The 72,089-nt window shown below is 44.0% G+C and overlaps 1 protein-coding gene across 1 annotated transcript; it reads right to left on the bottom strand.

The window, feature by feature from the left end:
- Window positions 1-35,585: 35,585 nt before the first annotated feature.
- A2ml1 (alpha-2-macroglobulin like 1) lies at window positions 35,586-70,425 on the bottom strand. The gene is made up of 28 exons (XM_075981972.1): window positions 70,309-70,425; window positions 69,301-69,415; window positions 68,701-68,810; window positions 67,176-67,343; window positions 65,331-65,558; window positions 60,520-60,580; window positions 60,175-60,320; window positions 59,110-59,259; window positions 58,395-58,589; window positions 57,451-57,547; window positions 57,058-57,172; window positions 56,476-56,704; window positions 55,822-55,948; window positions 54,164-54,285; window positions 53,636-53,687; window positions 52,951-53,034; window positions 49,874-50,050; window positions 49,634-49,715; window positions 49,195-49,351; window positions 47,030-47,104; window positions 46,516-46,678; window positions 45,217-45,428; window positions 40,126-40,341; window positions 39,707-39,834; window positions 39,452-39,542; window positions 38,501-38,569; window positions 36,287-36,389; window positions 35,586-35,626 (listed from the first exon to the last, which is right to left on the bottom strand). The coding sequence occupies exons 2-28, from the start codon at window positions 69,377-69,379 to the stop codon at window positions 35,586-35,588; spliced, it is 3,477 nt and encodes a 1,158-aa protein (XP_075838087.1). The 5' UTR covers window positions 69,380-69,415; window positions 70,309-70,425.
- Between the last annotated feature and the right edge of the window lie 1,664 nt (window positions 70,426-72,089).

Genomic DNA, 72,089 nt, shown 5'->3' with positions numbered 1-72,089 from the left:
CTGAAGTCATTACCCCCTTATTTCACATCTAGATCTTCGGAACCTCAGAGAAGGTTGAAGCCTTCTCGCAGAGGCTTGGGAATGACTTACTGAGCCTCGCCTGTGTTTCCCACCAATGGAGAACAATCTAGAGATGGTTTTCAGAAAATGCCCTTTCAGGACAAGAAACACGACTCCTGTGGAAAACAGTCACCACTACCAAGTCTGGACATGGCCTATACTGTGTTCCTAGGAGAATCCAGATGCCATAAATTGCATCTGGATGTATATAGATTATCAAAGCCCTTTCTCATTAAGTTTCAGCCCTGCCCCCTTGACAGTGAAGAATTGCTACTGCCGCATAGAGCTACATTCTACCTTGAGATTTTTTTCTTTATTTTTGCAATCCAGGTTCATTATTTTCTTCATTTACTAAATGACACTAGGGGATTAAAAAGTGACATAATTTTGTTGAACTTCTGATTCGACTTTAGCGTAGGAATAATCTATTGCAGCCTATGCTGCATTGATTATGGGCCAAGAGTTCAATTCTCACGTAAAAGTCCCCAGGACAGGTCACTTTTCCAGGTCATAGGGCTAAGTTATTTCCACCAAAATACATTTAACTTAGGGGAAAGAAGGGTCAGCAACAAGTCAAATTTACAGGAAAATCTTCATCCACAAAATAAGCATTTTCATATCCTGAATTACCCTGAGAACAGTTCATCTCCACCTAAACAAGTCAACAAGTTTGTTCCCTTGAGACTCTTCAGCTGACTGCTTTTTCCCCCTGAACGTTCTCATTTTCATTTAATGATTTTGCTGGAATTAGTCTTTTCTCTTTCAAAACAAACAGTTCAAGCCGATGGAGGCTGGATTTCTTTGCTCTGCATGACACTGGAGGTCTTTAGCCTAAGCAGGTGAAAAGGAAATGCATTCTACCTGTTTTGTGGAGATCTGAGGCCTCCTGCAAACTTAGCTGCCTCCAGAAGCGCGGGGATTTGGAAGGTGATTTGGCAGCAATGAAAACAAATAGAAAGTAAGATAAAGGGTCTTTGCTCGGCCTCTGAGCACTGAGTGTGTTTTTAAGCTGACCTGTGAGGAGGTAGTTTAGTTCTTAATTGGCAAACGGCATTATCTACTACCCAAGTGAAAATGAGGGGCCACATTCTCATGCAAATACGGGGAGAGTGTAAAGAAACAAGTCAGTGACTGCCTATATTCTAAATGTATCACGTCACCCACTCCGCATCCCATCCCATCCAGTGGCCATTCTTCTTAAGGTCTAGCTGGAAGAAAGGAGGATGCACATTGAGAGCATTCTGAGATTCTGAGATTTAAAGCAAAATGCTAGCCAACTCAGTTGGTTTTCAGCAGAGGAAAAGACATTTCGGGGCTGGAGCTAACCCAATAAATGTTTGTTATTCTCCAATGTATCCAGACCATTCTTTATGGTTTATCTTACATCCCTACTTAGTCATAATTTTATAAACAAGTTTATGGATCAATGAGTTTAATTAATGGGCTTATCTTGGGCCCTAGATTTATACGGCTTCAAATATGCTTCTCTGGTCACTATTTCGGAAGTTAGGATACACATTCAGGATGAGATCCAACACCAGATTTATACTCTGTGGGGTTATGTCCCCAGGCAAGAAAGCTGAGCATCAGGAAGAAGTGAAAAGGGAAAACAACTGAAAATGATCCTAAGTCTCTACTGCAGCTTCACCGCCCTCCAGACAATTGTTCTGGGCCGATGGTAATGTCTTCAGAGGAAGAACTAAAGCTTGGGCAAGTTAAATTGTTCAAGGTTCATGGGCCTTAAGTCCTGGAGTAAGAATTTTAATTCAAGTCTGTGTGACACCACAGGTCAGAGCTACCTCCAGGCCGCAGCATGAAAGACAAGTGTGAAAACCCTATTCAAGTGCTTAGCTCTGAATGTTTGCAGAGAAGCTTGGCATTTGCCAGGAAAAAAAAAAAAGTCTGCAATGAAGGGTCCACTCTGACTTAGCTAATATCTCCAGGTAGAGGTTCAAAAGACACTTTGTGGGTAAGAACTGGGGGGGATGTCTTAGCAAATGAAAACGAGAAATAATGTGCACAGAATCTCCCTAAATTTTATGCCCTGCATTGTCTACTTGTAAACTGGGATTAGAATGAAGGAGCCTAAATTTATTCCAGCTGTGAGATGTTACATAGCAAAGGGGAAGTAATGTTAACTGCCCTTTAAATAACAGGAGATCAGCGTGCCTGATTGGGGAAACTCAAGTGTCATTGAGGATTTGTTTGAAAGTAGGAGGGACAGAAGACCAGAGTGATTGTCATGCCCTGAGAGGTACTCAACCTGTCATTGCCAGCTTTGAAGATGCCAGGCAGCAAGGTACCGAGCAATATGGAAAGCCTCCAGAACAGCAGTTCTCAGTCTATGGCTTGCAACCCCACAGGGGTGACGTATCAGAAAGACAATTCATACCAGTAGCAAAATTACCGTTATAAAGTAGCAATGGCATCATTTTATGATTGGGGTCACCACAACCTGAGGAACTGTATAAAAGGGTCTCAGCATTAGGAAGGCTGAGAACCACTCCTCTGGAAACTAGAAAAAAAATTAAATGAATTCTCCCTGTAGGAGCCAGCCGTGATGCTAAATATGAACAGATCACCTAAAAGAAGTTCTTTACCTCCAACCATTATCACCTGCCAGAGTAGGATTCAGCCATCGATAAGTTTAATGGAGGCCTGAGTCTCAGTAGTTTACCCTGAAGCAATACCTGGTTGCAGGAAGAACCACAAACTGAGATTACCCAAGCACCACCCAAGAACAGACCATCCAAAGGAAATGCCTAACGTTCCAATTATTGTAGATAGGATCATCTGCCAGCACACACTCACCAGGACACCCCTAGACAAATGTCAGCCAACCAGGGGTCCTGAACCTTAGAAATCCCTTACCCCCAACTTTACTACTATAAAAACCCTACTCTAACCGAGTTTGGGGCTCTCCGTTTATTCCAATACGTTGGACATACAGAGAGACCAAGTTTGCAAACTTGCATAAAATAAAGGCTCATCGGTTTTACATACAGGACTCAGTCTCCTTGTTGGCTTTTGGGGGACTTCGCGGATTTGGGCATAACACTCCCCAAGCTCTGACAAAAAAAAAAAAAGGCTTCCAAACAGGTTAACGTTCACCCAGTGAAATGCATGTCTAATTTCTAACCTACAGAACTGTGCAGGAATACATTTGTGTCGATTTAAGCCAGGAAACTTGTAATCGAATATTACCTCAGCACTCAAGCTAACACGGGGAAGAAAATCTCCCTTCTGTTCTCTTGGGTTCTCTGACTCCCTTAAAAATGAAAGCAGCATGAAAGAAATCAACAGAATAAACATGTGTAATCATTTTACATATTCTCCAGAATCTTTAGCAGGGAAACGAGGACCCCAAGAGGTGGTTAGGCCCCAAAAAACGGTCTGCCTTACTCAAAGAAGGACAAATCACAGGCATAAGAAAGGCCACGGGGCTTTTGCTCTAAGGCGCAGTGACTAGAAAATGTATTGAGAAAAACTAGTAGAAGTGGGGATTCTCTTAGTAAGTTTATACATGTCCATTACAGTATCGAGTCTCAAGAAATGGGCCAGTGAGGTGATTCTGAGGGTGAAGATGCTTGCCATGAAAGTGCGGCAGCCTGTGTTCGATTCGCAGAACACACCTAGGTAAAGATAGGAAGCGAGAACTGACTCCGTGGGGTTATTCTCTTCCATGCGTGTACTGTGCTATGCGCACAAATACAACAATAAATAAAGGCATTTCAAGAATTTTCTGGTGTGGTAAGCCTCCCTTAGCCAAGATTTTGCTCTCCATGTTTTCAGTTACTAAAACATATTTGCTCAGAAATATGTCATCAAAAATGTATTCCACAAATAAATCATAAGCTTTCCATTGTGTGGCATTCTGAGTAGCGTGATGCAGTCTTGCATTATTGGCGAGCCGCTTCATCCCACCCCGGACATGAATCATCCGTCAGGTGTACCAAGTGTACGACCCACCTGTCAGTCACTTTGGTCACCTTACTCAGCAAATTGTCTCCCGGTCACGGTTTTTACCGAGGACTTCAAGGCTCCCTTTCATGCCTTATTAGTCCTTTTAATGAAAGAATTTTAAACAGTCTCAAAAGGAAGCTCAAGGACCGTTTTATTAGAGTTTGGAAGAAAAACAAGGTAGGCAAGCTGTAAATTGGAGGAGGCAGAGGAGAAGAGTCAGTCCTGCCTGCTGGCTTAGGGTTCTAGAAAGTCAGCCGTGGAGGCTGGGAAGCAGCTGCCCTGTGGGAAGGGAAGGCAGGGAATTGCAGAGACTCAGTGAGAAGCCTAGACTGTCAGGAAAAGTCAGGCAGAACAGGGAAACCATACTTAGGCTTTTGAGGAAAGTCAGAGAAGGAAAAAAAATGTGCTTTTAAATTTACAACTCAAAAGTCTGGCAAGCAAAGACAGAGGCAGACAGATCTCTGAGTCCAAGGTCAGCCATGGCTACAGAGTGAGTTCCAGAATAGCCAGGGCCACACGGACAAAACCTGTCTCAGAACAAACAAACAAACAAAATGACAAAAAACAAAAACAAGAGAGGCAGGTTTAGCAGTGATGAGCAGTGAGGACTCATCCATTCAAAAGCTACTGTACTGGGCAAGGGCTTTCGGCAAATATAATAAACACATTATCTCATTAAGGGGATAATTATTCCATCTTCACAAGTGAATCAACTTTCCTGGCAGGTAGACTTCTGGCCAAGTGATTGACAGATCCTGCTGGATTAACCTTTTTGCTGCTTTTTGTGTTTGAGATAGGGTCTTATTATATAGCCCTGGCCTAGAACCTGCTGTGTAGCCCTAGCTGGCCTGGAACTCACAGATATCCACCTGCTTCTGCCTTTCAAATACTGGGATTAAAGGCAAACACAACCATGTTGGGGGGGGGGGGTGGATGGACATATTCATTAACTCTTAAGGGGCCAGAAGTGTTCCTTTTTTTCTTTTTTCCTCTCTCTCTCTCTCTCTCTCTCTCTCTCTCTCTCTCTCTCTCTCTTTCCTTTTTTTAAGAATGGGGCCTAAAGAAGATAATTTGTGATGTTTTCTTTCTAGGATGACTAGAGAAATGGGAGGTGGCATCTACAACAGATCATGAGGGAGTGTCTCTCTTCAAAGACCTCCAGGGTTATTAATCCTTATCTAGATACCCAGCATTCTGCTTTCAAGAACTGAGACCCTAAAGTTGTTGACTGAGTTTTTTTGTCCTGCCTGGTTCCCACAGTTGTTAAGTACCAAAGAAATCACACCGAGGTCTACATTAATTATAAACCGATTGGCCTAGTATCTTAGGCTTCTTATTAACTCTTATATTAGCCCATAATTCTTAAATGTGTTAGCCACGTGGCTTGGTACCTTTTTTAGCAGGGCAGTCACATTTTGCATCCTCTGCGTCTGGGTCACAACTGCAGACTCGAGCTTCTTCTTCCCAGAATTCTTGTTGCCACGCCTCTACTTCCTGCCTGGCTACTGGCCAATCAGCATTTTATTAAAAAGAATACAAGTGACAGGATGAAAGACCATTGCCCCACAGCATAAAGTCATTTAAAAGCTGGGCTGAAATTGGAGGATAGGTATAACCAATTTTCACTGTGAAAATCCGGAGCTCCCATTTCAAAGCTGTTCACTGAAAGGGATCGTACTGTCTGAACTGGCTAGCCGGCCTCATCATGGCATCTAGACAGCTGTGATGTCCATTTAGGAGAAGAGAGCAACAACAGAAGCCAGAGCTCCTTCTGGTGTTTGGTCTCCAGCCAGGAGAAGCCAAGGACATTCCCAGCTTCTGGACCAGGCTAAGAGTGGACCCTCCCTGACCAGTACCATTGCCCTGTTCCCACCTGTCTTCAAGCAGTCACTGTATACTGACCTAACAGCCGCTCAGAGCCTAAGACTTACTTCTTACTGTACTGTCTCCCATCATCATCCAAAACAGGTGAACACAGTAAAGTAATCACGTCAGAACATATTTGCATAACTTTTCTTACCCTGTGTGGTTATAATTGACCTATTTTATGATGATTAATCTCTTACTGTATCAGTACATGAAACTTTATCATATTAGGTATGTATCAGAAAAAAAACAGTGTAAATAGGGTTCTATATTATCTGCAGTTTGTTTCAGACAAATATGAAATATCAGAGAGCATGGATAAGAGACCCATGCTTTATTTTTAAAAGCAGCAGTTAGGGCTAGATGCCACTCAGTGGTGGAGTGCTTGCTTAACAAGGCCGTGGGTTTGATAACCCCCTGCACTGTGAAAACTAAATAATAGGCAAGCAAATTTTGTGTTTGTTCTACAACCACAAAGGCGTTCCATGAACCCTAAGTTTGTACCGATCAATAAGTACTCAGAAATCATCTCTCTGGCAGCTTTCAGAAAATAATTATTATTTTCAAGAAGGTAGACTTTTAAGTCATGCAAATTTAAAATGAAGGTCAAAGACTTTATACTGTCTGTTAGTTATGCAAGAAGTCATATTAAAGTCTGCCCAAGTACATTTGCGAAGCTTGTGCGTTTTCAAGCAGTTCAGTAAGGATAATAATTGCTGGTCTGGACACAACTGGTTAGCGACCTACATGAGCCATAACCTTCAGGATTATCTTTTCGCACTAGACAGGACTCTGAAGACAAGAACCACTGGTATCTATAAAAATAACCTCTCCCCCTTCCTAGTTATAAAGTAACAGGATCAAGAAGAAATCAGCCGAAGATGAAGCCCAGAGCCTCTGGAGAGCAACTTCTCCCTTCTGGTTTCGACTTTCAGGTAGTATTTTAGCAAGTAGAAATCCCAGTGATTGTAAAAGTTTCCACAATCAGAGAGAATAAATAGACGCAGCCGCAGCAGCAACCGCAGCAGCAACAATCGCACCAGGCACAGCTGCAGCAGCAACCACAGCAGCAGCAACCGCAGAAGGCACAGCTGCAGCAGCAACCACAGCAGCAGCAACCGCAGAAGGCACAGCTGCAGCAGCAACCACATCAGGCACAGCTGCAGCAGCAACCACATCAGGCACAGCTGCAGCAGCAACCGCAGCAGCAGCAACCGCAGCAGGCACAGCAACAGCAACTGCATCAGGCACAGCAGCAGCAACCGCAGCAACCTCTGCAGCAAGAGCAGCAGCAATAACCTCATCAGGCGCAGCAACCGCAGCAGGCACAGCAACAGCACTCCCCTGCCGAAGCCCAGGGTGACAGTTTATCAGTGTTTTCTTGCTTCCAGCTCACACCGTCCCTTAGGAAATGACAATCCCACTTGCCTAGGTAGAAACCCTCAGACTTTCATCCAGACATCACTCCCTAGATCTAATCCACCCTTTTACTCAGTATCCACAAGACTGTGCTGCAGGTCTTCCAGTAGACAGTCACGTCTTGGTTGTGGCTGTCCATCAAGGTCGATGAGACACAGAATCCTGCCCTCCTGGAGTTTGTATTGCAGTGAGGTAGGAATGACAGAAATTATAAATAGAACCTCGGATCTATAGTCTGCGATGACCAACACAACAGGAAAAAAAATCTTTAAGGCATATTGTTGGGAGAACTGAAGGATGGACCTTAGTGTTTAAAAGAAGTGATCAGGGAAGACCTCACAGAGAAAGTGGCATCTTAGGAAAGAAGCGACAAGGAACTAGAAAGACTATTCAGTACTTAGGAGCACTTACTCTTCCCAAGAACCCCATTTTGATACCCAGTACCCACATGGTGGCTCACAACCATCTATACCTCTAGTTCCAGAGGATTTGGGGCCCTTTTCTGACTTCTGAGGGCCCCAGGCACACACATGCTGCACAGACAGATCTTCAGGTAAAACACTCATGTACACACACCAAATAAATACATCTATAAAGAACTTCTTAAAGAAGAACCATGGCAAGACTTAGAGGGAGGCCTACGTATCTGTTCCAGGCAGAGGGGACCAAAAGAACAAACAATGTGACCATACCAAACCAAGTGTGAAGGGAAACATTGGAGACGAGGTCAGAGCCGGAGGGAAATAAACACCAAGAGTCACTAACTAGACTCAGTGTTCCAAGAAGTACCTGAGCCCAGACAGTCCCAAGAGGAAGGAAGAGCACACAGGGTGAGAGAGAAGTACAAAGATGTCCCAGAGAAGTTGCCGACCTGACTTGAGGGGCGAGATGAGCTCTGGAATGATTGTCCTTGCTATGGGTTGTTCCTATTCCCCACTTATTTCTTAGAACTGACATAAACAACAGTTGTTTGGGGTGTTAATATGCCACCTACTTAGACTGCTGGCTCTCTGAATAAAAAGCATCTGAAGATTCAACTCGTGGGGCTGGAGACAAGACTCAGCGGTTAAGAACACTGGATGTTAGTTCAGAGGATCCAGGTTTTGTTCCTATCACACACATAGTGGCTCACAACCATCTATAACTCCAGTTCTAGGGGATTCAGTGTCTTCTTCTGGCATCCACAGGTACCCAGCATACATGTGGCACACAGATGTGCATGTAGACAGTACCACCATACATATTTTTAAAAAGCGAATTTCTCTGCTCATTGACCCCTGGTAAGAGCAGCAGGAGCTTCAGGTGGCCCAGTAAAATCCTAGGCAAAGTACAGTATCTGTACCTTAATGAACTTGGCTGTCTTGCTCAGAACAATTTACTGTTCTAGACACAGATGGTGTGGCTTGTTTATTTGTGATTTGAGACAGCATCTGATCTGAACTTTCTCTATGATCAATGTTAACCTTGAACTTCTGATTGCCCTGCTTCCCTATTACAGGCATGCACCAACGTGCCCAGCTCCCCCACACCACCTATGTGTACATGTGGAGCATGTGCATGTGTACATTTATGTGTATGCGCATGTGTACATGAGTGCATTTATGTATTTCCTTCCTTCTTCATGTGGAGAACAGAGTTGATGCTAAATGTTCTTCCTCTATATCTGTTCATCTTAGATTTTGAAGCAAGGTTTCTCACTAAACCTGGCTCACTAATCGGCTAGACAAGCTAGCCAGCAAGACCCCGGAATCCTCCTGTCTCCCACTCCCTCACCCCATCCATCAACACTGGAGACAGAAATCAGCATCCATGCTCGTATTTCCCATGAGGACCAAACTCTGGTCCTCTTGCTTCCACAAGCACTTACTCACTGAGCCACCTTTTCAGCCCTTCCTTCTTCTCTCCCTCCTTCCTTCTGCACTCCCTCCCCTTTCTCCTTTCTGCCCTCTCTTCCTCCATCCTTCCTTCTACCTTCCTCCCCTCCCTTCTTTCTTCAGTCCCTCCTTCCTTCCTTTTTCCTTTCTCTTCTCCTTCCTTTCCTCCCTTTCTTCCTTCCCTCTTTCCTTCTTCCTTTCTTTCCTTATTATCTTCTTCCTTCTTTTTTCCTTTCTTCTTTCTTCCCTCCTTTTTTCTTCCTTCCTTCCTATCTGCCTGTCTGTCTTTTATGCACTACTTCACTGTATAGGTAATCTTGGCCTATGATCTTGTGATACTCCTGCATCCAACTCCCAAGTGCTAAAACTAGAAGCACACACTACCATCCCCATCCAGCCATAAGACCAAGCTCATATACCTGAATGTAGACCTCTTTGTACAAACATGATACCTTCTTGAGAGTTAACAAATATTTCCCATGAGTTAACTTAAGATGTGTTCTGGGCATGTATAGATGGGCACAATAAGGGAAACTCTTCATCCCTTGAACCTGCAGTTATGGCTTAGAGCATGCACTGTGAGATCCTGGATGGAATCCAGCTCAACTGCTTAGTGGCTCTGCTTCCAGATGTTGGGCATGTCACAACCTCCGAGAGTTCCATTAAAATGACAGCATCATTTCTGCAGCTGGTACCCCAAAACTGGTCTCACAGTAGCACTATCAGCATCATGATGTCATATTGACCAGGAGGAGTCATTGTGGGGCCCCAACTTCTTTCTGGAAACTTCAAAGATTACTGCAGGAAAATCTATTTGTTCATTGTAGAAAACTTAAACATTATTCAAATATACATATATTCAATGAAAGATACAATATAGAGAAAATACGTATGAAGAAAAGTAAATTTTTTCCTAAGATCTTTCTTCTTTCTGTACCATATTAGATGGTTTGTGACATGAGACAGAAACTCTGAATTTTTCTTTTAACAACATGCTTGAATTTAGAGGAGAGCCACTGTACAACTCCAAAGCCAGCTTTGATTTTTAAGTGAATTTATATTTCTACAGGGAGATATATATATATATATATATATATATATATATATATATATATATATAATGAGTGTACACATGAAATTTTGTAACATGAGGGCCTACTTGTTAAGGTTTCTGTCCTGCCCAGTTCCCACAGGCAGCAAGTCCCAAAGAAAATCACACAGAGGTCTCCATAAGTTATAAACTGATTGGTCCATTAGTTCAGGCTTCTTATTAACTTTTATAATTTATATTAGCCCATTATTCTTATCTATGTTAGCCACATGGCTCAGTACCTTTTCCAGTAGGGCAGGTCACATCTTCCTTCTTCAGTGTCTGGACAGGACTGGGGAGAAATGGGCTTCCTCCTTCCCAGAATTCTTCTGTTCTCATTGACCTGCCTCTACTTCCTGTCTGGTTGTCCCTCCTATACTTCCTGCCTTTAAAACATAATTGACCGAATACAGAATTGTCCCACACCAAAATTTTACCCTGCCGATAACCTGCCCTCGTAAGTTATAATCCTTTTTGTTTGGTGATCCTTTCTGGATAGTTATCTTTTCCTCTTCAGGTATTCAAGCGTACAGGGTCTCTTGACTTTTTAAAGATTGTATTTTCCTGCAAAGACAAGAACAGAACCCTGCACCAACCCTTATGAGGCTTCCTTACCACAGTATTGGTGTCACCTCTGTGGACAAGCTGTCGCTTCTCTGTCCCAAGAGGTTCCTCCTTTTCAAATCAAATCTTTATTAATTTTGATGGTATCCATAGCTTTTCTTCTCCTGTGGAAACAAGAGCAAAATCTCTTCCCTTATGTAGCACATCTCCTGGTTTCCATTCTGAGGTCAAAATATCCTTGAAACACATCAGTTGATTTAATTCAGAAGTCGTTTCTATTATCCAATGTCACTCTGCTGCCATTGTTCCTTTGTCATTAGTGTTAAGAAAGTTCAAGGTTAATAAAGCATCATGCAATCTATTTTGGGGGGCATTTTCTATCACTTTCTGCTTGTTTAACAAGTCCTTTATAGTTTGATTTGATCTTTCTATGGCTGCCTGACCTGTAGGATTGTTTGGTATACCTGTAATATGCTTTACATTATAATGAGAAAAAACTGTTTCATTTTTTTAGAGACACATGCTGACCCATTGTCTGTCTTTATTTGGGCAGGTATACCCATGATGGCCATAACTTCCAATAAATGTGTGAGTGCTGAATCAGCATTTTATGAGCTCAAGACAGTTGTCCATGGAAAACATGAATGAATGTCAATGGTGTAGTGTACATATTATAATTTTCCAAATCCTGTAAAGTGAAACATATCCATCTGCCAGATCTCATTCCTTTGAGTACTCTTTGGGTTACTCCCTGTAGGTAATGGTATTTGGTTATAGAAAGAGCAATTAGGGCATCTCTTTATAATCTCCTTAGCTTGTTGCCATGTAATAGTAGACTCTTTAAACGATTGCTATTGACATGATGTTTTTTATTAAAATCTGAGGCCATCAGAATACTCCCAATCAATAATCAATCAATTTCTGCATTACTTTATGCTAGAGGACCTGGCAGACACTTATGGGATCAGATGTGTGTTATGTATATAAGACGAAGACTATTTCTGATTATGTCTTAAACCTGAATGAATAACAAAGTAAATTCTGTATCATCTGATATAAACTTATTCTGAATATTGTGAATCAGTAACTATATTGAGACATTTTTTAAAATCCCTTAGTACCATGAGAATAGCTTATAACTCTGCCTTTTAGACAAAATTATAAGGACTTTGTTCCACCTTACTTAATTCTTCTGATTTGTAACCTGCCTTTCCTGATTTATTTGCATCAGTGTAAAACGTATGGGTTCCAGTTATTGGTGTGTCATGTACAATTCAGGGAAGAATCCAAGTAGTTCTCTTTATAAGGTTAATTCTATCACTTTTGGAATAATTGCTATTAATTTCTTCCACAAAATTAGCACAACCTCTTTGTAATGGTTCATTGTCTTCCCATAACTTTTTAATTTCATCAGTAGTAAAAGGCACTATAATCTCTGCTGGGTCTATAACTGCTAGTTGATGAAGTTTTAATTTTTCCTTTATAATTAATTCAGAGACTTTTTCACATAAGTTTTTAATTTCTTACTTAGTTTATGTGGTAAAAATATCTATTCTAAGATAGTATCTTCCTTCTGCATTAAAATTTCAGTAGGAGAAATTTTGGAACACAATACGACTAGAATTCAATTAAGATTTAGATTTACCCTATCCATATGAGTCTTGTAATTTCTCTTCAACAATTGCCAATTCTTTTCTGCTGCAGATGTTAATTCTCTGGTACTATTTAAGTCTTTGTCACCATCTAAGGCTTTATTTAAATGAATTATTAGATCAGGTGTTATCCCAACAGCCAATCGTAGACTGGAAATATCTCCTAACTAACTTTAAAAGTCATTAGGAGTCCATAATTAATCTCCTAATTTGTGCCTTTTGTGTTCTAATTTTCTGTAAACCTCTTTTGTAACCCACATAATCAGCAGAATCTCCTCTTTGTATTTTTTTCAGGAGCAATTTATACTCCCTATTTTGGCAAAACTTTCTTTACTTCTTCAAACATTCTTTCTAAAGTATCTGCATTTCAATCAGATAGCAAAATGTCATATATATAATGGTAAATTATAGATTTATGAAATTGTTTACATATTATTTCCAATGGCTGACTTACAAAGTAATGGCACAGGGTGGGGTTATTGAGAATTCCCTGTGGGAAGACAGTCCACTGGTATCTCCTAGTAGGCTGAGAATTATTATAAGGCACTGTAAAGGCAAATTTTTCTGTCTTTTTCTTGTAAAGGGATAGTGAAGAAACAATCTTTTAAATCAATAATTATAAGAGGCCATCCTTTTGGTAATAGAGAAGGCAGAGGAATTCCAGATTGTAGAGGGCCCATAGGTTGAATTGCCTTGTTGATGGCTCTTAGATCTGTCACCATTCTCCATTTTTCTAGATTTCTTTTTAACAACAAATACAGGAGAAGTCCAAGGGATGGATGATTCTTCAATATGGTGAGCAGCTAATTGCTCCTGTACCAGCTGTTCTAAGGCTGCAGTTTGTCTTCTGTTAAAGGTCATTGTTTAACCCATATTGGTTTCTCAGTTAAACATTCTAAAGGCAGGGTTGTTAGTATTTTTGAAGGTTTGCTAGTTGCTTTGTGTTCTTGTACAGCCTGAATGGCTGGTGACCTTTGTTTATAATATCTTATAATATCCGTCTTAGAAATATGAGTTTTTGGGACTGCAGGAATGTTAATCTGGGTATTATTGCTGCAATAGGTCACAAGACCAAAAATTCACTGCAATATTAGCTACATATGGCCTCAGCTTTCTTCTCTGTCCTTCTGGCCCTATGCATTCAACCCATCTTGTGCTTTGTTTTACTTGAGATAGGGTTCCAATTCCTAGTTATTGAATATCTGCCTCTTGAAGAGGCCAATTTGTAGGCCAAGATTCTGGAGTAATGATACTTATGTACGCACCCGTGTCTATCAAACCCACAACTACAATGCCATTTATACACACTCTTAGCTCTGGTCTTTGATCATTTATAGAAGTCTGTCATAATATAGGTTTCTTATTTCCTATTAAAGCTGATTTTCTCAGATGTTTGTGCCATGCCAACATAAATCTCTTTCGCGAACTAAGACTTGAGATTGTTCACTCTGATTTTTGTTTTTATTAGTTTTTTGAGACAGGATCTTTCTACTGAATCTAGGTTGACCTTCAGTGCTGTATAGCTCAGGATGGCCTTGAACTAGCAATCCTCTATTCTCAACTTCAGGAATTCTGAGATTACCTGCATGACCACTAAAACCTATTTATTTTAATTATTTAAACCAACTGAACTTGTTAGGACTAGAAATAAGATACTTATGTTGGCTTAGTTTATTTTTGTTTGTTTATCAACCTGATGTGAGCTAGAATCATTTAAGAGAAAAGAATCTTTTTTTTTTTTTTTTGGTTTTTCGAGACAGGGTTTCTCTGTGGTTTTGGAGCCTGTCCTGGAACTAGCTCTTGTAGACCAGGCTGGTCTCGAACTCACAGAGATCTGCCTGCCTCTGCCTCCCAAGTGCTGGGATTAAAGGAGTGCGCCACCACTGCCGGGCAAGAGAAAAGAATCTTAATTGAAAATTTTGACTCTATAAGCTCTAGCTTGGGCATGCCTATGGAGAATTCTTGATTAAAGATTGATGTGGGAGGGCCCAGCCCCAGCCCATTTCAGGTGGTGCTATCCCTAGGCAGTGTTAGGTCTCAGGCTAAGACCTAACACATAGGTAATCCCAGGAGGTATATGAAAACAAACTGAGCAAGCCAGGAGGAGCAAACCAGGAAGCATTACTCCTCCATGGATTCTGCTTCAGGGTGTGCCTTGAATTCCTGCCCTGATGTTTTTTCAGTGATGGACTACGATGTGAAATTGTAAGCTGAAACAAACATTTTCCTCCCTAAGTCCTTTTTTTTTAAAATCACAGCAATAGAAACTCTAAATAAAGACAATGCTGCACTCATCTAGGCCAGTGAATTTTTTTTTTTTAAAAAAATGACTCAGTGTACACTTTTATCAAAGTTTGTAGGCCTCCAGTCCTGGCAATAAAAGCAAGAAGTAAGTGTTAACTAAGGACCAGTTAGTAAATGTGGTGATATTTTGATATGGGATTCCCTTCTGTATGCTATGTATGTTTTGTTGCCATTGGTTAATAAAGAAGCTTCTTTGCCCTATGGCAGAACAGAATAGAGCTAGGTAGAATAATTAAACTGAATGCAGAGAGAAAGAAGGCAAAGTCAGGGAGACAGCATGTTGCTGTGAAAGGAGAAAGATGCTGGAACCTTACTGATAGGCCACAGTCTCGTAGTAATACACAGATTAATAGAAATGGGTCAATTTGAGATGTAAGAGTTAGTTAATAAGAAGCCTGAGCAAATAGGCCAAACAGTGTTGTAATTAATATAGTTTTGTGTGATTATTCAGGTTTGGCAGCCAAGAAATGAAAAAGCAGTCTCTTTTTGAGAAGCCAACCACACATGACTGTCTTGTCCTTTCCTTGAGTACAATAAAAATGTCAGATGGATCCCGTAGAATGCTCCAGGACCTGAGGGCTATATATGAGACTGTCAACCTGGATCCACCCCACAGTCTCCAGAGGGGGCACATACCCTCCAAAAATACCTTTTTCATTTATAATGCTAGATTTTTAAAGACGCTTTCTTTTGTATCCCTGCCCATCCTGATTCTCAGTTTCTATTTGCCTTCAAATGACAGGACCCCTCCTCCCAGATTACTTAGCAGCTTAGCTGAACCATCTCAAATTAGAACCTTTGGGACAGCACCATCATTTGGACAGGCCCATCTAAAGACCTCTTCTCTCTTGAATTTCTCCGCGGGAGTAACCTCCCTCACTTCTTGATGATTTGTTAATTTGCAGTTCAGACAAATCCCCTCCAGAGCAAAAGCCAGCTACAAGCTGTTTTCTCTTTCAGAGGCTCAATTCTTCCTTAGGAAAAAAGGGGAGGGGTCTGGTTCTTCGGACTAAAACCAAATAAATACAGGCATAAGGGGTCTTTCCAGTCACCCGAGGATTTTATTTTAAGTATGAGGGCCTCACTCACAAAACAAAGGAAGACCTTCTTGGGTGTGACAGGATTTTGCAGAGTCTGAATTTCTCAGTTTGGCCTGATGCTAATGCCTCTATGAGACCTGAGAAGTATCAGAGAAAGAAGCGTCGGCTTGGACTTCTGTGATGACACTGGCTCTTGGCATCTTAGGTGGAGCTTACCTCCACCCTAGCTTTGCTCTTTCTGGTCCTTACTAAACCTTTTCACATGAGTAATGAGGAACAGTCCTGGGATTTTGAATGCAAACTCAGGGTACTCCCTGTGCCAAGGGCTTATCTTCCCAAGGCCCTAGACCTGGCAGCACAGGGCTGGTCCCGTTGCCTCAAGGCACTTGGCAGCTATGACTCTCTTGGTTGAGGGGATCTCTAAATTAGCTTTGGGGCAAGTTTGATGGTTTATGTACCTTATCAAGTTCTTAAAGCTCTCAACTCAGAAACAAACCACAAAACTCTTAGCTCAGGGCCTTCTACTGGAGCTCAGCAGAACGAACAGGTACCATACTTACAACTCCAAAGCTGTAAAAGCTTGTCACAGTGCAGTGGCCAGAGATGTCGGTTCACATGGTTTCCATGGATCGGATGTAAAGTCGCCAGGCTTGTGTGGCAAGAACCTTTCCTGGCAAGGCTATCTCCCAAGGTGCCAAACTTTAAATCCTGCATTTTTGCTGCCAGAGCCTAAGCAGGGCCCAGCTATGACATTCCTGCCTAGAACCATTGACCTTACCTGCAGTGCTGGATCGGAGTCCCTCTGCTTCCCCAGCCTGCGGCGACCTGGTCCATAGATGTTGGTGGTTTAAGGTATTCAATCATGAGCCTCACAGAGATCACAGAGTATGCGACTCTTCTGGGAGATTCCAGCATGTCAACTCCAAAAGCAGACTTAATTGCCCTCACCTGGGCTCTCCAGCTAGGGACGTTGTCTACAGGCGAATGGACCGGTGCCTGTACCATTGCCCTCATTGCTCTTGATATCCAAGTTGCCCTTAACAACCAGCCCCTCACTTACCCCTTTCAAGATCTCTTTACCTAAGGGGTTTGTTTGTTCATATCCCACCTAATGTGACTAGCATTGTAGCGGGCATAGGAACTGGAATGAACCAGCACAGATGGGCTCCTGTTGGAGAGTAGTTTCCTCTGAGGTAAAAGCTTCTACCCCAGAAGAAAGCTCCTTGACACACAGGGTGCTCTAAAGGGAAAGGAAGCAATACTATATGGAAGCTGATTACACTCAGGAAGCAAACAACTGGATAGCTTCAGGATGTCCCCGAAACTGACCAAACCCACTAGGCCTCTCCCCCAAGTGAAAATAAGATGTAAATACTGTGGAAAAACAGCCCCTGACAAATCGAGCTGCCTGGAAGAGGCTCTGATTTCATGAGTTTTCTTTCTTTTTCTTTCTTTTTTCTTTTTTTTTTTTTTTTTTTTTTTTTTTTTGGTTTTTAGAGACAGGGTTTCTCTGTAGCTTTGGAGTCTGTCCTGGCACTCGCTCCTTAGACCGGCCTGGCCTCGAACTCACAGAGACCCACCTGCTTCTGCCTCCTGAGTGCTGGGATTAAAGGTGTGCCCCACCACCACCAGCTTACATGAGTTTTCTGAAAGAAACATTCTCCAACTTGTTGAGCTGCGGCAGGCTGTGCAGTGTGTTCCAGATTCTGGGGTGGGCTTTGGTGGTGCAGCTATTTACGCGTTATTTCTGCTCTTATAAGTAATCCCTCATCTATATTCCTATGAGTGACCCCAATAAAGATCACTGGTTCATCAAGTTGTATTTTGGTGGTGTCCCTACTTTGGTATCTGGGGTAGTAAGACCTTTGCTCATGTCTCCCCCTGAGAATAGTGTCACACAGCAGCTTCTTACACTTATCATGATTTATAGGTCAGTTTAGCTATGAGACTAGACCACATCGCAGCGGCCCTTGAGGCCCTTGAAGATTGTTTCTGTAGCCTCAGCAGTACTCCCAAGCCATGATCTTGACATGCTGACAGAGGCCCAAGAAGATGCCTGACCCAGGAGAAGGCTGCGTCTGTGCCTGTCAGCTGTGCTAGCATGAGATGCTAAAAGGCCGTCAGAAGAGACATCTGACTTAAGACAAAGTATCTGGGAGGGATGGCTCCGAAGGAAGGGCACACAGGAGCTTGCTTTTCTGATTACTAATTTTCTCTTGGTCTGTCTATCGACTTAAATCTCCCTTTCAGCCCTTCCTAATTTACTCTTTCATGTAACTGACGTCTTCCAGACTGTAGGCCACTGAACTCCAGTGATATCAGCTATGACCATTGACACTGGCACCTGCCTCGTGTCATTAAGGACCTTGTGGTGCTTTGAATGAGAGTGACTCCCATAGGCTTGTGACAGGGCAAGGTACAACAGTGGTTCCTTCATGTGATACTCTTGCTGAGGTCACTTTAGATTTAACTAGAATTTGATCTCCTTGATGGAGAATCCTGTAGAAAATTACCTAACTCTACTCTAGGAAGCTGAGGTCAAGCTGCCCCAGATAACTTGTCTTAGCTTTTGTTAAACTGCTTGCTTGCACAAAACCTCCTCCTGCAGCTGGTCAACAAAATACCAGAATGTGATTTTTTGACTTAAAAAATCTCTTACTTTAAACACTAAGCACTATACCTGGGTCCTGAATACTTGAGTGTAGTCCCAGTTGGCAGGAATAAAGTTTTTCAATCGACTATAAACTATCTGAGTGGTCATCTCTGGTAGGTTCCTTGTGATATATGAGTGTTTGGTTCCCAGTGTTTAGGATTTGGAAGTATGATTTTGTTGGAAGAAGAGTGTCACTAGGGGTGGGCTTTAAGATTTCAAAAAAACTATACCAGACAAGCCCACTCTCTCTCTGTCTCTCTGTCTCTGTCTCTGTCTCTCTCTCTCTCTCTCTCTGCCTGAAACTTGCAGTTCAGATGTGAGCTCTCAGCTACTGCTCCAGTGCTGTGCCTTCCTTTCTGCCATGATGACCATGAACTAACCCTCTTCAACTATAAGCAAGCCTCCAATTAAACGCTTTCTCTTATAAATTGCCTTGGTCCCTATGTCTTCTCACAGCAATAGAACAGTAACTAAGACAGACTTCTTGACTTCCAAGTGATGTCGCAATCTGGCCTTGAACCTCTTATAATAATAACCATTCTCTCCCAGTCTCCAAAACACCACTTGAACCTTTTTTGCTTTACTATCCTATATATAACACTATGACAAATTGGCAACACCAGTACCCACCTTTATGTCCTTCTCAGCTCTTATGAAACTCCACAAGATGATGTTTGCTCCTTATTGGTAATTTGTCCTTGCTGATGTGTCAGAGAAGGTGTCATTGGGGAACAGAGTCCAAAAAGCCAAAAAATAAAAGCCTCTTGGACCTTTACTTCAGTCACTATGAGGTCTCATTTAAACATATAGAGCCTCACTCCCAACGACCCTTGGGCCTTACCCCGAAGAGCCAACCCCAGGAAAGACAACAATGCTACAAAACCTACTACTCAACAAGATCCCGAGAGGCTCAGTTCTCCATTCAGATATGGACCCCACACGAGGGCTGCATGAGAACAAAGTGATTTCACTTAACTGCATACAATGGGAGTACGTGAAATATAAATATCAGGACAAGGAGAAAATGAGATAAAATTTTACTAGTTAAAAACATTTCCATTAAGGACTGGGATACAGCTCAGTGTTAAAGACTGTTTACATGGATGCGGCCCTGAGTTCATTTCTAGTTCATTCCTTGGAAGACTGTGGCAAAAAAAAAAAAAAAAGTCATGAGTTTGAGGCCCCCTTGGGCTACATGGTAAGAGCCTGTCTCACTTTGCTTCTCTACATATCCCAAGGTCAATTTCATATGTGTTCTCTGAGTTCTTATGTTAACATTATTTCCCTTAAGGTAAGTGTGTTATAAACCAAAAACCTTCACCTTAAAGTACAAAGATGCTGTACAAACAGCCAACCATGTAGTAGGTTTCCTCTTTCCCATCCTAGTGCAATTTTTGCTTTGTTTTGTTTTTCAAGACAGAGTTTCTCTGTGTAGCAACCCTGCTGTCCCTGAACTCATAGACCAGGCTCATAAATATCCATGAGGACGGAAGTTTCTGTCCGGCCTGGTTTCACAGCCATTCGGTCCCAAATAAACATACAGAGGCTTATATTAATTATAAACTATTTGGCCCATTGCTCAGGCTTATTACTAACTATTACAACTTAAGTTAACCCATAATTCTTATCTATGTTTAGCCAGATGACATTTTCATCTTGCTTCCTCTGCGTCTGGCTGATGAGTGCATATCTTTCTTTCCTCTTCCCAGAATTCTCTAGGTCTGATCACCCCACCTATACTTCCTACCTGGCTACTGGCCAATCAGAGTTTTGTTAAACCAATATGAGTGACAAATCTTTACAGTGTACAAGAGCATTATCTTACAGCAGATCCCCATGTCTCTGACTCCTGAGAGCTGGGATCAAAGGCGTGCACCACCATGCTTGGCTTCTGTTGTGATCTTGAGAATGCCCACAGACTAACCTTTGGCAGAAATGACATTTGTGATATTATCCACAACCATGGTTCTAACGCTAGTGCCCAGAATTTACTTTTATCACAGGAAGAGTGTTTGAACACTGATTTAGTAATGTAAAGAGAGTATTTGCAAAACCACTCCTTATATCTATGGAGATGGCAGGTGACCCGGATCCCTGTGTGTCTCTCATCCATAAAACCCCCTCTCCAGCCCCCAGAATCAAATTCTTTGTTTATACTTATAGTATTTACATATATGTTTCCAAATACAAAAGGTTGGTATGGTTTTCAACTTGGTGTGAATAATCAAGTCTTCCAGATGATATGGATTCTTTGATTCTGTGTGTTCTTTATTGAATCCAGGCCCTTGAGTGTGTATGAGAGTGATATCCACTGGATGAGGCTTAAGCACTGTATTCTTTTTGTACTGGGTTTTATTTCTTGTGATTCGCTTTAATGCTCATTCATATTGTGACATGTCACTATACTTTATTGTCACTGTTGATGTGGCCTTATTTCATTGACTGGATCAGACTCTTGAATCTGATTTTTCTGCATAATGCCAATCTCTTAAAAAATATTTTTGAAACATTTTTACATTAACACCATCAAAGAAAGTGAGTCACACTCCACTTCATGCTAAGACTTGGCATTATTAGATTTTTTTTAATCAGCTAATTTGGAGGACACCCAGAGTTTCACTGATTTTCTATGCGTAGCTCTTTCTTGTAACACCATCTCTGTAGTTTTTGGTTATTTGGGAGTCTTTTTTAAATGTTTATTTATGTATTATGAATATAATATTCTGTCTGTGTGTATGCCTGCAGGCCAGAAGAGGGCATCAGACCTCATTACAGATGGTTGTGAGCCACCATGTGGTTTCTGGGAATTGAACTCAGGACCTTTGGAAGAGCAGGCAATGCTCTTAACCGCTGAGCCATCTCTCCAGCCCTATTTGGGAGTCTTGTCATGTTGACTCTTCTGCCATGCTCATCTGATGAACAGGGTAGTTTTCCCTCCCTGCTATGGAAAAGAGAGAACCTTCACAGGAACTGAAGCTCTGTTTTCCTGGAGTGGAGAAGGGAGGAAAGCTTGTCCTCCGCTTTTCCTCAATCGCCTTCATCTTAAAATAACCTTTATGCCAGAGTGGCATATTTTAGGGTGTCATACTGATTTGTTACTGGGAATTGGGCTACTGAACAGTTTTTTATACTGTAGAAGACTAAGAATGCAACAGTCATTCTTTCAGCCTTAGATTTCTTAATCTAGGCCCATGGTTTCAAAGCGTAGTCAGACTCGTCTGTTTAATTCTCAGGTCTGTGTGTCAATAGTTGGATCCAATTTTCTTCCTTTCACCACTTAACTATTTCTCAATTTAATTCTGGGCATGCCAGGCTTATTAAGCTTTGTGGAAGAGCTATACCTTAAGCCATTTTATCTAAGGATCTAAGTGAAAGGATCTGTTGAGCAATATATTAATCCACTCTGAGGTTACAACAAGCAACGTGATGATTGCACTCTGATTTGATCTTACCACAAAGCGCCGGTGTAATTAGACTTTATTCCTCAAGTCCTTCTCTACAAAGTTGCCCACTAGTCTCCAACTAAAGCTTGCTTGGTAGACAGGCATGGTGGTGTACAATTATAATTCTAGCGCTAGGGAGATAAATCAAATCCAGACTAAACCAGACCAGAATAAAACAAACTGAGCTAGTCTTTGCTAAGGTCATTTCTTTCTTGCAGTCCTCATCAACTCCGGTCATGTGAGTCCTATTTCTGACCCTTCTCTAGAGTTGTAACATCGTAAAATACAGTATCTGACTTATAAGTTATGAGACAAACAACACAATTCTTTCCCAGATTTTTAGTATCCAATAAATTTCCTCATTGCTAATTTGTGGTGATATTTTGTTTGTGCTATAAAATAAAACTTGCTTGAAGATCAGAGAAGCAGAGCAGCCAGCCACTAGAGTTCTTACCTCTACCAATGATCAGATGAAAGGGGCAATCCTGTCTCTACGAATTCTCAGACTGCTTCCATCTCTATGAATGCTCAGACTGCATGCCTTGAACTCCTGTCTCCTCCTGCCTTAAATTCCTCTCCATATCCTTTCCTGTCTCCACCTACCTAGTGTTGGGATTAAAGGTGTGTAACTCCAAAATACTGGAATTAAAGGTATGAGCCACCACTGCCTGGCTCTGTTTCTCTTTTAGACTGGATCAATCTTTTTTCTTTCTTTCTTTCTTTCATTTATTTATTTATTTATTTATTCATTCATTCATTATGTATACAATATTCTGTCAGTGTGTATGCCTGCATGCCAGAAGAGGGCACCAGACCGCATTACAGATGGTTGTGAGCTACCATGTGCTTGCTGAAAATTGAACTCAGGACCTTTGGAAGAGCAGGCAATGCTCTTAACCGCTGAACCATCTCTCCAGCCCCAGACTGGATCAATCTTGTAAAGCCCAGGGTGTCCTTGAACTCACAGAGATCTGTCTGCCTCCCGAGTGCTGGGATTAAAGATGTGTGCCACCACTGCCTGGCCTCTATGGCTGACTAGTGGTTCACTCGACACTCTGATCCTCAGACAAGCTTCATTTGTTATAATACAAACAAAATGCTGCTCTCAAAGGGATCCATGTTTAAGCGTCTTATGGAGCCAAATGTGGGATTTTGGTGGCTCTCAGGTTACATCTCAAAGGGTTGTGTGGGCTACACCACTCAAATGAGGGTTATTTGGAGAGTGCTGAGGACACAGTAGCCCAGTAGCCTGAAACTCATCAGTGAGAAGCAATAAGTGTTTCTGCACTTCAGGCTTTAAAGGATAGTGGGGCCTTGGAAGGAAGTTCTTGAGATTCTTAAAGGCAATTATAACAGGAGTGGCTGTTGTTATCCAGAAAGGGAGGTATCCCAGATTCCAGAGGAATCTCGTTATGTAATATAGAGGTCTGGAGTAGAGACTACAGTAAGGGAGATCAAGGTCTTAGACATCTCTGGACCATTATAGGACAAGGGACTCCATGCTAGTGAGGGAGGACAGAAAAACAGGGGAAATTGTGTGGGCATGGGAAAGGAAAAGACCCTCATCTGAGAGTCTGGTAAATCTCTCACCAAGTGAGTCAAGAGTTTACAGCAAAGGACTTTCTCCTCAAGAGGGCCACAGCCTTGCTTTCAGCTGCTTCCTAAGTGACTTCTTCACCCTGGGCTTAAAATCTGTATTAAACATCTTTAAAACGAAACAAATATAAACTCTTCTAAAGACAAACAAAAGCCAGAATTATAGCACAACTAACTTTTGCTGTGAAGGTTGTGTACACAGAGAAAAAGAATCATTTACTTTAGAGATATTTGAGTAAAAATGTTAAAATAGTAACAAACCATGTTTAAGGCCAAAGCACATGGGAACTTTCTCTTTTCCTGGTATAAATGTGCAGTTTTCTAGCGCCCCCAATCAGCAGGATGTATCCTGGAAAACTATGCCCACGTTCCCCAAAAATGGATCATGGGTGTTTTTCTTTGTTTAGAGTGTAGGTTACAAGTTGTTATGGATCATGGTCAGGAAGAAAGCTAAACAAAAAAGATTAGATTCAGAGCTTTTGTTTTGAAAAAAAAGTGGGGGGGGGGGTGATGTGGAACAATGATTTTGTATCCTGTAAAGATTTGTCAGTTATATTAGTTTAATAAAACACTGATTAGCCAGTAGCCAGGCAGGAAGTATAGGTGGGACAACCAGAATAGGAGAATTCTGAGAAGAGGAAAGACTCAGTCTACAGTCATCACAGACACAGAGGAAGAAAGATGAGAATGCCTCACTGATAAAAGGTACCAAGCCAGGTGGCCAACACAGACAAGAATTATGGGTTAATGTAAGATGCAAGAGTTAGTTAATAAGAAAGCCTGAGCTTTATAATTAATAATTAATGTAGGCCTCTGATTGTTTCTTTGGTACTGAACGTCTGTAGGAATGGGCGGGACAGAAACCTCTCTCAACACAGTACAAAGATTCAATAAAAAGAAAACAAAATATTGATTCTTAGAAAAGGCAAACAAATTATCAATTTTATGGGGACCTAAAGAAAATTTAGGATTATAATCAAGTCCTGACTGGAATATTCTGTGAGGCTTGATCATCTCAGACAGCAATCTTAAGGTTGTTCTGGATGTAGAGCTCAGAGGGAACTCCAACAGAGGTCCTTTAAAATGTTGGATCATCTGGGCCATCTGCTCCTATCAGAAATTTCTCGGGGGGGGGGGGGTCTTCCTTGATCAAACCTGATTTTTCTTAACTCAGAATGAATCTACAGCCTCTCATTTCCTGTGGAAACAAAAGCAAAACCTCTTCTCCAAAGTAGCATATCTTTTGACTTAAATTTTGAAATCAAGACATTTTCAAAATATATATGTTGGATTAATTCAGCAGCATTTATGATCAAATGTCTTTTAGCAGCTGTTGTTCCTTCTGCAGCCTCAAACAATTCAAAGACAGCACAATAACATACAGTATCCAGACTCTCTGTGCAGTTTCCATCTTTACATGGCTTTATTTTAAACTCTATTTCTTTTTAATTTTTGGTTTTTTGAGACAGGGTCTCTCTGTGTATCTTTGGCTGTCCTGGAACTTATGTGTAGATTAGGTTGTCCTTGAACATAGAGATCCACCTGCCTCTGCCTCTCAAGTGCTGGGATTAAAGGTATGTGCCACCACACCTAACTAACTACTCTCTCTCTCTCTCTCTCTCTCTCTCTCTCTCTCTCTCTCTGACTTTATCCTTCTTTTTTTCTCTCCCAAGCCTACATGTATTTTTAAACATGCTGTAAACCATTAAGAGGTTTTTAATTTTCCATATGAATCTATCTATATTGTATATCTCTTTTTATGATTACATGAGTCTTTAATTTGCTAAGCAATATAGCTAGGATTAAAGCTGTGGCTTTGACAGCTGGATCTACCCTAGCTTTCTGAGAGTCTAGCTTCATGGCAGAGGTACTGGCCAGAGCCATATTTATTGCCATAATTCTATGGAGTTTCAAGGTGCCTGCCACCACCAAGAAGCATGCTGTCAGCTATTCTTAAACGCTATTTAAGTGTTTGGTGTGGGGCCTCTTAAAGAACTGCAAAGTTTTTCCAGCTGAAGCTGAATCAGGAAGCCTCTCTTAAATGAGGTGTACTTGCTTCTAGCAAACAGAGCCCACCCTAGAAAATGCTGCTACCAAGAAAGAAGCCATGCTTAACTCTGTTCTTTTGTGTCTAGAATTACTTCCCAAGCTCTCTCAGGTTTTATGTGAATGTAGCTGTCCAAGTTGGCACCATTTGTCAATGGAGGTTTTTGTACTACCTGTGATACAGAATTGACTTCATTATTTATTCAGGTTCAAGACATAATCAGGAATAGGCTTTGTCCAATATACACAGCACACATCTGATCCCATACAGGTCTGCCAGGTCCTCTATCATAAGGTAATGAAGAAATTGATCAATTATTGATTGGAAGTTTGCTGAAGGCCTCAGAATTTTATAAAAAAAAAATCATGAGGGCTGGAAAGATGGCTCAGAGGTTAAGAGCACTGGCTGCTCTTCCAGAAGTCCTGAGTTCAATTCCCAGCAACCACATGGTGTCTCACAACCATCTGTACTGAGATCTGGCGCCCTCCTCTGGCGTGTGGGCATATATCAAGGCAGAATGTTGTATACATAATAAATAAATAAATCTTTAAAAAAAATCATGTCAATAGCAATGGTTTAAAGAAAGAAAGAGGTTTTTTTAATTTTTAAAATTTATTTATTTAAAATTTCCACCTTCCATCTCAAGAAAGAGCAACAAGGAGATTATAAAGAGATGTCTTACTTGCTTTTTCTATAACCAAATACCATTATCTGCAGAGAGGAACCCACAGGGTACTCAAAGGAATCAGATCTAGCAGACAGATGTGTTCTACTTTACAGAATTTGGAAAATTAAAATATGTGCACCACACCATTGACACTTATTCAGGTTTTCAATGGGCAACTGCTTGAGCTGAGAAAAGGCTGACTCAGTCATCACACATTTATTATGTTATGGCCATCATGGGTATACCTGCACAAATAAACACAGACAATGGTCCAGCATGTGTGTCTAAGAAAATGAAACAGTTTTTTTTATTATATTAAAAAGTATATTACAGGCATACCAAACAATCCTACAGGTCAGGAAGTTATAGAAAGATCAAATCAAACTATAAATGATATACTAAACAAACAGAAGGGGATGGAAAATACCACCAGAAATAGATTGCATAATGCTTTATCGTATTTTTCATTGAATTTTCTTTATGCCAAGGAGAAAGTAACAACAGCAGCAGAGAGACATTGAATAATAGACAAATCTTCCGAATTAAACTAGCTGGCACCTTTCAAGAATGTGTTGACCTCACATTGGAAAACAGAAGATATGCTACATTTGGGAAAGGGTTTCGCTCTTGTTTCCACAGAAGAAGAAAAGCTATGGATACCATCAAAATCAATAAATATTTGGTTTGAAAAGAGAATCCTCTTGAGAAAGAGAAATGACAGCTCATCCACAGAGGTAACAACCATACAGGTGGTAAGACAGGGTTCTGTTCTTGTCTTTGCAGGAAAGTACACATCTTTAAAAAGTCAAGAGATCCTGGATGTTTGGATGCCTAAAGAGAAAAAAATAACTATCCAGAATGGATTGCCTAGCAAAAAGGAATATGAATTATGAGAAAAGATCATCTAAAAGTTAAAAAAGTTTTTTATTATATATGTGTGTGTATATATCTATATCTATATCTATATCTATATCTATATATATATATATGACTTTGGAGTTGGACAATGGCTATTCTTCTCAAAATCCAAGCATGTAGTTAAATGAAAAATTCAGAGTTTCTGTCTCATGTTAAAAGCCATGTGGTATCTGGTATGGGACAGAAAGAAGATAGATTTTTAAGGAAATATTTTAGTTTTCTCCATGCCCATTTTGTTTATTTCATATCTTTCATTGAATATATGTCTATATGAATACTGTTTAAGTTTTCCACAATGAACAGTACATTTTCCTGCAGTAATCTTTAAAGTTTCCAGGCAGAAGATGGGGCCCCACAACAATGACTCCACCTGGTTGATATGACGTCATGATGCTGATAGCACTACTATGAGACTGGTTTTTGGGTGCCAGCTGCAGAAATGATAAACCTTCTTACAACAGAACTCCAAATAAGAACTTCAGAAAAACTTACTGACTACTCAGAGACCATTTACAATTATACAAGAAAGTAATCTTGAAACTTAACCATCATTTTACTTTTACAGGATCCCATAGAAAGAATATCACCCCATGACAGCTGGAAGCAATTCTAGAAGATGATGTCTCCTCTCCCAACAAAGTTTGTCCTCAGGGTTAGAGACACCATTTAGGGGTCAATTATTACTTGTTTAGGGTTTGGGTTTGGGGTGGAAATTATGTAGGCCCAGAGATATCCTTGAAAAAAAAGAGGGAAAATTGAATGGAATAATAGGTAGATTAGTGTGAACTTACTCACACTAGTAATAATAGTGAGTTATTATTAATAATAGAATAGAATAGAATAGAATAGAATAGAATAGAATAGGATAGAATAGAATAGAAGAGTGAATACTTGTGAACTATTTATGGGCAATTTTTATTGGTATAGATTTTTGTATATTGATACAAGTTCAAATTATATTTGTTACATTGAATATGCTCCTATTTCTGTTTACAATATTTGTACACCTATGCAAAGTTATTTTGTCAGACTGTATGATGCATGTTTCTACCTCTATTTAAGACATTTTATATATTGATACAATTTTAGGATATATTTATCATATTGCATTATATATTTCTACCACTGATCAAGATATTTATACATTGTTTACATTTTTAGGTCAATGTCTTCCTTTACTACACAGTTGTTTAAAGTTTGTTTAATATTCTGATATGAAATCTTAAAGTTATATAGGTATTAAGTATTATAGGTCAATAGTCATTCATGTTTGTTATATTTTTAGTAAAACTAGGTTCTTTAGATACATAGAGATTGTATTCTGCATAGATAGGTATCTTTCAACCACTTCAAAGATCTGTAGAACATGCATTTAAATAACTTAGGATTTGGTTGATGTGAGACACAATTGTTCCTGGCAGCACCCATCTATTCCCAAGAGAATGTTGAACACTAAAGACACTCCACTTGTAGTTTGTTTTCTTCTTCGTAAAACTGGCCTCTAGGCAAGAAACTGCCCATGCCTTGACCACTAACAAAGTGCATGATGTCCAGACCGGACAAACAGGATACAAAAAAAAAAAAAAAAAAAAGATTGCCAAACCTTGCCAAAACTGGGTAAGAAAGTCCTGAAAATCTTCCTGCCTCTGAAAATGGTCTGTCAGTTACTCTAGGCCTCCTTAGCCAAAGTTGATTGCTTCAACATTGCAAATGAGACTTTGAGTGATTGCCCAGGTAGCCAGTTTTCTCTGCCATCTACTGCACATTTTGGAAGCTGCTTAATTGCACTTCCTGTCTACTCAAGCAATATTATCTCCCTTCTCAGGCTTTCGATGAGGTTGAAGATTAGATAGTTGTAGTTACCTTCCTCTTATGATCTAGCCAAACCATTTTCAATACAAGACTTAGACTCCTTAGCATAGAATGTTTATTAAAACATTTAGCATATGTTCCTTGCTTAATATTGTTTATGCTCATTGCAATTCTAATTTTATATTTGATATCTGTTCCTAGTGTATATAGTTTTGTATTGGATTTGGAGCTCTCTTATTTAAACAAAATGAAGAGGTGCTGTGGGAGCTCCTTCAGCCAATAGCCTTTAAGATACCAGCTCATTTGGACATGGTTTCTTATACTATAAATGCTGAGGTAAAGTGTGTGCTTGCTCTTTCTCATTTCTGGCTGCTGGATTCGGTTCCTGTTCCCTGTTCATGCAGAGGACTGTGATCTGTGAGTCTACCCCTAAATAACCATTTATTATACTCAATTCTGAGCGACTGTGGGATTTCTTTTTAGCATCCATCTTCAGTACTGTTTTTATTATTATTATTTGTATGTCATTAATATCTGTTTTGATCTTCTTTATCTCTCAACATCTACTGCTTTGGGTATTGGTGTGTTCTTGTTTTTTTTTCATTACTTTAAGGTCTCTCATCAGGCTGTTTATCTGCGATATGTCTGACTTTCTAGTGTAGGCACTTAGAGCTGTAAACTTCTGGGTAAGATTGCCTTCATCATATCCCATAGATTGGGGTACATTTTGTATTCGTTTTGCTTAATTATAGGTATTTAAAATTTTTCTTTTTTGATTTCTTTAATGACTCATTTATCAATAGGGTATGTTTCATTTTGTTTTGTCTTTTGAGATAGAGTCTTTCTATGTAGCCCTGGCTATCCTGAAACTCACTTTATAGACCAGGCTTGCCTGTAACTCACAGAGATCCACTCGCCTCTGCTTCCTGAGTGTAAGAATTAAATGTGTGTGCCACTGTGCCCAGCTAATGCTGTGTTGTTTAATCTCCATGAATTTCTATGTTTTCTGTAGCTTCTCTTGCTGATTTCCAGCCTTATCTCATTGTGATCAAATAGAATAAAGGATATTGTTTAAACTTTTCCTTTTTTCAAGACAGTGCTTCTCTGTGTAGCCCTGGCTGTGCTGGAACTTGCTCTGTAGACCAGGCTGGCCTCAAATTCAGAGATCTGTCTGCCTCTGCCTCCCAAGTGCTAGGATTAAAAGCATGTACCACCATATTCTGCTTATTCTTTGGTATTTTGACATTACTATTGCTTTCAGTAAGGTCCATTTGATTTGTGATATTATTTAACTCAATGTTTCTTTATTCCTTTTTTGTACATATAATTTGTTTAATGGTGACAGCATAGTATTGAAGTTACCCACTACTATTGCGTTGGCATTAATGTCTCATTTGAAACCTAGTAGTGATTGTCTTATGATATGAGGTGAGCCTATATTCAGATCATATGCATTTAAAATTGTAGTTTATTCTTGATGGTTTTCCCTTGGTTGGTATGAGTCACCCTTTCACCCTTTATAACAAGATTTAGTTTGAATCCTATTTTTCCAGTTATTAGAAGAATAGCACCTGTCTGTTTCCTACTCCCATTTGATTGTAACTTTTTTTCCCATCCTTCACCTTGAATGGTGTTTATCTTTGATGTATTTCTTGAGGTAGCAACCCCTGAGCCCGCCAAACCTTGGCCCTTCCCCAGGAAAGGTCATGACCTCTTCCACAGGCTATTTAAACTGCCTCCCAGAGAATAAACGCTTGGTCTTCCCTCTTACTCTTCTGAGATGGCTTTGGCTTTCCCTTTCCCCCTTGGGGATACCCAAGAGCTCAGAAGTCCAATTAAACCTGGATATCTTTTAATTTGGTCTGATTTGGTCTGATTGGGATTATTTGTGTGGGTGGAGAGGCTTGTTTTAGGAATATTCCTAACACTTGTATGCTTTGTCATAAGGTCCTAAAGTTCGTACATGTTCCATTCACACATTTGAAAATTTTTATGATTGCCCCTGACTGAGTCATCCAATTCCTGTACTTTGTCTTCATACACTGATATTCTTTCTTCCATATGACCTATTATATTGGGGAAGCTTTCCACTGAACTTTTTATTGGACCTGTTGTGTTTTTCATTTCTCTCATAATTTGTTTTAGATTTTCTTCAGTCACCTCCTTCAAGCACGCATGGCTTGGTCCTGGAACCCTGACCAGAGGTGTCAAAGGAAAAAATCAAGGACAGGCACACGTGTAGAAAAGCTGGGATCAGGTGGATTGTCCACACTCCATTGGAGTGGCACCTACTACCTCCACAACCCAGAATTTCAGAGTGTTTATTGTGTACAGCACAGGGGGAGGAGTTAGCTGAATGCAAAGTCTCTGAAGGCCAGTGTTTCCAGGCTATAAAGATCTGAGAGGAGGAAGTTGCAGTTGCTAGTTTTCGCACACAGTACTTACTTGTTTGCACTTGGTTCCTGAGGAAAGCTCTACCATCCCTCTAGAAAAGGCTCTGCCACGCCCATGGTACTGAGATATTTGGGTCCTTGACATAACCATGTCCACTTCAGTGATGCGAGTTCACTCGGGACTTTACTCAGCTCAGGGCTTCCTCCTCTCCCTTTAGTTAGTTTTTTTATCTCATTTTTTAGTTTGATTTTCATGTTGTAGACTCTCTGATACTTTCATTCAGTGATCTGTGTTTCCCTGAGAAATAGTCATGGCTTTATTGAGTCGTTTGATCATATTTATAGTCATTCTTTTGAATTCGGTCCGAGTTGTTTTCATTAAGTTGGTAATTTGCGGAGGAGAAAGGCTGTCTTGTTTTTTCATTCCTTTTGTTTCTGTAGTCCATTAAGGCGGGTTTTGTTGTTTCCGCGTTTGCTTTCTCCTTCTATTCGGGTTGCTTCTCTTCTTTAAGGGGACATGTTTGCAGTGTTCAGGGGAGATGGGGGTTAGAGTAACATTTTCATCTGTTAAACTGGTGTCCCAGGTTCTGTCTCCAACCCATCCTTGTGGGTTGAGCACTGTCTGTCACAGCCAGCACTACCCAGCAGTAGCCCGCTCTAGTGATAGATGGTGGCTCACTGCTGTTAGAAAGGGTCTCACAAAGGACCCCCAAAGCCAAAGGACCTCAGCACGACAATACTTTACTACCCGCAAAACAAGAGCAGTGAGTGCTTGGGTTTTCATCCCAAAGCAGGCGGTGGCTCTGGGTTTTCTCTCTTGGCTGGGGTCTGACCTCCCAGTCTTTCATGATGGTCTAGTTCAAAGGATCAGTTCAAAGGAAAGGGGGGGAACAGGAAGGGGTTGGGCACCTCAGTCCTGAGAATGCAGCAGGGGCTTGGGGTAAACAAAAGCTTTACCAGCTGGAGGGGTCATTAAAACATTTGCATAAAGGTTTTATGGGTGGGGGTGAATTCCTTATCTTGAATCAGAGTTTTACAGGGTTTGACAGAAAAGACAAATATTTAATGTCTCTTACACCACAAAACAGACACTTGTGAAGTGTTGATTGCTTTAGAGAGGAAGGAACGGTGATAACGCTGTGTATTTTAATATGTTGATGTGAGTGGGAGGAGAAGAGAAGAAGTACAAAGTCACGTGAGACCAGAACTCTAGGTTGTTAGATGGGAAATAGAGAGGGTGTGGGGGAAACTGAGGCAAAGGGGAACAGGTTTAGGCCAGCGGAAGACTGAAAAGAGGAGAGTAAAGGTATACACCCAGATTTCCTGTGCTAGGTCAGCTTCTGGGCTCTGGGACGCAGCAGCAAGAGAAATGGGGCATGGGGGAGGAGAAAGGAAGAAGGAAAGAGAAAGGACAGAGAGTAAAAGACGTGGATGGTTGGGAACATCGGCTGCAGTGACCTGCTATCCCGGTGTCCCATCAGGGTTTCCTTAAAGAAATGAAACTCAATCAAATTCATATGGAAATTCAAGCTACCAGAGTCAGCCAGGCTCTCTTAAAAATGAAACATAAAATTTGGGCAGGCAAAGTGGTTTAGCAGATGAGGGTGCTCACCACCAAGCCTGACGGCCTGAGTTCAATCCCCGAGACCCACAAAGCTTAAGAACCCACTCTTCCAAATTGGCCTATGACCTCCATGCTTGCACTATAGCATTCACAAGTGGGTACACGCATGCGTGCACACACATGCACACGCTCTCACACACACACACATACACACACACAAATAGATAAATGATAAAAAAAAAACCTGTAATAACATTATGCCTTGTGGGTTTATGTTTGTATTTTTGAGGCAAATCAACTGAAAAACAAAAATCAAGAAATTACAAGATCCTCCTTTATTACAAAAGTAAGCAGGCAGATCTCTGTGAGGTTAGCCTGGTCTACAGAGAGAGTTCCAGGACTGGGTCCAAAGCTACTGAGAAACCCTGTTTCAAAAAACAAAAAACAAACCAAACCAAAAAAAAGATTCTGGCTAGTTCTGATGCTGAACACCTCTAAACCTTTAATCCTAGCATTTGGGAGACAGAGGCAGGTGACTCTCTGTGGGTTCAAAGCCAGACTGGTCTATAAAGAATTCAAGGATAGCCAAGGCTACATGGTGAGCCTGTCTCAATAAAATAAAGAATAAAATAAAGTGAATTCTGCCACATAGTTCTCTCTCTCTCTCTCTCTCTCTCTCTCTCTCTCTCTGTGTGTGTGTGTGTGTGTGTGTGTGTGTGTGTGTGTGTGTGTGTGTGAGTGTGTGTGTGTGTGTACACTGGGGACAGAGTGCAGGATTTTGTACTTGCTAAGCAAGCACTGTATTAGGGACTTACACTGTCACCCTCAACACAGCCTCTTAGACAGACTCAGACTCTGCATGTTAAATAGGATTTTTTGAGAAGTTCTGATCAGAAGGTTTAAGGAAGGGAAGAGCTCCTTGTCAAGGTTTTGTTAAAGAATAACTCTTATCTGTAAGCAGAAACCACCACCAAGGTGACTTATAGAAGGAAGGGTTTGTTAGACCTTCCAGAGGAATGAGTCCTTCATCTTCATGGGGAGGGGGAGGATGATGGCAGCAGGCAGGCAGGGCAGCTGGAACAGCGAGATGAGAGCTTACATAGTCGTGGTGCTCAAGCACAAGACAGAAACAGTGAAATGGGAATGGTCGGTGGAGTATGAAACCCCAAAGCCTGCCTCTAGCAAGACCCACACCCCCAAAACCTACCCCAAACAGCACCACCAACCAGAGACGAGTATTCCAATAGCTGTGCCTATAGGGGACATTCACATTCAAACCACTCCAGCATTCAAAAACTACACGGAGCCAGATACACTGATAGTCTTTCAGAAGTTTCATTTTTTAAGCCTAATCTCAAGGTTTTGAGTCCCATCTTCCCCAGATTTAACCACCAGAAGACATGTTCATCTTCCCTGCACCACCACCTACCACCACCCGCCCTCTGAGAGTCCCGGGTACGGAAAAGAACAGCTGAGTTGTTTCTCTTCCGCGGTGATCTTTCCTTGCAGAGTCTCCGGTGTGAAAGGATCCATACCCCGCCTCTCTACAAGAAAGCAGAGCACCTGAGGTTCAGGCATATTCATCTGTCACCCATCCACTAGCCAATCAGAGAATCAAACAGTGTGATCGAATGAACTCCGCTTCAGGAGGCAAAATGATGTCCAGTGTCCCAGAGCAAGGTTAGCTTGGTCCCCTTCCAGCTTCTATCCTGAAGAGCAAGCAAGCAAGGTTAGCTTGGTCCCCTTCCAGCTTCTATCCTGAAGAGCAAGCAAGCAAGCGAGTAAGCAGCACAAGACATGAAGGGCTTATTCACCGAGGATGCTCTCCTAAGACCTAGGACCATGCCCTGCCAGGGCTCTCGTTCCCACTCTTGTTCCCTCACTTTTCTCTGTCTGCCTTGTTCTTTGTTTCAGTATTTTTATACAATGAAGATATATTACGTAGAAATAGTTAGGGAAAATCCACCTATTGTCTAAGCCAATAGAAAAATAAATTGTTTTGAAAAATCATACAAGGAGGCTGTGAGGATGGCTCCGTCAGCAAGGCACTTGCCTTTCAGACATAAGGAACTGGGTTCATTTCCCATAATTCATGTGAAAACAGACTGGTGTGGCGCTGCCCGCTTGCATTCCCAGAGATGGAGAGGTACAGAGAGGAGGGTCTGCGGGGTCTGTGGGCTAGCCAACTGAGACTAGCTGGTGAGCTCCAGGCCAATGACAGAACATGTCTCAAAAAATAAGGTAGAAGGTTGTCCTCTGCCCCATCCCCCCCAGAGAAAGAGAGAGAGAGACAGACAGACAGCAGATATACATAACATACCCTCACAATGCAGTGATAATCAGACAGAAAACATCACACAAATGCCACTGTTAGTTTTTTCTGATGTGAGCTATGGACACATCGTGCTCTCTTCAAGACTTTAGGACAGTATGCCACTTAGAAAACTGGGACAGGAAGTTTTCAAGTTCAAGGCCAGCCTGAGTCACATAGTAAGACCCCCATGGAAGCACACTTCACCAAAAGAAGTTTCTGAAGACAATAACAATATCTCAAAAGAGAATTCTCTCCCCAGAGTCTCCCCTGCCCAAAAGTCCTCTTCCTTCTGCATGACACCACTCCACTCCACCCCAACTGGACTTCTTTCCCTGCTGGACTTACCTCATTCACAAGGGTCAGAGTACTGGGTCACTGCCTGCTCATCTGTGAAATGAATTGACATGTTACTCTTGGTGGAACTCAGAGGTGATCCTTCAGAGGTCAAAGTTCTGCTTTACCCACGTCCGGATGTCTCTGTGTGTCATGAGCACGTTAGCGTTACAGGTACTGTCGATCACTAACACTGTGCTACGGTGAATTATTAATTACATTGGAAATGTCAGCTCTCATCAGCTCCTTGAGAACAGTGGTTTGCTGTGTTCTCTTGGTCTGAAGATCATGGCATGGAAAGGACCCCTTCTGCAGATGAGCTTTGATTATTTATTGATTTTATTTCATTTGTTTGTTTTGAAACAGAGTCTTGCATAGCCCAGGCTGGCCTCAAACTCTCTATGTAGCTGAAGCTAGCCCTTATCTTTCTTGCTGCTTTTACCTCAAAGTACTGAGATTACAGTCATCTACTACTGTGCTTGGCTCCTCTCCCCGCCCCCCACCTCCACCCCCAATGCTGGTCTTGTGAATGCTTGTCAAACATTCTACTGGTAAGATGTATCTCTAGGTTTTTAGGTGACTTTTAAAAAGTGTTTTAGGTCAGGTAATATGATTGCATGCTGCTTGTCTTGGGAAGGAATGGTTGCAAAATTAAGAGCCAGAGGCCATAAAGAGCGCCATTAAACCATGTTGGGAGATGCACATAGGACTCACCCAGCAGGTAGTAGTCATAGACTTTGACAGTTGCAGGTTTCAAGTTGGTGACCAGCACGCTTTGGCTGATCGTCAAAGTGTAAGTCTGTGTCCTCTTACTGAGCTGTAGGGCACACAGATCAAGCTCATTAAAATGAGGGGCCAGAGAGACGGCTCAGCGGGTAGGCCCTGCTACTCTTCAGGAGCTGAGGTGGGGTCTCAGACCCATGGTGGCTGGCTCACAGGCTCTTGCCACTCCAGTTCCAGTGGATTCAGCGCACCCATCTAGCTTTCACGGGCACCCACAGGTACATGGTACACACACACACACACACACACACACGAAACAAAAACTACATTTTAAGTAGACAACTAAAATGAACCACGCCTGATAGCATGGTGACACACACCTGCACCACACAGCAAGACCTTGTTTCAGTGAGAAGACGTGGAGGGGGGAGAAAGAGAAGAGGGAGGAAAAGAAGACTAAAGTGAAAAGGAGGACCGTCTAGCTCAGCGGTGGGATGTTTGCTGAGCACACCTGTGGCTGTGGGTGTGACCCTCTGCACTACGACTATACCAAGCAAACAAACCAATGCGTCTTCCTGAAAGATGGACAGGCCGGGCAGAGGGCTGGAAATGGGACATGGATATTCACAGTAAAGTAAATTTTCGTTTGGTACATTCTTTTCTGTTGGCTATAAAATAAAGATAACCTTATTCCCTATGTGGAACAAGATCTGATGAGAATTAGAGCTACATCAGATTTTAGACTGCTACTGGGTCCTTGGGAACTTCTAATTTTATTGAAATAAAAACAAGTTGAATTAAAGCTAATCTTAGCCTTAAAATAAAATAATAGGGACATATATTCTGTATCGAGGGCTTATTTTGTGTCAGGAACACTTTCAAATACTTTTATAACCCTAAATCATTTAATCCTCTCAAAAGCACTACAGGCCTAGCATGTAGTTCAGCGGTAGGGCACTGGGTTCAACCCTCAGCACTGCATGTAAATGAATAAAAACCAAATAGTATTAGGGCAGATAGAGTTATCTGTCTTTTACCAATAACTCATTTCACAGCTAAGGAAACAGATTTTCAACAGTTTGCCCAAAGCTACACAACCAATAGCCAAAACCAAGGGTTCAGAGCAAGCGTGGTTAAAGGCTTTGAGGTTAAGCATGCATTATAATCTAGAGCCGCAACACTGCTTGTGGCTACTGGGCATTTGAAACTGACCGAAAGAATGGAGGCGGGCTGACAGTCTAAAACACATGCTGGAACACAAAGGTGCAGAAATGGATGCATATACATAGGCGTTCATTAATACATATCTCATTTTTAGTTTCAGTAGATTGTAGAGTTGAAATGTTGAGGAATATAAATTTAGCTGGGGGGGGGGGTGGCCCATGTCTTTAATCCCAACACTTGGGAGGCAGAGGCAGGTGGATCTCTGTGAGTTTAAGACCTGCCTGGTCTATAAAGTGAGTTCCAGGACAGCCAGGACTGTTTCACAGAGAAACCCTGTCTCAAAAAAGACAAAAGAAAAAAAAGGAAAAAAAGTTAAATTATAAAACATTTTCTTGAGACAAAGTCTTATTAGGCTAGCCTCGGACTCATGGAGATCCATCCGCCTCTTCCTCCCAAGTTCTAGAATTAAAGGTGTGAGCCACCACACCCAGCTAAAATTTTCTCAACTGTGTCTACTAGAGTCAATCCCTAGCACTCTACCACTGAGCTACGGACTTAGCTCACAGAATTACTGAAATCATTAAGTGCTTTAAGATTGTAAAAATATTTAGAACTGTTGCCAGTGAAAAGTGAGACCTCAATACATGTATATGTTCATATTATCTACTGTGCTTTTAAGCTTAATTAAAATCAACATGCTATATTTAACTTCTCATTTCCACAAAGCTCAAAGTGCCCAAGGATCGGTGATATTCTACCACTTGCTACAAGCTAGTTCTCATCATATTCTGTTTCGTTTCTTGAATACGCCTACTAGAAATCTCAAACGATGAAGACAGCTCGGGATGTCAACCCGTGGGAGGACCTTTGTCTGTAGGGCCCCACCTGTGTCCTGGTGCACCATCATGGAGTAGCCTCCTCTCACGTTGTGCACTCCCAGGTCCTGCATGTCGGTGTGTGTGATGCTAAGACATGCAGATTTGAAGGGACACTTGCGGGTGCATGCACAGTCCCGCTCTCGGGTTAGTTCTGAACACCTACCTCCTCCAGGTAAATGTTAAGTGTGTCTTTGTCGGACTCGACCTTCTTCACCAAGGGTTGCTGCAGAAGCTAGATTTGAAAAGGAGGAAAGAAAGAGATGAGGAGGCAGGACCAGGCTCTTTGCTGTCCCTGGAGTAGAGCCTTTTATTCAATTTTAAACTCGCAGCGTTTCAGTTTTATCATGAGATATGTACTAACACATATGTCTTCTTTTTTCTTTTCACCCCGCCTTTGAATTCCAGTATGTTTTCCATACTGTTGTACATGGCCCGCATGACCCTGCTCTTTTCCTGGCCAGTTTCAAGTGCTCCGGAATAAAGAAAGCGAGACACCTAGGCCACGTGTACAGTATTTGCCTAGCATGTGCAAGGCCCTGGGTTCCATCCTTAGCATTGAATAGGAACTAAGATCATTACTGCTTCCATTTTATATATCTGAGGAACCTCAAAAGCCCTTTCAGATGGTCCGAACTTGAGTTGTAAATGTGTGCATGTGTGTAGATAGATATATAGGATAATGTATCTATATAGATATATAGGATGATCCATGTTTATAGATATACAGGATGATCCATGTTTATAGGATGATTGTGTACATAGATATATAAAATGATGTGTGTACATAGATATATAGGATGATCCATGTTTATAGATTATAGGATGGTGTATGTATATAGATATATAGGATGATGCCTGTACATAGATATATAGGATGATGTGTGTACATAGATATATAGGATGATGCCTGTACATAGATATATAGGATGATGTGTGTACATAGATATATAGGATGATCCATGTTTATAGATTATAGGATGGTGTATGTATATAGATATATAGGATGATGCCTGTACATAGATATATAGGATGATGCCAACTTCACTACACTTTGGTTCATCAGTAATGTTAGGTTTCCGAAGAGAGTTCAATGGAGGAAACAGAAGCCACTTACTGACTGCTTGGTGCCCTCCACGGGACTGAACCCAGACAGCATCTTCACTTCCACAATGGCCATATTGGAAGAGCTGCGGCTCCCCGCATAACTGGGGGCAGGAAGAAGCAGACTTGGGTCAACTACTATTTCCACTCTTGCTACACTCTACATCCTTACACACATGTGTGGGAGCATAGGTGTACCCCCACTCCACCCACCCCCTCCACACACAAATTCAGCTCCCAAGACCCAGGTGCCCCCAGTTTTCCTTGCCTGGTATGAACAGTGAGAGTCAAGGATCGAGGCAAAGTGAGTTTTTCACAACTAGCCTTTTCTGTTTCCACCTGAAGGCTAAAAGTCTCCGGCACTTTAGGAGGGATAACGTTGTATCTCAACACCACCTAGTGGAAAGAGATAGCCAGATCAGAATAAGGAAGGACTTCAAATTTGTGTATCTCAGACTACCATCAAGGGACACACACACACACACACAACACACACACACCAAGGAAGGGAGAAAGGGCAGCCGGGAGGGAGGGAGGGAAAAGAAGGAGGGAGAGATACCAAAGGAGAGAAAGGGAGAGGAGGGACAAAGGAGAGGGAGGGAGTGGGGATTTGAGAATTTGTATTTGGGGTGAGAATATTCCGACACTCTTTTCACTTGTACTCCTTCCTCTTGGCCCTCTACTTGCCTGCACATAGACGCAGCCCTGGCCTGAGGCCTCCACAGTGTACACTCCAGGGATGCTGGGCAATGCCTCCTGCTGCAGGACCAGTCGGTTGGCAGACTCTATGTTGAAAGTGCGCTGGAAATTCTCAGTGGATTTTACAGCCACGCTGACTTCCTCAGATGGCACATAGGCAATGGCGGCATATTTGGCAAGGGCTTGGAGGGCAACCACAGTATCCTGGAGTAAAACAAGCACATGCTTACTGTTCTATGAGTCATGCAAATTAACCTGAAGGACCCCTGTAACCAGCACCCAGTAGCTGAAGCTGGCTTGGGTGAGAGCACTCCCAAGCACACAGAGAACTTATTCACCTCTCCTTGAGAGGCTGATGCGGAAACTCTGACAACTTACACATACATATAGGAAATCATCAGTAGCAGGTTGTTACTGAACAGCATTGGGCCATCTGGCCATTCCGGTGAATTCATGCTTAGAAACAGAACTTAGCTTCAAAGGGTTATTTCTAGAATCAAGTGGATAATGGCTCGTTGTACATTCCTTAGCTCTCTTGTTGGAGGAGCTAGCGACAACTTGACGGTCCTCGAAAACACATCCCTTCTGCCGTTATTCATTCTGCAGTCATCTGTGCGATGACCTCCATCTGGTTGGAGAGGGTACCAGGACCCTTGACAATCCTTTCTCTCAGTCCAAGGCTTCTTAGCCACTGAGCACACGTTACCTTTTCTTTAGCTCTGAATAGGACATACTGTCACTAAGAGAACATTGTATTTTATAGCTTGAAGCTTTTCATTAAAAAAATAATTATATAAATTACAATAGAGAGGGAGAAAATGGAATGCCCAGGAAAACTGTTATGTTCTGCTCTCTACTGTAAAAATCTCTACCTACTTGACACTGTCAAATGCATATCACAGAATAAAGAGCCTCACTTTCCATACCCCGAAGAGAGCAAAAGAGCATGCATAGTTACTGCATTACTGCCCTGTGAAGTGGGAGGGTGGGGCAGCCCTGTGGAGGCTGCAGACAAGCATCCACTGGAAAGCTCTGTCTACCCTCTGTGAGCTGGAGCCATGGGATCCCTACTGCTTCCCCACACTGAAGCAATTCAACAGAAGGACCTTCCCACTGGCTAAGATTTGGGGTGTGTGTAATTGTGTATATGTGTGTTAGTGTGTATATGTATATGTGTGTGATTGTGTGTGTGAGTGTGTGTATGAAAGAGAGAGGCCTTTTATAATCACCAAGGATTTTCGTGAGAAACAATTCTGACAGGTACATGTCACTGATGGTTGTAAAGCCTTCTCTCACTTCTTGACAAGATATTGATATGTATTATAATTACTTAGGGCTAGGCAAGAAGACATCTTTCCTGATCAAGAATTTCCATGAAGGGTTGGGGTATAGCCAACTGGCAGACTGTGTGCTTAGCAGGCCCAGGGCCCAGGCTTTAATCCCCAGCAGCAAAAGTTGAAAATAAATAAAACTTTCTTTTTTGGTTTTTCAAGACAGGGTTTCTCTGTAGCCTATGTTTCTATGGAGCCAGTCCTGGAACTCGCTCTGTAGACTAGGCTGGCCTCAAACTCACAGTGATCCACCTGTCTCTGCCTCCTGAGTGCTGGGATTAAAGGCATGTGCCACCACCGACTGGCATAAAAACCATTTTCAATCCCCAAAAGAAAAACAAGCAAAGTTCTCTAAAATGAGGCACAGTACTTAAAAAAAAAAAACATTAAATTGGTTTGTTGTTGGTGCACACCTTTACTGCCAGGATGAGGAGGCAAAGGCAGGCATATCTCTGGGAGCTCAAGGCCAGCCTGGTCTACAGAGAGAGTTTTAACACAGTCAGGGCTACCCAGACAAACTCTGTCTCAAAAAATAAATAAATAAATAAAAATAAAAAAATAAAAAAAACAAACAAACATAGCCTGTCCTGGAACTCATTCTCTAGACCAGGTTGGCCTCAAACTCATAGAAATCCACCTGCCTCAACCTCCTAAGAGCTGGGAATAAAGGTGTGTGCCACCACCCAGCCTGACACTAATTTTAATGAATCAATTTGTAATTCCCATAAAGACAAGAAATACATTTTCTTCTTCATTCAAGTAATTTTTACATGTTAAATATTTAATTAAATTTCAGAACAATGTAGTAATGACTAACTACCCTGTTATGCATGTGCAGTGCAATATGTGCATGTGTGTACTTGCATGCATGTGCAGTACACATATGTTCATTATGTACTTGTATGCATGTGCAGTACACATATGTGCATTATGTACTTGTATGCATGTGCAGTGCACATATGTGCATTATGTACTTGTATGCATGTGCAGTGCAATATGTGCATGTGTGTACTTGTATGCATGTGCAGTGCAATATGTGCATTATGTACTTGTATGCATGTGCAGTACACATATGTGCATTATGTACTTGTATGCATGTGCAGTACACATATGTGCATTATGTACTTGTATGCATGTGTAGTACACATATCTGCATTATGTACTTGTATGCATGTGCAGTGCACATATGTACATGTGTGTATTTGTATGCATGTGCAGTACACATATGTGCATGTGTGTACTTGTATGCATGTATAATGAGTGCACTGTAAATTGAACCTAAGGCCCGGCCCATGCTAGGCAAGTGCTCTACCACTGATCTACACCCTAAACTCTAAGATAATTTTTGATATATTCAAATTTATCACAAATTCTACCTCTCTTCTTTATCTCCTTCTGCTTCTCTCCTAGTTCAATGAAACAGTCTCCTGGTCTCCCAAGATCTGGGTTTCTTTCCTCTGAATTACCCTGCATACCAAACAACAGGTTAGCCTTTCTGAAGTAACGTTTAAAGGTCAAAGCGCGCCACCATTAACTTCTCAGAATTACGTCCCAACTTGAAACCTGCCATGCAAGCCCCGCCATCATATGAGCTTCTCTGGTTTCCAGCTGACCTCTCCCATTGGCTCCGGCTAAACCAGTTCTCCCGGTAGCCAATCTGCATTTTTATAGACTGCTGTCTCTGTTCACATCATTTCTTCTTCTTTTTAGTAGTTGCCTACCAAAATTTATATATCCTCTTAGATCCTCTCTTTTAATCACTTTCTTGGAAAAATGGTTTTGTTTTTTAAAGTCTAGACTGAGCACGTAGCTCAATGGTAGTGTGCTTGCTCTAATAGGCACACACACACACACACACACACACACACCTGCACACACGAAGACCACTCTTAGCCTTCAAGTTGATGATATGAATGCATACACACACACACACACACATACACACACACACACCACACACCTGCACACACGAAGACCACTCTTAGCTTTCAAGTTGATGATATGAATGCATACACACATACACACAGAGAGTCTTTCAATTAAATTTGATAAAGTTTTCATCTTTATGGTGTTTGATTTCAGATCCTCCATTTATATGCTATTTTGAGACAGGGTCTGGCTGGCCTCGAACTTGAGATCAGTCCTCTGCCTCTGCCTCTCCAGTACTAGGACTAAAGATGTGCGCTCCTTCCTTTGTATGAAATGTGACTAGCTTTCCTTCTACAGTATAAACATACATACCGGTATAAGATACAGTATAACAGACTGTATCTTATTAACTTTCCAATGCTTGCAATAGGAGAAGGGAACATGTCCATGAACCCTCAATTTTTATATGTACAGATCCCCTAATAGGCTTTATAATTTGTTAACAAATAAATTCTGCCATAATTATGAATGTCCTATTCCTATTTACACGCTGTCCTACTTTGGTTTCTCCCACTGTGATAAACACCATAACCAAAGGCAATTTGAGGAGGAAAGGATTTATTTGGTTTATATGACTAAATTACAGTCTATCACTGAGGCAAGAAGTCAAGCAGGGCAGAAACCTGGAGGCAGGAACTGAAGCAGAGGCCAATGAACATATCTTTCCTCTCTCTCTCTTCTCTCTCTCTCTCTCTCTCTCTCTCTCTCTCTCTCTCTCTCTCTCTCTTCTCTCTCTCTCTGTTTTTGTTTTGCTCTGTGTAGTCCTGACTGTCCTAGAACTCATTCTGTAGCCCCGGCTGGCCTTGAACTCAGAGATCTTCCTGTCTTTGCATCCTGAAGGCTGGGAGTAAAGATGTGTGCCATCGGCTATCTCAAGCTGCTCTTCTATATCACATGGGACCGACCACCTGCCCAACGGTGGCACTGCCTGCAGTGGGCTGGGCCCTCCCACAGCAAACATTAAACAAACAAATGCACCATAGACTTGCCTACAAATCAATCTGATGGAGGCATTTTCTCAGTTGAGGATCCCTCTTCCGAGATGGCTTTAGCTTGTATCAAGTTGACAAAAGCTAACCAGCACACATATAAAAATACTCTACAAAGAGAAAACCAAATGCATCTGGTATCACTCACATTGTAATAGGCCCCCAGACTTTAACATAACTGACGCCATGTTAGAGACACCATTCTGATTTTAAAACCCAGCATGTAGGCCCCACACACATGTTGAAATGGAAATAAAGACCTAATCTATCAAAGACCTAGTTCTTAGTTCCAGAAAAGCCCCTAAATACTGACCTTGCTTTTTGGTTTTTGTAGTTCTGCTTCTTACTGTGACAACCAGGATGTGGTTTGTGTACATAAATGACAGAGGACTGTAAGGTTCAGAGCGGCAGGATTTGGGCAAGTTCCCAGTACAGCTGCCAGCCAGCAATAAAGACTTTCTTTCCTGTTTTAAGAATGTCTGTGTGGTGGCGCACGCCTTTAATCCCAGCATCCAGGAGGCAGAGGCAGGCGGATCTCTGTGAGTTCAAGGTCAGCCTGGTCTACAGAGTGAGTTCCAGGACAGCCAGGGCTGTTACACAGAGAAACCCTGTCTCCAAAAAACAAAACAAAACAAAAGAGTGTCTGTGTGGAAGGTTCTGATAGGCTTATCTTAAAACATGTTCACATGACCTGATTTCATTAACCCTTCCATATATTTTCCATATACTTTTTCTCCATTTCTTTAAGATTATAAGGACCCAGAGGACAAGGAAGATGTTTCTCTATCTCTACAGTTTACCTGACCATGCCAGAGAAGTCAGCTGCTCACCTGAGTGGAAGAGAAGCCCCCATACGCATTGCGTTGCTTGGCTAACCAAGCAACTACGCCAGTGGCCTTGGCTATCTCCTCTTGGGTCAGGCTGTCCTTGGTGAGCAGGGCCAACAGTATGTAGGCTGTGAGCTCTACATCCACCGCCTTAGGCTCAGACCAAGGACTGGCATCTGAAACAGCAGGTTTCTGGCTCCAGTGAACGGAATCACCTATAGAGAAGAAAGCATCACTGCAAAAGTATGCCAAGAGCTGACAGATGTTCCCATTTTCACTTAGTAAACATCACACCTGAAAGTGGAGAAGTGTCAGCCAAGAATCAGTCACGGGTTAGAAAATACCTCTCAGAATCAGCTGATTCAATTAGCTCTGAGTACATGTGCTGTGTGTGTGTGTGTGCGTGTGTGTGCGTGTGCGTGCATGTATATGTGCACACAACCACACATAATTCCCTAAGGTGAAGATAGAAGCTCTATAAATGTTATTGCCGCAGAAATACGTGAGGGCCATTCTTGTTAGTTTATAGGTTCTGGTTCTAATTCAAATAAGTAATCTGGTGCTAATTCAAAAAACTTCTTATAAGAATTTTATGTGCTTAGGGTATTTGTTGCTGCCGAACAAGATTTCAGTAATTTTTCATCATTTACTTTCCTCATTCAAAGGCTAACCATTTTGAAAACAAAAATGGTAAGAGATGTATATGAATGCTAAGGAATCACAGCAGAAAATATGCTAACGAGGACCATCAAATAGAATAATTGGGCAATTAGGTAGAATATGGGGAAAAAAATAAACCTTGACGATTCATGGATATAAAGAGTGGAAGGAGACTACTTTAGAAGAAGCTGAGATACTGATTAGCTCAAGGAGGTCATCTAACAGGGAGGACAAAACAGAAAACATGTGAACTACAATACAAACTAACACAAAAGAGACAAACGCAATAAATCAATCTCACGGGGAACAGGTGGTGCCTGCCCACTGTCAACCAGAGTCACGAACAAGACAGATTTTCTAAATATATCCAACCAAACATCTCCAAAACACCAATAATCTATGACACCAATGAATCTGGCCAACTTCAGCAAATACATTCCCATGTTCCAAATATACAGTGATGTCTTTGGGGACTTAAAGGGACTTTCTTTCAAAACTCCCAATGATGAGCTTAAGACTCAGCTTCTACCAAAAGAACCCCCGAGTGTGAGCATAGACGAGGCAGAGGACGGCACAGAAAGTGATGGTCGACTCACAGCACACCTCAACAATTCCAAAGAATGCCTAGCAAGACCCACACACCTGAGACAGTGGCCTGCTGCTCTAACTTGTGAAGAAGGGCACTTCTGGTTTCTACTTCTCCAGCCAGAGAGAAGGTATAAGCTAACAGGGCCTGGGTGTAGAGGCTGCGGGTGGAGGCCACAGACTTCCTGAGACACTGCAGACCTTGTCTCACCATTGGGTCCTAAAAGGTCAAGAGGAACAATTGAGTTCATAAGGCATTTCTCATAAGACAGAAGCCAATAAGGGTGTCATCGGATCTTCCTTGACTTTAGCAGAGTGAACAGTGGGGACCAGGGGTTCAGAGGATAAAGTCGCTTGCCACCAAGCCTGATGACCTGAGTATCCAGAGCCCATGTGGTAAAAGCAGGCAATCAACTCCTACGAGTTGTCTTCTAATCTACACACACACACACACACACACACACACACACACACACACACACTAATATATAAACTATAATGACAGGGTGAATAGGGGCAAAGAAGAATAGTGTCTCTAGGGGCAGACAAGACAAGGATTTAGAGAGCTCACGTTGACGGTCTTCCCCATCTCCAGCAGTGCAGCTGTGATATATGCAGTCAGGGAAACCTCATCGTCAACACCACCCTAGGAGGAATCAGGGAAACGGGTTTTCAGAGCTGCAGCCCACACCTCGGAGAACAGTGTGCAGGCTGCGGGAAGAAATCGTCTCCACTGGCACTTTCTGCAGCTCTGCCTACACAGGACACACAGTGAGGTAGGCAAGACTTCAATGGAAGCCACAGGAGGAGACAGCCTGAGACTGCCAGCTAGGTGGGCACTTAGAAGATCTAACAGGAGCTAGATTAGAGGTTAGAGGTGGAGGAATAAGTTTCTCACAGGAAATGCCCCCCCACCCACTACCACCAGGAACACAAGCCCAGCCCTTGAACCAGGGAAGATTAAGTATAGCCTTCCCTGCACAACATTGTTCCTAGAAAGAGCTTCGGAAATTTGAGAAACTACAGATTCTAAATTATCCTTATTCCATAAATAAGAAAATAAGTACTTAAAAACATGAAATGGCTTGTCCGCGGGTACATAGCTAAAACTCTCTAAGTCTGGAATTCACAGTCACGGAGTTTAACGGGGGCTTTCATGCCAAACCACTATGATGAGTTTCTTAATGGGCTGTTTGGCTCTGGTTAGAAAGAAGGATTTAAACAAAAGAAAACAAAACAAAACCCTGGGATCTTGTTCTGGTCAGCTCCTGTTGTGTGTCTTGAGACACACGCCAACAGCACCCCAGAATAAAGGTGCATGTGTTGAAGGCCTGGTCCCCAGCCTGTGGTGCTATAGGGAGGTGGCAGGACTTTTAGGGGGTGGGCTGTAGGAGGCAGTTAGGTTGTTGTGTGCCCTACAAGAGGACAACAGGGCCCTTCCCTTCCTGTCTGTGCTTCTGCTTCCTGTTTTCCATTAAGCCACTGTCCCAGAGGATTCCCTCCTCCACTCCGGTCTGAAGTGATGGGGCCAAGCAACTATGGACTCAAACCTCTGCCACCGTGAGCTAAAACAAAACATTTTCTCCTCGTCTAAGTTCCCACAGCAGCAGAAAGCAGACAGCCACAGACATCGGCATGAGGATGTGATTTTGATGTGTGGGATTACTGGTCCAGGTCTTAGAATAGCAACGGGAACCATTCCGCTAGGAAAGTCAGTACACGTCTGTCTCGTTGGGTATGCTGTGAAATACGCAAGCTCTTCCACATGCTCGCACCTTGCCCTGTGTTGGGGAGCGTGAGGGTTAAGCTGCCAGCTTGAGGAGATACACAGTCACCTGGGAGATAAGCCTCTAGGCATGCTTGTGAGGGATTAGGTAGGATAATTACAGTGGGAAGAGCCCTGGAGTGTAGCCAGTCCATGGATTAGGGTTCCGGACTGCAAACAAAGAAGAAAATGAACCAAGCACGAGTGCGCATGTCTCTCGGCTTCCTGATTGCAGATACAATGTGACCTACGGCCTCCTCAAGCTCACATGCCATGACTTCCCTCAGCTTCTTCTATCAAACCGTGCACCAAGTTAAACCCTTCCTTCCTTACACAATTTTTGTTGGGTATTGTATCAGAGCAACAGGAAAAGTCGGTAACAGAAGGAGTAGAGGCAACAAGGGCTGGGGCGGGGTCAGGGCCTGGCCGGGCCAGTGCCTTTAGGGGCTGGTTTACAGCACAGGGCGTTTACTGCATCTCTGGGCCTTTGTGAATGAGATGAAAAGCAGCACACGGGTACTTAGCTCACTGATGTGTTATAAACATTCAGTATCAAACAAGTACTGAGAATAGTACCCGGTACAGAATAAACAAAAGACACTGGGAAATGACTTTGCTTCTGGCCTGAGGCACTAGCAAGAGACTGCCTGGACCAGTGTCTGGAACTTCAGCTTCTAATGAGATCATCACAGGCCGTCGGCTCTCACTCCTGGTCTCCACTCACGGTGTCTTGGGTGGGAGCCAGGATCTACATTTCAGACGAATTCCCAGCTGATGCCGATGCCCTCCATCTGAACCCTAGGACGCTGAAGACTTCTCATTCTCTAGACCTTAGGACTGAAGACCAGACTGGAATGCACCTGACCAGGACCACCCACAGCAGGGCTAGACCTAAAACGGTACTCCCGGACACGGGGGTGGGGGGTGGGGAGAGTGGGGAAGGGGGGTGCAGGCCCCTCGGCCGCGCCCACCTTCATAGCTGTGTGCAGGAGCTTTCCCACGTTGTCATAGCAGCCGCTGGCGAGCTGGTTTCCTGCCATCCATTTGAGGGCATCCTGGATGTTCTTGTCATCAATGAAGATGAATTTCTGAGCTTGGCCAAAACATTTTGTGACAAAGGCGGTCAACCTACATGAGGGAAGAAAAAAAACCACTCCAGATGATGGCACACAATTCCATTTTGTTCTGGTTCTAGGCCAAGACACAGTGCCTTGGAAATCTAGAAAAGGGTTCACTGAGGCCTGGGGAAAAGAGTAAGGGACTTGACCAGGTATGAGCAAAACTAAGCAGTATCGAAGGACAGAGGCTGAGAGCAAGAGGAAGGGATTGCAGGGAGAGAGAGGGAGGAGAGGGGGTGGTCAAGAGTTGGGTTCTGGAGTATGGAACCTGTCGGGAAGCAGGCAATGTTACCATGTGTTGCCATTTCCGTCCTGTTCCCCAAAGGCGCTATACGAGCCGTTGCTGTGCTTATACATCAGTTCCTTCTGGTACCCTGAGGAAACAATGTGTTTTCAGATGTCGTGGCAACTTCAACTCACATCGTCAAGATTTGCAAGGATGCGGGCACTTTGGAGACTAAACTTCTCCATAGCTTATCGACCTTTTGTAAGCCTTCCAGAAGGGTGTCCAAGGAAGCAAGGTCTAACTTACCTACATCCAGAAAGCCAACTGCCCGAGACCTGATGTCCTCAGTCAGCAGCCCTGTCTTCTCCAGGTACTGCAAGACATAGATGATGGGAGCAAAAATGACCATGTTCTGTTCACCACAGCCGCTGGGCATCTGCACCAGGCCGTCCAGGTGTTGGAGTGCTGTGCCCATGATGTCTCCTGCGATTCAGGTAGAGAAATAAAGGATGTGGATTAAAAAGGAAAGGAGGAAGTTTCGTTTGTTTTTTCAAGACAGTTTCTCTGTGTAGCCCCGGCTGTCCTGGAACTCCCTCTGTAGACCAGGCTGGACTCAAACTCAGTCTGTCTCTGCCTCCTGAGTGCTGGGATTATAGGCATGTGCTAGCACCACCTGGACAGAAGGAATTTATAAGACTTGTGATTTTTTTTTTCAAACACATAATAGAACTTGCTGTGTGTCCCAGGGAGAAACTGCAAGTTTACCCTATTTTCTACCTTTTTAAGAGCTCACAGTTAGGGATTGGAAAGAAGGCTCAGCAGTTAAGAACTGCTCTTGCAGAGGACCTGGGCTGGGTTCCCAGAACCTATATAATAGCTCACAAGCATCTGTGACTCCAGTTCCAGGGAATCTGATGCCCTCTTTCTGACCTCTGGGGTACCAGACAACAGACATACATCCATACAGAAAAACAAGATACACATAAGACAAGACAAGGAAACCAAGGTGGATCACAGTCACAAGGACAACATGAGAGGTTCACAGTCAAGAGGACAGCATTAAAAATTCACAGTCAAGAGGACAGAATTAGGGGTTCACAGTCACAAGGACAGCATTGGGGTTCATAGTCAAGAAGACAGTATTAAAGGTTCACAGTCACGAGGACAGCATTAGGGGTTCACAGTCAAGAGGACAGAATGAGGGTTTCACAGTCAAGAGGACAGCATTGGGGGTTCACAGTCAAGAGGACAGCATTGGGGGTTCACAGTCAAGAGGACAGCATTAGGGGTTCACAGTCAAGAGGACAGCATTAGGGGTTCACAGTCAAGAGGACAGCATCAGGGGTTCACAGTCAAGAGGACAGCATTGGAGTTCACAGTCACAAGGACAACATTGGGGTTCACAGTCAAGAGGACAGCATTGGGGTTCAAAGTCAAGAGGACAGCATTAAAAATTCACAGTCAAGAGGACAGCATTAGGGGTTCACAGTCACAAGGACAGCATTGGGGTTCACAGTCACAAGGACAGCATTGGGGTTCAAAGTCAAGAGGACAGCATTAGGGGTTCACAGTCAAAAGGACAGCATTAGGGGTTCACAGTCACAAGGACAGCATTGGGGTTCACAGTCACAAGGACAGCATTGGGGTTCATAGTCAAGAGGACAGTATTAAGGGTTCACAGTCACGAGGACAGCAAGAGGGGTTCAAAGTCAAGAGGACAGCATTAGGGGTTCACAGTCAAGAGGACAGCATTAAGGGTTCACAGTCAAGAGGACAGCTTTAGGGGTTCACAGTCAAGAGGACAGCATTAGGGGTTCACAGTCAAGAGGACAGCATTAAGGGTTCACAGTCAAGAGGACAGCTTTAGGGGTTCACAGTCAAGAGGACAGCATTAGGGGTTCACAGTCAAGAGGACAGCATTAAGGGTTCACAGTCAAGAGGACAGCTTTAGGGGTTCACAGTCACAAGGACAGCATTGGGGTTTATAGTCAAGAGGACAGCATTAGAAAACAGTCACATATCTTACAAGCCAACAAGTCTAACACAGTTCTCTAGTACTGGGCATAATAAGGCAGCAGTTCCGGAAAGCACACAGGCCGTCTTAGGGAGTACAGGGGTTTTACATGTTGCCAGAGATGTTGTGAGTGGCATACCAAACCTGCCATACTTAGTCTTAATACCTAAGCTCCTCAACTGCACCTAGATTTACTCCCAAAGGGCACATTTCTCCCTGACAAACACAACACAGATACTTTCTCCAAGTTACGCCTACTGACATAGCACACACCCCATAAGCCCACTAGCAGAATACTATGACTCACTTGTGTTTTACACATTAGATTCAATTCAAATCTATAAATATGCACTCGACATCAGACTGTATTAAAGGAATTTGTTCGAGACAGAAAGGGAAAAGAAATGATCCATGTTCTCAGGGTGGAGACAAATTTCATGGACTGATACACTGGAGGAAATGAATGTAGTAGCTGAGTTACTGGTAGGTCACAGTCACAACAGGGAAAGTGACCTGGAAGGAATCTTAGTAGAGGTGAGAGACTAAAGAAAGGACTGGCCAGTCCCTGGCTCCTCCCAGGAGTGACAGCTCTACATCACATATCTTAGTCCTGTGTCAGTCCTGAGGGGTGGTCACTGTCACTGTTTCACAGAGGGGAAGGAAGGCTGGGGTTATCTGTGACCGTGTCCAGGTCACATAGGGGCTCAGGGGCAAGATGAATGCATCAAACTCCACGTCTCATTTCCACTGTTCTCCCAAAGGAGTGAAGTGCGCTGTGCAGTTTGTGCAAACACGGCTGCTACCTTCTGAGCTGAACACAGATGCTTCTTTGATAAATGGCTGTAGCAAACATTTTATCTTTTCTCTACCCAGGTTATTGATACCTTAAGCCCAAACACATATCCAGCATCTGTAACAGCAAGCTTCCTCCCGCCCCAGTGACTTAATAGTTTAAAAGATTTTATTTGTATCCTGCTTCGATTCCTTCATTTTTAAAAAATGATATATGTTTTTATTGTATGTGTCTCTGTGTGTGAATGTGTGCGTGTGCGTGTGCGTGTGTGTGTGTGTGTGTGTGTTTGAAAGGCCAGAAGAGTGTGCTAGATCCCCTGGAAGTACAGTTACAAGCAAGTTTCAGTCAACTGACATGGTTGCTTGGTCCTGGAAGAGCAGAATGTGTTCTTAAACTCCAGCCTCAAACAACACCTTCATTTGAAACTAGATTTGTAATCCCATCTGGGGCATTGCTCTTAAACAGGCTTCGCTTTTCTTCTTCCCCTCTTTCAGACTGGGGGTGCTTCAGATCCCCACGCTGTCTACACTCCGCCGCTGCAGCCTCTAACCCACCTTGTCCGAGCACCCCGCTTACCCAGAACAGTAATATAAGCCTTGGTAGAGTCGGGAACCACGTCCCCAGGGAGCTCCAGGGCGACAGAGTCCGAAACCACCTCTCCTGTGACCACAGAGAAAAGGTGACATGGTGGTGAAAACCATGGGATTCTGAAGCGAGTTCTGTGATCTAGGGTTTCCTAGGCCCTATACTCTCCAGCACATCCTATGGGTGCTATGCAACAGTGTTTAAGATGATTCACAGTGGTGTTTTGCTGAAAATAAATTTCAAGGAGCCATACACATGCTTCTTAGGCTTTCCTTTCCTTTCCTTTCCTTTCCTTTCCTTTCCTTTCCTTTCCTTTCCTTTCCTTTCCTTTCTTTTCCTTTCCTTTTCTTCAAACCCTGCCCTTCAGTTCCTTGATCCTAGCAAGGGTAACAGCCCAGGCTCCCTTTTCCCTCCTAGTCCTGCACATGCCTCTGCTTTGCTTGTTTGTTTGCTTGGTTGTTTTGTTTTGGTGACAAGGTCTCTCCCTATGTAACCCTTGCTAGCCCGGAACTCCCAGTTTAGACCAAGTTGACCTCAAACTCGTGGAGATCTTCCTGCCTCTGCACTCGACAGGGATTGTAGGATGTGCTACCACATCCAGCAGACTCCTTTTGTGTATGAGAATCACCTATTGCCCTAAGGACATCAGCCCAGCCACCCTCTCGGGTCCACCCACCTTTCGGACACAGCAATGAGCTGTGAGTCTTCTCCACAAGGACGCCTTCAGGCTGCAGGGTACAACGGAGTGAGTATCAGGTGAACAGCATGATGGGAACAGAAGGAGGGAGGATGGAGGGGAGGCTCTTCCTCAAGCTCCCACACTTACCCTCAGAATGTAAAAGAACGGACCCTTTCCCAACACAGCCTATGGTTAGAGGAACCTTAAGGAAAGTTTTTTAGAAGCAAGGCTAACAATGGGGTTTGTCGTGGGTTAGAAAAGCTTCTGATGAGATCACGAATTCTAATCAGGGAAGCTAACGCTCATCTGAGTATTTGCATTGAGCCTCGCATCACACTGAGCGCTTCCACAGGCCATGTATGTCAGGCAAACCGCTGAGATGGAAGGGCCAACGGAGGAGAACACAGAAACTTCCAGACTGGAGGGAGAGTGTGAGGGCTGTGAATCTGACTGGCAGGGTGGGGCACTGAGCATCCTAGGCGGTTGCTGCCTCCGCCTGTGATAGCCATTCTGAAAGATGCTCACCTTGACAAGGACTGGCTTGATGAGAGTGTCGCTCCGGCCTATGTTAGGGACAACCGCCTTCCGGCCCCCACAGAGTTCATTGCTGTCTACGATCTCTGTACTGATGGTGAAGTTGACATGACCTGAGGGGAGGTAAAGGAAGGGCAGTGTCAGCATAACAACCAGGGGCCAGCGTGGCCTCTCCCCCTTGAGACTCTCAAACTGGTGTGGCCCAACCATCACTTGGGACCTTGTCACGGGGCAAGCTCTAGCTCTGAGGCCTGGGGTGCAGCCTGGATTCTGCACTTCTCAGGTATTCCCAGGCGATGCCAGGGATGGGGAGGCAGTGTGGAAGGAGACTTCTAAAGGTGCGGGAGTCCTGCAGTTTGATGGTTACCTCCTTTGGGTGTGGGCTGGATTGAGTGATTCCTTTGAGTAAGGTAGGGTGGCTTTTTGTTGTTTGGTTGGTTGGTTGTGTGTGTGTGTGTGTATGTGTGTGCGTGGTTTTGGTGCTGAGGGTGGAACTGGGGGCTTTGTAACATAAACTAGGCCATCACTCTGCCATTGAGGCAGGACCCCAAGTGACTTATTTTTAGTGATGAGATAGAGCAGAAGTAATGGGTTAGCCCTTCTGATTGTCACACAAAGGCCACAGGTTTTCTCTGGTGTGCAGACTTGCCAGCCCAGGGCTCCAGAGAACAGAGGCTTTGAGGTAAAGCAGCCCAGAGAAGACCCCTGTCAGATGTGGAATTGAGGCTGCAGCTCACGGCTGAAGCTAAGAACGTGGCATTCGGTCCATGAACCTGCCAGAAACCGGGCCTCTGAAGTAAGCAGGTTTTCTCTCAAGTCTTCAGGTGAGCCCACAGCTGTGGTTTGAAGCTTGACTGCTTCATGACACACCTTAGTGCCACGTAAACCAGGTGTGGTCACGTATGCCTATAAACCTAGCACTCGGGAGCTCGAGGCGTGGATCCGGAGTTCAAGACCATCCTCAGCTACATAGTAAATTTGAAGCCAGGCCAGAATATATGTGACAGTGTATAAACAAGTAAACATTTGTTCTTCCAACCCACTAAATTTTCCAAAAGTTTATAACCATTAAGTCAAAAGGCCATCTTTTGATTGTGGGGATTTACTCCATGAGAGACAGCCAGTGGGTTGGTATAAAGATTGAATGAGTTAGTACAGGGGCTGGAAGGATGGCTCAGTGGTTAAAATCTCCAGCTGCTATCATAGAGGACCCAGGTTCAGTTCCCAACACCCACATGGTGACTCACAACCATGTATAACACCAGTTCCAGGGATGTGATGTCTTCGTCTGACCTCCCCAGGCTCCTATATGCACACGGCACATGGTGTACTCTGGCACATACACATAAACATAATTATTTTCTAAAAATGGGTGTGTATATTAAAGTAGTCGGAACAGTGTTTGTCCCACAATAGGTCCTTGTCCTGTTGTCAATACCAGAAGCTCTCCTTTCACATTGGGAATAGTCTTGACTGGGCTCATCTGTTTGCTCGTCTCGTGGAGCCTTTGCTTGTTGACTTATCACACAGCCTCAGAAGGGAACGGGTGGAGGCAAAGAACAGGAGGAAAGCAGAAACAAGCGAATGTGGCAAGGAAACACAGAGGGCTCGGGTCCTGTTGGCTCCCCAGCCAGTTAATCCTCTCTCACCCAGCCTGACAGCCGTGATGTCCCAGTGGAAGGTCTTGGCTTCGTCGGCACACAGGCAGCTGGAGGCCTGACCGGCTGCCCTGGACTCCACCTGGTACTCGTCTGACGGGGCCAGGTGAGTCTGAATCTGAACGATTAAGAAAGAAAAGGCACGAGAGTGGAGCTCGAGAGTGCAGGCCTGGAAACCCTAACGCCTTGGAAGGCTGAGGCAGGAAGCTCAAGTCCACAGCCCCGGTTAGGCTACAGAGTGTGAGTTCAAGGCCAAGGGAAGCAACTTTGAGAGCCTCTATTTCAAAATAAAAGCAGGCTGGGAGGTGGGGATAGGGTGAGAGAGGATAGTGGGAGGTGGGAGTGGCCAAAATAAAGTCATGTATGGAATTGTCAAAGAAAAAACATATAAATAAACATATAAATAAACAAACAAACGAGTTCTGGCATGTAGCTTAGTGGTCAGACATTTGGCCAGGGTGTTTGAAGCCATGTGTTCCACCCACAGTATGAAGGAAGGAAAGAAGGGGGGTGGGAGGCGAGGGGATAGTGACTTAGGGACTCAGGGCTTGTGACACCCACAAGGCATCGCCCGGGGAAGTCTGGCATGCTTCCAATCATGGTGGGCCTACAGGGCTGTACTGCTTCTGGCAGCCCCCCTCTTACCCTGATGCAATCCTTGAGATAGTTGAAGACCGTGGCTGTAAGACGGAAGGATTCCCCACGAACGACTGAGTAAGGCAGCATCAGGTCAACAAAGAACGGCTGGAAAGCGGTCAGCCCAACAGTAGGGGAGAGGCCAAAGCCTCTGGACTGGGAGGTGCAGAATGTCATAGCCTTCCACTCAGTGATGGTATCAGGAACTGTGACCTGGACCACCTTGTTTCCTGAGTTACTGGGAACACAAGAACCGGAGTGAGGCGCGAGAGCTGAGCGCATTCGAGAGAACTGATCTGCAAACGGAAAAGGAGAGCCGCCTGCACTGGGTGTGAGTCCCCCAGGTGAGGGAGGTGTGCATATACGGGAGGGAGAAGGGGTGGCATGGTTCTGTGGCTTGTGGCTTGCCAAAACCGGCACGTAGTCTAAGCATCAGTGTGCATTTGGGGCGAGCATGCTGTCTGCACGACGTGGGTGTGAGATATGAGTCTGTTCTGAGTGCTTGTTTGGGGACCCTGGGGGAGGAGTTCCTGACACTGAGATTTTTGAAATGACGATTCTGAGTTTTCTGCGGTCTCTAGCATCCCTTACCCGACCGGAAACAGTTCCCACAGCCAGGTCTCTGGAAAGTACTGGCGGACCGGAGAACCCTCTGTTTGCGGTGAAGGCGATGCGAACTCAGCCTCCCGGGCAACACTGCCACCTGCTGACAAGGTTTAGAAGACAAATTTGGAAAACGAAAGACTCATGAGACTGCTAGTAAGAAATTCATAATCAAACTAGAGAACTCATACAAAGCAAAAGACCGCCAAGGAGAGGAGAGGTAGAAAGGTCACTGGGGAAGTATGTACCGAGAGCTGAGACCAGAGACTGGACAGATAAGGGACCCAGGCTTCAAAGATTCTTCCTGGAAAGACTCTCTGAAACCAATCTGAGGTGACAGAAGAGGTTTTCAGAGTTCCGAGCCCTAGGCCAGCAGCTTACCTCCGTCCATGGTAGTGGAGCTGTAGAGTGGACGGTGGCGGCTGCAGTCCACTGGCTTCTTGATTTTGGCATTTGATAGAATTTTCAAGCCCATGTCCTGACAAGCACCAAAGAGACCAACAAATGACGGTTGTGAAGGTGTCGATACCCTACCACCCGACCTACAGTCAAGGAGATCAATCCTCAAAGGTTCGAATCCAAATATGTTTTGTTGTTAATGGTGAGACTAACGGTTACCACCCAGCGTTCAGCCGTGGAGACCGGACTCATTAGGTCACTTGTGGTCTGGGTGTGCAGCTCAGTGACAGAAAACATGAGTGGCGTTCGGGGCCTTGAGTCCCATCCCCCAAAACACAAGGAAAGGAAGATAACAATTTGTGAGACTTCATTGTGACTCAAAGGACCTAACTAGCTCAATCTTAAGTTCATTAAAAATAAAGATGTTTGTGCTTCTCCCAAATGTCACTGTGTCCTCAGTATTTGACTTCTGAGGGCCGAGACCATACCAGATTAATCAGTTCTACAAAAATACCAGTGTTACGGAAAGGCAAGCATTAGGAAGAACACACAGAAGAAGAAGTCGTGGAGACATGACCTCGGACATCTCCTGGTTGGACTTGGCTCACACATCGTCCCAAGCCCTGCTTTTAAAACACCTATCAACTGTTTTATGTGACAATACAGACCTCTGGGTTACCCCTCCCCCCCCACTGTCCCTTCTCAAGTGTCACCTGTGAGGGCCATGGAGAGAGTTCTAGAACAGCCTCACAGACAAGTTTTCCAGACAGAAGAGCCTAGAGAGACTATCTCACACATCAGAGCTTCTCCCACATTCCTTCCCGCCAGTGCCCACGCGAGCCACTCTGCTTTCTTAGATGTGACGTTCCTGTCCCCTGTTCCCACAACCATGGTTTTCCTAAGAGCGAAAGTGTCAGGGCATCTACCTGAAAGAAGCTGAACAGGTCCACACCTTCAGAGAGCCAGGGTCTCCAGATGATTGAATGACTCCTCAGTCCCTCTCTGGGCGCGGGATCGGAGAGGGGTCGAGGAAAGTCCCATGGGCTGTGTGCCGGGCACTCGTCATATTCAGCGACTTGGTAGGGGTAAAAATTGTACCAGGATGGAAACATCCCATAGACCTGCAATGGGGTGGGGAGAACAAGACCTACTCAGTACGGCAGGTGGGAGCCACGCCCGTTCTGCCCCACGGCTCATGCTGTCTCGCTTCACTTGTACAGATTCTTCTACTCATTCTGCCGTAACCTCCATGGCACTTTCCCGGGGCCTCATGCCTTCTGATTCACCCTTCTTCCTTCTTAGCTTCCATATTACTATGTCCTTCAAATACCTTTATTTTTCCTTGCTTCCTCCTGTCCTTCCCTCCTTCCTCCTGTCCTTCCTTCCTTCCTTCCTGGCCTCACTAGAGAGCCCAGGCTGGCTATGAACTGGCAGCCTCAGCCTTTCTAGTGCTGCCTTTACAGGTGTGTGCCCCCACACAGGGCTCTACTTTCAAATGGCAGCTTTTCTAACACCTTTCCTTGGGGTGTTACTTCCCCAGGACCCCTGCCCACTGCCGTGTTCGAATGCGGCTAAACCATTCTCTCCACCATCTCCTTTGCCCCAGACCACCTCAGCCCAGTCCCCAGACCACCCACTCACAGAGCTGTTGGTCAGCTCTCTCTCTGGCCTGAGGAGTAGAACACTCTCATCCACAGCCCGGACCGCACACAGGGACCCAGGCGCTGCCTGCAGCCGCAACTCCACCTTTGTTCCTGGGAGCTGCTGGGAAGGGGAGAAGCCAATGGAGACCTGGGGAAGAGAAACGTATGCAGTGGATCAGCCCGGACAGTGGGGGAAGCAATGGGACCCGGATAATCAGACAGCAGGCCTCTGCCTGGGATCTAACCTATTCCATCACTGTTAGATCACTTTCTAATTTTTTATAATTTATTTTATGTGCTTTGGTGTGAAGGTGTCAGATCCCCTGGAACTGGAATTACAGACAGTTGTAAACTGCCATGTGGGTGCTGGGAATTGAACCTGGGTCCTCTGGAAGAACACAGCCATTGCTCTTAACGGCTGAGCCATCTCTTCAGCCCCACTGTTAGATTATTTATAACATATATTTCTTTGACACTAGAATGTTAGAACAGAGATGGAAAAAGTGGAGAAACTGATAAAGTTTAGAGAAAAAATTGGGGGCAGGAGGATATATGACCAGCTGTGGTGACATGGGCTTTTCTAATCCCAGCACTTCTTGGGAGACAGAGGCAGGAGGGAGGCCAGCCTGGGCTACATAACAAGACCCTTGTCTCAAAAATAAAGAGAAGAGAAGGAAAGGAGGAGAAAGGGAGGGAGAAGGGAAAAGGAAGGGAGAGAATATATGGACCAGAGGTGCAGAACATGCCTACTGGGGCGGCCTGACTATAGTTTAGACTGTTCCTGTCCCTGAACTCATCTTACCCACCCCAGGTGACTTCAGGAGGCGAGAAGAAGAGGAGGAGGGGAAGCAGGAGGAGGCAAGGAAACTGGGGGACCAGTGTGGGGAGAAACTGATTTCAGCATAGATCTAAACCACTAAAGACACAAACACAGTGTTACAACCTCTTCCATAGTCTCTTCAGATTGCGCTGAACCCGATTGGTCTCCCACTCTATCAGACACGAGAAGAGAGCTTTCTCTTCACCCAGCTCATTTTCATGACTCTTCTCATGGCCGCCTTACCTGATTGTCGAAGCACATCTCCATGGAGAACTGAATTTTGTCGGCTATGACACCTCCACTGGGGAATATCGTGTAGATGACGAGAGAAGGGGAAGGGGCCATTCTGGAGGTGAAGGTCAGTGAGAGGGAGAAGGAGCCTTTTGGTCCTGAAGAGGAAGAGGGGCAGAGGAGCAAGGCTGCACAGCCACCCACCCGTCCACGCTCTTCTGCAGTGTCTGGGGACGCTTCAGGGTCCACGTTGTCCCTCCTTTCTTGCTAGTCTCTTCTCCAGCTGCCTTTGCGCACGGGAGCTCTTCTCCAGGACTGTCCCACATCTCCCTCCCAGAAGCATGTGCCCTCACTCACCTTTCTCTTTAACCTTCAGGTGTTTCTGTCCCGCCATCTGCAAACTCCCTTTCCCTGTTACCTATCAAAGAGGGAATAAATAAATAAATAAGAGTCCAGTAGTCAGTGTCTTTGCTCTGGGCCCTACCTGGGGAGCATACCTGTCCCCCACCACGAACTCCAGCTCCTTGCACAAGTGTGCACAGAGCCTGCACAGTGCCTCACCTAGCAGCTATCGGCTTATCAGAGGCAGGGTGCCGCCTGCCCACAGGGCCTGATGGCTCGGCTCCAAGTAGAGACTTGGCTGGGAGCCAATGAGGGTGGCGAGAAACAAAGGACAGACAGCATAAATAAAATAAAAGAAAAGAAAGAAAAGGATCCCTCACAGCAGAAGTCCAGGACTTCTCTAGGATCTCCAGGTTTTATTGTTTTATAATCCTTGTTGTATAAAGTCAGCTAAAAACCCAACCTCACGATTGTTCTTTACTACAGTTCAATTCAGTGGATCTTCCACTGTCTGGGCTGATCTGGCCCTCAGGAGGGGAATGAATGCTGCTTCCCAAGCATTTCCTGTGTGTTCTCACTTGAAATAGAACCCCCACCTTTCCCCGGTGCTCACTGCCAGTTCTCGGCCATCAACTGGCTCTGAGAATGCCTTCCTCGGACCCAGTCCCCCCAGCCTCGCCTCCCACCCCTGTCCTGAGAACGCGGTCTGTATTCTCACTGTGACTTATTTTGTTCACACCCCTCCCCATGTTGCCGGGCCAGGATGGGTGTTTATAGCTTGCCGAAGATGGTGAAATGACAGACATCATCGGTGTGGTCCAGAGGAGGCAAAATCCCAGAAACTGAGCATAGGGGAACAGAGAGATTCAGTCTAGGTCATGCCTCCTGAGGTTTATCTGAGCCTAGTTCCTTTTGTCGCCATGAACAATCAGTAACATGCTTATCTCTACACGCTGCTTTCTCCCTACCAGTTTGGGATTTTGCTTCCCCACTGAGGCTGCTGTCAGGGTCAATTTTCAGTTTATAACATTGCTTTGACTATAGTCCAGAAGCCGGGCAGTAATGGGCATGCCTTTAAACCCAGCACTTGGGAAGCAGAGCCAGCTTGGTCTACAGAGCAAGTTCCAGGACATCCAGGGATACACAGAGAAACCGTGTCTTGAAAAACAAACAAAGAAAAGAAAGAAAGGATGTAATCCAGGCCTAGCAGGATACATAGCTCAGTGAGTCAAGAAACCTGTGTTCGAGCCCCAAAACTCATAGAAAGGTAGGAAAGAGAGAACCAGTTCCACAAGGGTGCCCTCTGGTTTCTATGTGCTCACCACACATGCACGCACGCACACACACACACACACACACACACACACACACACGTACACACACACACACTGTATTATGTATGCGCATGGCAGTGAAGGACTAGGGGTACAACTCAATGGTAGAGTCCTTGCTGGGTTCAATCATGAGCAGTAACAAAAACTCTAACTAAAAATTGAGCAATGAGCTACGGAATGAAATCGTTTCTGAGTCCCACATTCTTTTCCTCGGCTCCCACTCAGCTACCTTGCTCCAACCCCGACCAGCAACATTTTCTCATTTGGTTTTTCCTACATAGTCACAATAGGTTCCTTTTTTAAAAACTCTTTGTCTTTAACCCCCCATCCCTGGCTTTATTTCAAGATAGTGCGATACAGTTGCCAGTACAGGTTTACTCACCAACAGAAACAGAAGAGGACAGCACCAACAGTTTCTACACAGATCTACAGAATGAGGTCAGCAGGGCACATAAGAATGGCATACTAATCATTATGGGTGACTTCAATGCAGGAGGGGGATCCGGAGAAAGAATGGACTATATTGTCGTGGGAACATATGGATTCGGACAAAGGAACAATAGAGGGGAATGGCTGCTTGATCTCTGCTATACAAATGATTTGTATGTATCCAACACAAAATTCAAGCAGGCCAAACCATCAAGATGCTGGACATGGAAATTCCCTGACAAATGCACACACAGCCAAACTGACAACATTCTGGTCAGCAGGAAGTGCTTATCTAGCATCCAAAACAACTGATCATTTCCTAGTGCTGACTTAGGGTCAGATCACCAACTTGTTATGGCCAACATTTATCTGAAATTTAGGAAAGGCATGCCAGGCAAGACGAACCGGAAGATCGATCATAAACAACTGATGAGCCCAACTGTACGGAGAGAGTACAGGAGAACAGCTGAAAAACAGATGAGGAAACTCGTTAACAACTTTTTACAAATATAGAGAACGAATGACAGAGAATCAAAAGCCATACAGGAGGCTTCAAAGGAGATGATTGGTTATGCAAAAAGGGCAACACGGGTAGAATGGCTTACTGCGGAGACGATCGGCCTGGCAGAAAAAAGAAGGAAGCTAAAGAGCAAATGAAGAGGCAATCTGCAGGCAGCAAAACACCACAACTATCTGTGCCAACAGGTCAGAAGGAGAGTGACGGATAGAGAGCTGTATGTACAGGTGTATGCAAAGAGGTCAAAGAGGCTAGACTCCATGATAAAACACATCTTATCTACGAAGCTATCAGATGGATAACTGCCAGATATGTTCTGCAGATTCAGGTGATGAAAGATGAGCAAGATTATTTATTAACAGAACCAGGAGAAGTAAAGCAAAGATGGAGACAATACTTTGACCCCTTCTACAATGTCCCTAACGCTGTCAACATAGATGACAACGAGAAACACTTCAGCAGCCACTCAAATGCCAGAGGCAATGAGGAAATATTAAATATGGACAGGAGTGAGAGAGAGGAAGCTATCAAGACAGAAAAATGTAAGAAGACCCCAGGCAAGGATGACATCACAGTGGAGGAGCTGGAGATAGTATAGGCTCAGGGGCCAAGGTGCTTCTCAGAGTCTTCAGAGAGATATGGGAACATGAAGTGATTCCCACGGAATGGAAACACTCAGTCACAATTCCCATACACAAGAAGAAGGACAAACGGAACTGTTCAGATTACAAAGGCATTAGTCTGTTGTTCCGTAGCAGCAAGATCTCCTTCTCCATTATCCTGCAAAGGATCAAGGTCAGAACAGAGGAAATCCTAGCAGAGGCCCAGTGCAGATTCAGAGCTAACAGGAGCTCAATTGATCAGATCTTCACTTTGAGGCAACTGGCAGAAAAATACGAAGAATTTGGCAAAAGCATATGTCTGTTACATCAACTTCAGGTATTCGATAGCATTTGGAGGAAAGGATTTTGGGAAACCATGAGGTTCTACAGGTACCCAGAGAAAATCATAATACTAGAAAATGCCTATAAAGATACCTTTGCATCAGTCAAAGTCTGTGGAGAACTAAGCGGTCAATTTAAGACAATCATAGGAGTGTTGGAGGGATGCGTCCTCTCACCATTGCTCTTCAATATATTCCTGGAATTAATAAGAGCAACAGCCCTGGAGGAGGGGATAAGAGTGCAGATAGGTGGTGTGCGAATCAATAGCTTGTGTTTCACCTACAGTACAGCGCTACCTGTTGACAGTCCAAATGAGCTGCAAACCATGGAAAATAGAGTGGTGGAAGTCAGTGAAAACCTTGGCAGGAAAGCAAACATCGAGAAGCCTGAGATACAACACATGGGAAGGGCACACAGGATTTTAGCTTTGTGATAAAGAACCAGAACCTCAAACAAGGAGCCAACTTTGTCTATCTGGGAGGAGACCTATGTTAAAAGGAGGGAACTATTTCAGATGTCAAGAGGCGGATAGGGAAAGCGAGGGCTGCATTCCAGCCACTAGGAAAGGTTTGGTCAGCAAGAGACATAACGACAACAACAAAATTACAAGAATATGAGACAATTGTCCTGAGCTGCCTTCTTTACAACTCCAAAATTGGGACAATGAAATACTCCTCAGAACAGCGGCTGAATGTGTTTGAGACGGCGTGTCTCAGGAGGATTCTAAGCATTACACAAAGAGACAGGCTGCACAAAGATGACTTTAAGAACCATCTCCATCTACAAAAGGAAGTATGAACTACAGGATACAGCAATGGTGCTTGAGATACTTCAGTCGTGTTATGAGAATGAATGATGGCAGATCCCCGAACACAGCACTGCTTGGAGAGGGCACGGGATAAGGCGAAGAGGAAGGCCTGAAAAACACTGGGTAGACAGAATAAAGGAAGACTGTGGAACCTTGGGTATGACAATAACACAAGAATCTAGGACTGCCCAGGCTAGGAACAACTGGAGAACCGCCATAAACAGACTACCCATGTATGCTTAAACATTGCCAGGGCATAAAAGATGATGATGGTGTGTAGATCTGGACACATTACTGCATCCAGGCTTCACTGATTGCTGAAGTACAGAACCTGTAGCTGAGGAGTGCTTAAAGGATTAACTGTGTGCTGCTTAAAAGACTGGGTTGAAAGACGACTGTAAAAACCTTTTATTCTTTTGCCTTTTCGAGACTGGGTCTTGCTGTGGAGCTCAAGCTAGCCTTGAAGTTGCAAGCAATCCTTCTGCTTCCGTCGCCTTAGTGCTGAGACTCCAGGCATGGAGACCACATGCCTACCTGGGTTTTGTTGGTTGGTTGTTGAGATGGGATTTTGTGTAGCTCAGGCTGGCCTTAAACTTCTGATCTCCTGTCTCTACCTCCTGAGCGCTGGGATTCTAGGTATACACCACCATCCCCAGCTTCGGAAGTCTTAACTTTTGAAACACATCTCTACACTTTAGCAATTATACACATGTCCTACATCATTTCTCCATCAAGGCATCTGGCTCTCCTCTCTGGCTGACTCCATCTCAATAGCCTTTCACAAGCCAACTCACGTAGTAGGAGACGATGACTTCTTGGTTTGGTCTAGCATCCTCTGGATCGATGGAATAGTCCACTAGCACCTCCTGGGTTTGGCCACACCTCACCAGGCCACTTGGCCGCCGGATGCCCAGGAAGCTGCGGGTGGTGTTGTAGAAGGGTTGCAGGTGCAGATAGGCATTTTGGTAGTAACGAGGAACTACCTCTGGATTATATACCGCATCCTCCAGTTGGAACTTTCCCTGAAAGGAGAAGAAAAGAGGAGAGGAGAGGAAGGAAGGGGAGGGGAGGGGAGATGAGGGGAGGGGAGGGGAGGAAAGAAGAAGAGAAGAGGAGGAAGAGGAGGAAGAGGAGGAAGAGGAGGAAGAGGAGGAAGAGGAAGAGGAGAAGATGTGTATTCCTAATCGCATAGCTCTTTCTTTCCAATTTTCACTTCCTGAGAATTTTTACAAATGACAAGTGGGCATTTTCCTAGAGGCCTGGCCAAGGACAGATGGCCATCTACGAAGGGTGTATGCAGGAAGATTGTGATGTAGAAGACAAGGGCAGGAAGGCTGAGTAGAGTTTTTGGGCAATATGCCTTCTTAAGACTTGCGCCAGCTGGGTAGATAAACATGACCAAGTTTATATTTCAGGGATAAGAAAACTAGGTATAGAGGACGAGGAGGTTGAAAAGTAGTTATTTCTGAAAGCAACGACTGACTGAAGCCTGGAATAAATATCCAGTTAAATTAGCTACAAGACAAATTGTATGAGCTTGCTTAGTCAGTACTGCCGAATGACTCCCACAATGGCTTCAGTTTGTCGTAGATCTGTACCAATATTTTCCACCAGGTAATCATATAGTGTCCTCCTATGTGTCTGCCACATAACTCACTGACGGCAACAGGATGTCAGCATATGCCAACCAGCGACTTGGAAAAGTCCTGGTGGGTCAGTTCTGGTCCTTGTGCTTCCTCCCGGCTGTGAGCATACACATGGACTAGCAGGCTGGGATATGAGAGGCGGAACGCCAGCTTGCAGCCTGCGGGCCCATGGACATACACAAAGGTCCCCCAGGATCATCTGCCACAGGGATGGATGGGTGGTGGGTGCCTTCCAGTCGTTAGCCGTGATGTGTGACTGCTTTGTGGCACTCACTGCTCAGCCATCCAGCTAATCACGAATATAACCAGCCTTCCCTCCACATGGTCTGAAACCCACTTGCATCATGAATGTCCCCCAAAAGGGGCTTGGTCATGGGCTTGGTTTCCAGCCTGTAGCACTACTGAAAAGTGAAATAACCTTTAGGAAATAGAACCCGATGAGAGGACACCCTCGAGGGGATAATAGATCCTGACACCCCACCCTCCTCATCCCCACTTTCTGGCCATCATGAATTGAATACTTGTCCCCTACCCTCTGCTCCTGCCATGACACACTGCGCCACCACAGTCCCAGAGCCACAGGGCCATGTGATCATAGACTAAAAACCATTGAACCATGAACCACATTAAAGGTTTTCTCTTTTCAAGTTGGTTGTTTTAGGTGTTTAGTCATGATGGTTGAAAACTGACCCCAGAGAGCCATTTTTACAAGTAAGAGGGAAAGGGAGGAAGAAGGCTTCACTCAGAACTACTCGGGTTTCAGGTCCATCCTCGATCAGAAAGGAGGACAGACTATAAGCGGTGTAGCGATTCGGGTATGAGGGTTCTCATCTGATTAATACTAAAAATAGAGTCTAAGAGAAACCTTTTGTGGGACCAGTGAATGACAGTGTGGGTGCTACATGCTAAGGGAAAACTGCAAAGAGAAGTCTCGAGCCTTTCCTCAGGAGGGGAGTCCCTCTCTCATCTGGGATGCTGCTCCCCAGGGCTCACCTCCAGAGAAATGTCTGTCCCATTCCAGGTGGCTGTGTCCAGCGTGAAGGGAGCAAGGCCCTCGTTGTCAGTAGTTAGCGTCTGCGTGGTGGTTCCATGTCTCCCGTAAACCACCAGGAATACCGGATGATTCTTGAGGAGAGAGTCATCATGGCCTCTAACTCTTATCTGAGGAGTGAAAGTTACCGAGATTTTAAAGTTAAGTTCAGAGGAGACCTCCTGGGTCGGAGGCAAAGTGAGGTGACAGCGGAAACTCTAAGAGCACATTTCAGGAAAAAGCCTAGGAAAAAAGGGATACATCTCAAACATTGAGAAAACCCCTGAAGTTGTCGGTTTGGTTTGGTTTTTGAGAGGAGGTCTTAGGCATCCCTAATTGGCCTTGAATTCATTGTGTAGCCAAGAATAACACTGAGCTTCTGTCCCTCCTGCCTCTACTTCCCCAGTGCTGACGTGACAGCCATTCACTGCCACACCTGGATAATGGGGTTCTGGGGCTCAGGCCACAGCTGGGTTTGTGCATGGCAGGCGAATACTCTGACAGCTGTGCCGTGTGTCCAGGCCTAGAAACACAGGAGAAGCAGCCTGTGTTAGCCTGGTGTAGAACTTGGTTTGCTGTGTAGCCCTTCTGAGGCCCTGTGCATTGTTTGGATTCTATTTAAATGTTGGTTTATTTATTTATATCTATAGATAGAATAGGCTCGCTATCTAGATCAGCTGGCCTCAAACGTGAGGGTTTTTTTTCTTCCTTTTATTTCTTTTCTGTTTTGTTGTTGTTGTTTGGTTGTTTGGTTTTGGATTTTTGAGAGAGGGTTTCTCTGTGTAACAGCCCTGGCTGTCTTGAAACTTGCTCTGTAGACCAGGCTGGTGTTAATCTTGTCCAGATACAGGAGCCCAGGCTAAATGATTTCCATGGAGTACTGCAGCTCTTAAATTCAAAGACCTGGACCTTAGGAGATGACTCAGCAGTTAAGAGCACTGGTTGCTCTCGCAGAGGACCCAGCTTCAGTTCCCAGCACCCACATGGTAGCTCTCAACCATAGAAGAGCCCATTTCCAGGGAATCCGACACACTCTTGGGTCTTCCACAGGTGGTGCATAGACACACATGCAGAAAGATCACCAAAATAAATTAATAATAGTGATAATAAACGTTTAGAAAGAGGAAGACAGGAGGATGAAGGCTCCACCTCTGGTCTTATGAAGGGCCTAGAATTTCACTCTGATGTTGAAGACACCAGAAAAGGAGTTAAGATGCTCATTGCGGACAGATTGGTCATATGAGAGACCTATGGAAAGTCGCTCTCTCTTGTCTCGGTTCTGTTATTTGTAAAGTGGGGCCACATGACAGTGTCTACCTTGTAGGAGTGTTGTAAGGATTAAATACGTAAAGGGACATAAAGCATCTAGGGTGGCAGGAAGGAGGTGGGAATGACTAGTTCAGTTTGATGAGTCTTTGATGTTGGTTGGTTGGTTGGTTGGTTGGTTGGCGGGCTTGTCTAGGTCTGTGAAAAGACAAATTAGCATACCTTCCCACTGAAGGGGAAACTGGGGTAATAGAAATTGTTAGTGTCTTCAAAGGTCATGGATCCCATCTTTGAGGAAATGAAGACATCCTGGGTGGTATTGGCCTCCAGTCCTGCAGAAGGAAACAGATAAGCCATGTCCTGAGTCCTGGGATTCTCATCTTCATGTTGAATATAAAATTCCAGAGAGGATGGTGTCATGGGAAATACGAAGCTATATTTCTGACCAAATGTCAAAGCAAATCAACTCTATCTCCCCAAGCTTTGGGGGAGGTAACTAACAGATGGCAGGAGTGTCTGGGACTTCCCCGGACTCAGGACTAGGATTGGGTGCCCCCTTCTTCTACCTTCTTCTCCTCCTTCTCCTTCTTCTTGTTGCATTTTATTTATGGGATGCTCACATTTTTATTTACTTACTTATTTTGTGTATGTTTGTGTGATGTTGTATGTGCACCATGGCTTACAGGAGTCGACTCTTTCCTCCCACTGTGTGAGCCTCAGGGATTGAACTCGGGACACCAGAATAGCGGCAGGCTCCTCCATCTCTGGGCTGTCTCACTGCCTCCCTCTGATTTCTTTACGAGTCAGGCAGCACCCTCTTACCTGTCCCTTCCTCCACCACCGAAGCCACAATATTAATGCTGTGGCTGTACATATATCCGGTGAGGTTGAAGGTGGACATGTCCACAGAGGAGGAGAAGCATCCGGCTTTGTCAGCCTGTGGGGCAATCAGAAAGGAACAATCTAACGATGTGTCATAGAAGCGCATAGCTGCTAATCTCCATGCCTCAGTTTCTTCAAGAGAGAAACCCCTGCTGTGACATGAGAATACATCATTGTGCGCAAAGCCAGCCTGGTCTACAAAGCGAGTTCCAGAACAGCCAAGGCTACACAGAGAATATACACCATACACAGGCACAAGACAGCATCCTTGAAACTCTGAGATACAAGAAGCAGAAGGGAACTGGAAACAGGAATCTTTTGGGGTTGAGGTTAATGTCCTGGCTCCAGTGCAAACTAAGAAGGTGCATTCCACTGAGGAGAGCTAGTGTTTAAATGGGTCTGGGTGACCCCACATACACACACACACCACACTACACCCCCCGCACATACACATACACCCTACATATACGCCACACACACTTCACCACCTGAGGAGAGCTAGTGTTTAAATGGGTCTGGGTGACCCCACATACACACACACCACACTACACCCCCCGCACATACACATACACCCCACATATACACCACACACACTTCACCACCATATACACACTCACACCACACACACCACCACTACCACACACATCCACATATACCACAGACACACCACCACATACATACACTCCCATACACATACACACACACACACCAGCACACACACCCCACCAAATACACACCCCCCCACCACATATGCACACACACAAACATATATCCCTACCACCACCGCACACACACACAACCACACACACACACACACACACACACACACACACACACACCCCACCAGAGCTTTCAGTCTGAGCTTCTCATTGCGTTCCCACACTGGGGTTCACTGATGCTATGAAATACACCATGGAGAAGGTTCCTCTTTGAATTCCAATTGCTCACCTGTCCCGAGAGGTTCCTGCATCTGTCAGGAAGCTGTTCCTGGTCGGCTTCTCGGTACCAGTAAGTGTGTGCCTTCTGACACACCGAGACCTGCGCTGTCCCTTGAACAGGCTTTCCATATGTGTATCTGGTTTAAAACAAACAAGCAAAAACCCACAAGGAGACAGTTATGAAACTCCCTGAGATACACACACACACACACACACACACACACACACACTCCCCTCCTTCCCACACTCCGTCTCAGGTGCTCCGACAGTCATGCGATGTTCCAGCTCTTTCCTTGGCTTCTTTTCGCAGAGCCTGAGTGTTCCCATTATACTCAAACACCACCACGTGGACACAGAGGTCTCTCCGCCTCCTTTCTCCTGCCCTCCCTCTTTCTTTCTTCTTTCTTTCTTTCTTCTGTGATACTGAGGATTCAACCCAGCGCTTTGCCAAATGCTCTGCAAGCCCTGAGCCCCCACTGTGCCACCTCCCCCAGCTCTTCTCTGTGTTCCTTTTTATAAGACAAAGTCTCACTAAGAGCCTGGCTGGGGCTGCCTTGAAATTTCTCTGCAGCCCTGGCAGACTTTGAACTTTCAATTCTCTGCCTCCCGTGCCCAGCAATTGGGAAGACAGGCTGCTCTACCAGACCCAGCGTGCCTTTCTTTCATTGCCCTGGGGAATCAGTGTTGGATTCGCTGCACAAAGGAAATTAAACCCATAATCCTGACTCGATGAATAACGGAACGTGAGAGCACACGGGTGGTTATAAAACTTCCTGCATGACTCACGACTCCAAGCCGCATCAAATCACCCACCTCTCACGCCTCCTCAGGCCCCGTATCTCCACCAGCGCCAAAGCATCCCAACTTACCTGCCACAGACTTTTACAAAGAAGGATTCCTCCACGGTTGATAACTGCTTTGGTTCCAACACTTCTACCTTGAACCTGGGCAACACTGGGGAGAGCAGAAAGAAACACACCAGGTCCTGGCGTAACTACTAGGTAATAAAGGAGTATGGAAATAGTGACGGTTCAATTAACTAGTTAATTAGTGGAGTGCTATTTTTTTTTAAAAAAAAGTTCCTGTAGTTAGACTCAGCACTGATTAAAAGCAGGAACAAGCAATCCCTTCCCCTTGACGTTACTTTACTGGTTTTGAATCAAGCCTTGCCCCATGCCTGCCCTAGTGCGTTCCCTGACCTACCGTATTCCTCCACACTGAACGTGCCGAAGGTCTTGCCCTCGGCCACTGCCACTGTATAGGTGCCCAGCGTTGCCTCTGGTGCCAGTTGAAAGGATAAGTCTGCAATGCCTTGCTGCGGGGCCACCTCCAGCCACTGTGCAATCCTGTTGTTATTTGGGTCCTGTGTCCAAACAAAAAGAAACCGCATAAGGAGGCTGGCTGCTTGGTGTCCAGCTCTGCATGGCCAAAGCAGGGAATGAATTCTACCCATTGCTGGTCAGGCTTCCTCCAAGAGAAAGAGGCAGAGTTTGGAGCGCTGGATCAGCAGTTAAGGTCACTGGTTGCTCTCCCAGAGGACCTGGGTTCAATTCCCAGCACTTACGTGGTGGCTCACAGCCATCTTTAACTTTCGTCCCAGGGGACCCAAACAATACGATTTTGTTGTAAATCCAGCCTCATTCAAGAGAAACCCTTTTCTCTCTGAGTTCTTGTAGACATTGCCACTGGCTTCATAAAATAGACTTTAAAGTCCTACCCAGCAGAAGTGTTTGCTCGTGTTTAGTTTTCTTAAGATACAAGGCTGAGGGAATTGATTGGAAGCTGCCCAAA

The sequence above is a fragment of the Microtus pennsylvanicus genome, chromosome 8, assembly GCF_037038515.1.
Source record: "Microtus pennsylvanicus isolate mMicPen1 chromosome 8, mMicPen1.hap1, whole genome shotgun sequence".
In the NCBI taxonomy this organism is placed as follows: domain Eukaryota; kingdom Metazoa; phylum Chordata; class Mammalia; order Rodentia; family Cricetidae; genus Microtus; species Microtus pennsylvanicus.
The sequence above is the reverse complement of the archived record's forward strand: the minus strand, read 5'-3'. Positions and strand labels throughout refer to the sequence as shown.

Bases quoted from the DNA above. Each gene is read 5' to 3' on its own strand.
- A2ml1 (XM_075981972.1), bottom strand. From the start codon at position 69,379: ATGTCCACCTTCAACCTCACCGGATATATGTACAGCCACAGCATTAAT. The intron at 58,590-59,109 runs GTGAGTGGGTGG...ACCCCATTGCAG, and splicing joins GAGAGCTGACCAACAGCTCT to GTCTATGGGATGTTTCCATC. The intron at 47,105-49,194 runs GTGGGCGCGGCC...GATTCCTCCTAG, and splicing joins TCCTGCACACAGCTATGAAG to GGTGGTGTTGACGATGAGGT.